This window comes from Nicotiana tabacum, chromosome 15 (assembly GCF_000715075.1).
Source record: "Nicotiana tabacum cultivar K326 chromosome 15, ASM71507v2, whole genome shotgun sequence".
In the NCBI taxonomy this organism is placed as follows: domain Eukaryota; kingdom Viridiplantae; phylum Streptophyta; class Magnoliopsida; order Solanales; family Solanaceae; genus Nicotiana; species Nicotiana tabacum.
This window is the reverse complement of record NC_134094.1, coordinates 12,143,129-12,215,217: the sequence shown is the minus strand read 5'-3', so window position 1 is coordinate 12,215,217 and position 72,089 is coordinate 12,143,129. Positions and strand designations below refer to the sequence as shown.

Genomic DNA, 72,089 nt, shown 5'->3' with positions numbered 1-72,089 from the left:
CCAAAATGTCATCTTTAAATTTAATGATTAATTATGTGATCTAAGCACTATTTACCATTACTCGAATCATTACCATCTTTAAATTTAGAAAGTTTTCAGGTGAAAAATGGATTAAAATGTGAATTAGAACTTTAAAACTCAACTGAGTTGACTTTGGTCAACATTTTGAGCAAACAGACTTGGATAGTATTTTGACAATTTTGGTAGGTCTGTATCGTGATTTGGGACTTAGGTGTATGCCCGGAATCAAATTCCGAGGTCCCTAGCCAGAGATATGGAATTTTGATGAAAAATTAAAAGTTTAAGTTCAAATAGTGACCGGATGTCAAATTATGTACAAACGACCCCGGAATAGAATTTTGATGATTCCAACAGCTCCGTATGGTGATTTTGGACTTAGTAGCATGATCGTAATTTTATTTGGAAGTCCGTAGTAGAATTAGGCTTGAAATGCCGAAAGTTAAATTTTTGGGAAGTTTGACCGAGGGGTTGACTTTTTGATATCGGGGTCGAAATCCGATTCTGAAATTTTTTATAAATCCATTATGTCATTTATGACTTGTGTGCAAAATTTGAGGTCAATCGGAATTGATTTGATATGTTTCGGCGCAAAATATAGAAGTTGGAAGATTTGAAAACTCATAATTCGATTCGATGCGCGATTCGTAATTTCGGCGTTGTTTGGCATGGTTTGAAGCCTCAACTAAGTTCATATTGTATTTTGGGACATGTTGGTATATTTGGTTAAGGTACCTAGGGCCTCGGGTGGATTTCGGAAGGTTAACGGAATGAATTTCGGACAAAAAGGAGCTGCTGGAATTTTTCTGCTGCATAAGCTGTTTTTGGACAGCAACCGGTGCAATCGCAGAGCTGACTTTGGAAGCTTATATCTCGAAATCTATAAGGAATCTGAACATTTTCAAAACATGAAAATTGTAGCTCTTTGATTCTAGTTTTCGGAATGATAAATCATTTATCATTCAGACATTTATACAAAATGTTATGATCGATTGACTGAAGCTGCTACTTCAGATTTTTGCTACAGCAGTGTGCATCGCCAGAAATTTCTGCTGCACAAGGCTGATTTTGGGAGCTTATATCTCGCAATCTATAAGGAGTTGGGCGATGAGCAAAACATAAAATTTGTAGTACTTTGTATCTAATTTGCAGAACTTTAAACCGTTTGGCAGTTGGAGTTGAGTACAAGAAGTTATAATTGATACACTACAGGCTGTCGAGGAAGAGTTTGATGTTTTCAACATAAGCATGTAATGATCCAAAAGTTCATTTTTAGTTCTAGAGATCGAAATTCGATTTCGAGACTTTCGACATTTTGATAATGAATTATAGGAGTGATCTGGAAAGTTTGGTCTAATTTCATCAAGTCGCGATTGAGTTTTAAGCGCGAAATATGAGTTAATTGTTTAACGAGCGAAATTGGTATCACATTGAGCAAATGAGCTTCGAATTGAGTTTCGATTGAACGAATGGGTTTGTAGTTTTATTTGTGACTCATAGGAACAAGAATCGTCGAATTCCGAGTTCGTATGATGGAGTTAGAGCCTTTTTAGTGAAATAAAACTGCTGGTATAAATAGTCCTGGTGTGCACCTTTAGCGACCAGATGTGACACTTTTAGCGACGGGATTGGACTTTTAGCGACCGGAATAGTGTTTTTGGGGCAGAAACTTAAGGACCAAAAATGGTCATTTCCTTCATTTCGTTTTGGAGTTTTGGAGCACGGTTCTTGGGCGATTTTGAGGATTTCTTCAAGACTTCAACTTGGGTAAGTGTTCTATATCCAAATGTGATTATATTTCATAAATCCATGGTCATATTCATTATTTATTTCGGATTTAAATGGAAGAAATCAAGATTTTTCCAAAATCTTCCAAAAATAAAAATTTAAGATTTGGAGGTCGAGTTGTTATCGGATTTTGGTAAAATTGGTATGGGTGGACTCGTAATTGAATGGGTTATCGGATTTTATAAGTTTTGCCGGATTCCGAGATGTGGGTCCCACGGGAAAATTTTGAGCTAATTTCGGATTTTAATGAAAATGTAATATTTTCTTATGAAAGTGATTACTATAATTTTTGTTGACTGTATCGAATTAATTATGACTAGATACGAGTCGATCGGAGTCGGAAATTCGAGGAAAAAGCATAATATTTGGTTAAATTGGAGCAAGTCGAGGTAAGTGACTTGTCTAACCTTGTGTGGGGGAAATTTCCCCTAGGATTGGTATTGATGTGATTATTTAAATGTGTTGAAAGTCGTGTGCACGAGGTGACGAGTGTGTACACGGGTTAAATTGCGAAAGATTATATTTTTAAATTGTGTAGATCAGTGTTGCGCATTTATTAAATTATTTTATCTTGTTATATTCTTCATCATTGATGTGAGATATATACTTCAAATTTGTTTGATCTTTTCTTACTAATTGTTTTACCTATTTAGTTGAAACTTGGTTTCTTTTATTCTGTGCATTATTTGAAGGTTGATTTTCTTTAAATTAAATATTATTAATATGAAGTATTTGACATTTTTAAACTTGATATTGAAGCAACGTAGTAAAGATTTTGAAATATTATTTTCCAAAATTATTTACTCCTGAATATTTTTATACTCATTGTGAGGGAGCCGTGAGCTCTTTATTGTGGAAGAATATTATTGATGAATTATTTTGACATGAGCTGTGAGATCTTTATTGTGAAAAACTATTATTGATGATTTATTTTGGCATGAGCCGTGAGCTCTTTATTGTGGCAAACTATTATTGATGATTTATTTTGGCATGAGCTGTGAGCTCTTTATTGTGGCAAACTATTATTGATGATTTATTTTGGCATGAGCCGTGAGCTCTTTATTGTGAAAAAATATTGTTGTTGAATTATTTTGGCAAGTTAAATTTTTTGAGCACTTGAGGTGCAAATTGTGATATATTGTGATATTGATACGCATGCGGTGGTATAAGGTCTGGGTGTTGAAACGCATACGGTGAGATAAGGGTGTCTTGATACGCGTGGCTAGTAGGGGAACTACTAGAAGTCATGCGGTGTTATAAGGGTGGCTAAAACGCGGGATGCTATTTCGGAAAAAATATTTTCTTTAAATAAATTGTGAAGGCTCCCGCGGTGATATAAGAAAATGAGATATTGTGAATTTATTTATGATTTGGGACTACGAGGCGGTACCTCGGGAGTGCCCTTGTTGATATTGATTTATGGTCGTAGTTGCCTTTGATTATTATTGTGATTTTCATAAAGTTGAAGAAAATTCTGTTTTGATTTCCACGAGATATTATTTGCAATTATTTGGTGTCATTAAATGTGACATACTATTTGATTCATTTTCAATGTCATTTTATTTTACTACATTGATAAACATTTTACCATGCCATTATTATATTCCGGTAGGGCCTCACCTGACCTCGTCACTACTCTACCGAGGTTAGGCTTGGCACTTACTGGGTACCGCTGTGGTGTACTCATACTACGCTTCTGCACATCTTTTTGTGCAGATCCAGGTACATTTTACCAGCCTAGACGTCATTGAGTTACCTGCGCACGGAGACTTCGAGGTATATCTGCCAGCGTCCGCAGACTCCGGAGTCCCCTTCTATCATTTTATGTTGCTTCCTTATATTTTATCTAGACCTTGACATATAGAGACATTGAGAATAAATTCTTAAAAGCTTGTGACTTATTTCTACCGGGTTTTGGGAGTTGAAATTGTTTGAATTGTAGTTTATTTATTTCAGATATTTATTATTATTTCGCATTGATAGGCTTACCTAGTCTTAGAGACTAGGTGCCATCACGACATCATACGGAGGGAATTTGGGGTCGTAACAAGTTGGTATCAGAGCACTAGGTTCATAGGTGTTATGAGTCACAAGCAGGTTTAGTAGAGTCTTGTGGATCGGTACGGAGACGTCTGTACTTATCTTCGAGAGGCTATGGAACTGTTAGGAAAATATTCACTTCTTTGATTCCTTATCGTGCGGCATTGATTTAGCTTGAAACATATATCTCATATTCCTTTGTATCCACTCGTGTATGACATTGCGCACTCAATATCAGTTGTGCATCGACGGTTCGTGATGCCGCAGATAGACTACGAGGGAGCCAGAGATGCTCAAACATTGCCTTAACGTGTGGTTGCGACTGAAGATGTGGGCGTATTGAGAGATCACCTAGTGAATCATGTGCGGGGTGCAACGGACATTGGCGTCTGGTTGATTTATATGAGTTATGAAGGTTATTATTGTGGATCATTGGACGTTGTGACCTATGACTTCACGCCGTCCACTATCAATAGGTGGATTGCGGGGTCATGTATTATATCGGTTTTGGGCCTGAAATATATATATGTGGTACTGAAAGGTTCCCTAAAATTTACACATGTTTAAGGCCTGAGATTTTGTAGAGGATAAGGTTGGGACTTGCGGTATGTCCGCCTCCTTAATAATCCTATACTTCAGTACCAAAGGCATTATAGAAACAACTCTAAATTTACAGAAGGTCTACTTAGCGTAGACGTCACGGTTGCGAATTTTGGGGTGCTTTGGAGGAAGTACAGTTGTTGACGAGATTCTGGACTATGTGATTCGTGCCAAGATTTGTCTGTATGTAGCTCTACTTTTGTGATCGTTATGTATAAATAGGGGTAAGGGTTACCCCAAAGAAGAATCAAAGAGTATGTTAAGAAATGGGTCAGCTCAATAGTGTTGAGTCAGCATAACAAAAGAAGAAATTTGCTTGGGAGAGATAATTCTCCACCAGTGTTCGTGGTAAGCCTATGAAGAGGGCAGACCAGCCAATACAACACCGCCCACTTGGCTCAGGCAGTCGTCCAGCCCAGTCCACACATCGGATTACTTGGGGTGATCTAGTAAGTTCTTTTAATGCACCACCGACATGAGTTCCTACAATGGTTATTCCAATTATCTGGCACAAACTCAATATGAGCAGCCTAACCTGCAAAGGGGTTGTTATGAATACGGTGATACTAGGCACATCATGAGAAAATTATCCCAAACTTGGGAGAGACATATTTCATTAAAGCACTCAGGCTACGTGCCCCATTGAAGTTACTACACCACCCACACGACTAGTTAGGGGTGGAGGACAGGCGGGTAGAAGGCGTCCTAGAGGTGAAGATTCAGCCATTGATATATTTTTTATGGTATGGTGGAGGTCGCTACATCAGTTGGTGTCGTTACATGTACGACCTTGATATAATATAAAGGAATAATTTTCTTAACTTGATTCGGATCTCAGTATCGAAACGAGTCCTTCTATGGTGCTCCACTTATGAGTGAGCTTCGTAATTCTATAATCTACTTATGTGTTTACTCCTGTTGGGAGATTCTATGGAGATAACTTCGCCTATCATTTCGTGTTGGTCACTAATAAGAGCTGCAAGGCTAAATGTGGCTTTTTGTTACTCATTTTGGTAAATTTTGATGTAAATTCCGAATAATTAATTGCAAATTGTGAATTATATGCCCTACCGGTGTGAGGTTCATTATGTGTTGTGATTTGGTGTAACCGAAATTATTTAAAAGGAGAAAATGGAAATTTTCAATTGGCACGATGTGCATATTACTTGTGATTCAGAACTGAGGACGAGATCCTCATATTTTTATATAAATTGATATGTTTAAACCGGGCTACGAGCTGCGGTGGAAGTTATATAAGGACGAGATCCTTGTGAGGAAAATTCTTGTGTTTAAGTTCTCCCTTGTGAAATTAAATTTGTACTATAGTACTAATAGGGAGTCATGCCTGTTAGGCTTATTTGAAAATTCTTATATGAAATTCTCTGTGCATAGTTGTCAAATTCATGTTGTAATTATTAATTTTTAACCTACGAGGTAGGTGCCCGCCTAGGTGGCGTTAAATGTGACTCGTTAATTCAGGTAAATAATTATGAAGTCTTCATGCCTCGCATCTAGTTATCAGTATTGTGAAGGTTTGCAACGAGATTTTTGTTAACATGAGGTTAAATGATGATTCTGTAATTGATTATGAATAACTATTAAGACCAAATTGATCCAAGAGGGTGCCCCATTTACAGGGTCAGATGAGTGTGAGTTAAGCTTTCAGAAGCTCAAGATCACTTTGACTCCGACACAAGCATTGGTATTACTTACATGTTCAAGGTTTTATACTATGTATTGTGACACGTCACGTATTGGTCTCGGCGTGATGTTGATGCAAGACGGTAGGGTGATTGCCTACGCGTCCAGACAGTTAAAGGTACATGAAAAAAAAATTCAGTCCACGACCTTGAGTTAGCAGCTATTGTTCGTGCCTTGAAGAATTTGGCGGCATTATTTGTACGGTGTCTATTATGAGGTCTACATCGATCACCAAAGTCTACAACATCTGTTTAAACAGAAGGATCTTAATTTGCAGCAGCGGAGATGGTTGGAGTTGCTTAAGGATTATGATATCACCATTCTCTATCATCTTGGGAAGGCCAATGTAGTGGCCGATGCCTTGAGTCATAAGGCGGAGAGTTTGGGTAGCTTAGCATATTTACCGGTAGCAGAGAGGCCTTTGGTCTTGGATATTCAGGCCTTGGCCAACCAGTTTGTCAGATTGGATGTTTCCGAACCGAGTCGAGTTTTGTCTTGTGTGATTTCTCAGTCTTCTCTTTATGATCGTATCAAGGAATGTTTGTATGATGACCCCCATCTACTTGTCCTTAAGTACACAGTTCAGCACGACGATACTGAGGAAGTCACTATTGGAGATGAAGATGTATTACGGATGTAGGGCAGGCTATGTGTGCCAAATATAAATGGTTTTCGTGAATTGATTCTCCAGGAGGCTCACAGTTTGCGGTACTTCATACATTCGGGTGCTGCGAAGATGTAGCAAGACTTGAGACAACACTATTGGTGGAGACGGATGAAGAAAGACATAATGAAATATGTAGCTCGGTGCCTATATTGTCAGCAGGTGAAATATGAGCATCAACGACCGGGTGGATTGCTTCAGAAGTTGGAAATTCCAGAATGGAAATGAGAGCAAATCACTATGGATTTCGTTGTTGGGCTCCCACGGACTCGGAGGAAGTTCGATGTAGTTGGGTGATTGTGGATAGATTGACGAAGTCAGCTCATTTCATTCTTGTGATTACTACTTACTCTTCAGAGCAACTGGCTCAGGTATATATTCACGAGATTGTCAGATTTCACGACATACCGATATCTATCATCTCTGATCGGGGTACGCAGTTTACATCACGGTTCTGGAGGGCAGTACAACATTTCACCCTCAGACGGACGGGCGGTTCAAACGAACTATTCAGATACCGGAGGATATGCTTCGTGCGTGTGTGATAGATTTTGGGGGTGTTTGGGATCAGTTCTTACCACTTGCGGAGTTTGCTTATAACAACAGTTGCCAGTCAAGCATTCAGTTGGCTCCGTATAAGGCCTTGTATGGTAGGCGGTGCCGGCCCCCAGTGGGTTGGTTCGAACAGGGCGAGGCTAGGCTATTGGGTACAGACTTGGTTCAGGATGCCTTAGAAAAGGTTAAGTTGGTTCAGGATTGACTTCATACAGCCCAATCTAGACAGAAGAGTTATGCGGATCAGAAGGTTCGCGATGTTGCATTCATGGTTGGTGAGCGGGTATTGCTCCGGGTTTCGCCTATGAAGGGTGTGATGAGGTTCGGGAAGAAGGGCAAGTTGGGCCCTAGGTATATTGGGCCTTTTGAGATTCTTGAGAGAGTTGGAGAGGTGGCTTACAGACTTGCACTACCACCTAGTCTTTCTGCAGTTCATCCGGTATTCCATGTTTCTATGCTTCGGAAATATCACGGCGATCCGTCTCATGTGTTAGACTTCAGTTCGGTTCAGTTGGACAAGGATCTATCTTACGTTGAGGAACCAATGGCTATTTTAGATAGGCAGGTTCGAAAGCTGAGGTCAAAGAACATTATTTCCGTAAAGGTTCAGTGGAGGGGTCATCCGGTCGAGGAGGCGACTTGGGAGGTCGAGCATGATTTATGCAGCTGTTATCCACACTTATTCACCAGTTCAAGTACTTTTTCTAACTCCGTTCGAGGACGAACGTTTGTTTTAGAGGTGGAGAATGTGATGACCCAAAATGTCAACTTTAAATTTAATGATTAATTATGTGATCTAAGCACTATTTACCATTACTCGAATCATTACCATCTTTAAATTTAGAAAGTTTTCAGGTGAAAAATGGATTAAAATGTGAATTAGAACTTTAAAACTCAACTGAGTTGACTTTGGTCAACATTTTGAGCAAACAGACTCGGATCAGTGTTTTGACAATTTTGGTAGGTCTGTATCGTGATTTGGGACTTAGGTGTATGCCCGGAATCAAATTCCGAGGTCCCTAGCCAGAGATATGGAATTTTGATGGAAAATTAAAAGTTTAAGTTCAAATAGTGACCGGATGTCAAATTATGTGCAAACGACCCCGTAATAGAATTTTGATGATTCCAACAGCTCCGTATGGTGATTTTGGACTTAGTAGCATGATCGTAATTTTATTTGGAAGTCCGTAGTAGAATTAGGCTTGAAATGCCGAAAGTTGAATTTTTGGGAAGTTTGACCGAGGGGTTGACTTTTTGATATCGGGGTCGAAATCCGATTATGAAATTTTTTATAAATCCATTATGTCATTTATGACTTGTGTGCAAAATTTGAGGTCAATCGGAATTGATTTGATATGTTTCGGCGCAAAATATAGAAGTTGGAAGATTTGAAAACTTATAATTCGATTCGATGCGCGATTCGTAATTTCGGCGTTGTTTGGCATGGTTTGAAGCCTCAACTAAGTTCATATTGTATTTTGGGACATATTGGTATATTTGGTTAAGGTACCTAGGGCCTCGGGTGGATTTTGGAAGGTTAACGGAATGAATTTCGGACAAAAAGGAGCTGCTGGAATTTTTCTGCTGCATAAGCTGTTTTTGGACAGCAACCGGTGCAATCGCAGAGCTGACTTTGGAAGCTTATATCTCGAAATCTATAAGAAATCTGAACATTTTCAAAACATGAAAATTGTAGCTCTTTGATTCTAGTTTTCGGAATGATAAACCATTTATCATTCAGACATTTATACAAAATGTTATGATCGATTGACTGAAGCTGCTACTTCAGATTTTTGCTACAGCAGTGTGCATCGCCAGAAATTTCTGCTGCACAAGGCTGATTTTGGGAGCTTATATCTCGCAATCTATAAGGAGTTGGGCGATGAGCAAAACATAAAATTTGTAGTACTTTGTATCTAATTTGCAGAACTTTAAACCGTTTGGCAGTTGGAGTTGAGTACAAGAAGTTAAGATTGATACACTACAGGCTGTCGAGGAAGAGTTTGATGTTTTCAACATAAGCATGTAATGATCCAAAAGTCTATTTTTAGTTCTAGAGATCGAAATTCGATTTCGAGACTTTCGACATTTTGATAATGAATTATAGGAGTGATCTGGAAAGTTTGGTCTAATTTCATCAAGTCGCGATTGAGTTTTAAGCGCGAAATATGAGTTAATTGTTTAACGAGCGAAATTGGTATCACGTTGAGCAAATGAGCTCTGAATTGGGTTTTGATTGAAAGAATGGGTTCATAGTTTTATTTGTGACTCATAGGAACAAGAATCGTTGAATTCCGATTTCGTATGATGGAGTTAGAGCCTTTTTAGTGAAATAAAACTGCTGGTGTAAATAGTCCTGGTGTGCACCTTTAGCGACCAGATGTGACACTTTTAGCGACGGGATTGGACTTTTAGCGACCGGAATAGTGTTTTTGGGGCAGAAACTTAAGGACCAAAAATGGTCATTTCCTTTATTTCGTTTTGGAGTTTTGGAGCACGGTTCTTGGGCGATTTTGAGGATTTCTTCAAGACTTCAACTTGGGTAAGTGTTCTATATCCAAATGTGATTATATTTCATAAATCCATGGTCATATTCATCATTTATTTCGGATTTAAATGGAAGAAATCAAGATTTTTCCAAAATCATCCAAAAACGAAAATTTAAGATTTGGAGGTCGAGTTGTTATCGGATTTTGGTAAAATTGGTATGGGTGGACTCGTAATTGAATGAGTTATCGGATTTTATAAGTTTCGCCGGATTCCGAGATGTGGGCCCCACGGGCAAATTTTGAGCTAATTTCGGATTTTAATGAAAATGTAATATTTTCTTATGAAAGTGATTACTATAATTTTTGTTGACTGTATCGAATTAATTATGACTAGATACGAGTCGATCGGAGTCGGAAATTCGAGGAAAAAGCATAATACTTGGTTAAATTGGAGCAAGTCGAGGTAAGTGACTTGTCTAACCTTGTGTGGGGGAAATTTCCCCTAGAATTGGTATTGATGTGATTATTGAAATGTGTTGAAAGTCATGTGCACGAGGTGACGAGTGTGTACACGGGTTAATTTGCGAAAGATTATATTTTTAAATTGTGTAGATCAGTGTTGCGCATTTATTAAATTATTTTATCTTGTTATATTCTTCATCATTGATGTGAGATATATACTTCAAATTTGTTTGATCTTTTCTTACTAATTGTTTTACCTATTTCGTTGAAACTTGGTTTCTTTTATTCTGTGCATTATTTGAAGGTTGATTTTCTTTAAATTAAATATTATTAATATGAAGTATTTGATATTTTTAAACTTGATATTGAAGCAACGTAGTAAAGATTTTGAAATATTATTTTCCTAAATTTTTTACTCCTGAATATTTTTATACTCATTGTGAGGGAGCCGTGAGCTCTTTATTGTGGAAGAATATTATTGATGAATTATTTTGACATGAGCTGTGAGATCTTTATTGTGAAAAACTATTATTGATGATTTATTTTGGCATGAGCCGTGAGCTCTTTATTGTGGCAAACTATTATTGATGATTTATTTTGGCATGAGCCGTGAGCTCTTTATTGTGAAAAAATATTATTGTTGAATTATTTTGGCAAGTAAATTATTTGAGCACTTGAGGTGCAAATTGTGATATATTGTGATATTGATACGCATGCGGTGGTATAAGGTCTGGGTGTTGAAACGCATGCGGTGAGATAAGGGTGGCTTGATACGCGTGGCTAGTAGGGGAACTACTAGAAGTCATGCGGTGTGATAAGGGTGGCTAAAACGCGGGATGCTATTTCGGAAAAAATATTTTCTTTAAATAAATTATGAATGCTCCCGCGGTGATATAAGGAAATGAGATATTGTGAATTTATTTATGATTTGGGACTACGAGGCGGTACCTCGGGAGTGCCCTTGTTGATATTGATTTATGGCCGTAGTTGCCTTTGATTATTATTGTGATTTTCATAAAGTTGAAGGAAATTCTGTTTTGATTTCCACGAGATATTATTTGCAATTATTTGGTGTCATTAAATGTGACATACTATTTGATTCATTTTCAATGTCATTTTATTTTACTACATTGATAAACATTTTACCATGCCATTATTATATTCCAGTAGGGCCTCACCTGACCTCGTCACTACTCTACCGAGGTTAGGCTTGGCACTTACTGGGTACCGCTGTGGTGTACTCATACTACGCTTCTGCACATCTTTTTGTGCAGATCCAGGTACATTTTACCAGCCTAGACGTCATTGAGTTACCTGCGCACGGAGACTTCGAGGTATATCTGCTAGCGTCCGCAGACTCCGGAGTCCCCTTCTATCATTTTATGTTGCTTCCTTATATTTTATCTAGACCTTGACATATAGAGACATTGAGAATAAATTCTTAGAAGCTTGTGACTTATTTCTACCGGGTTTTGGGAGTTGAAATTGTTTGAATTGTAGTTTATTTATTTTAGATATTTATTATTATTCCGCATTGATAGGCTTACCTAGTCTTAGAGACTAGGTGCCATCACGACACCCTACGGAGTGAATTTGGGGTCGTGACACTCAAGCACGAAACGGAAGATTGACAAGTCTAAGTAAATAATTCGTGAAATTAGTATTCTTTGTTCTAGCTCTCCTAGAAATATTCTACCTTGCCAAAAAGGAAAAAGACACTATAAACAAAAAATATTGCTAGGGTATACTATAAACTATGCATTTTGTTATAGTATTTTTTATGAAATAATTATTTATTTATTTATTCAATTCAATAAAATTTTATTTTAAATAGGTCATGTATTTGTTGTGTGTGCTTTGCATATATAGTAGATGATTTAGTGTATATAATTGAGCTTATACACGGAAGATTAAATCATCGGTTCTTATAAGTCATAAAGTTTATGGTCACAATTTATTGACAAAGTTGCACAAACCGTCGGAATGGCGTTGTAGCACAAGATTAAATATAATTTATCTTGATTATGAGAATGATTTAATTCCAACTTCTTGTACTTATACTCTAAATCTTGATATAATTATTATTAGTTGTGCATGTTATTTATTGTTTTGATTTATTAAAAGCAAGATTCTTTAACAAGCCTGGTAAATTGGACAATAGTAATATAGGGAGAAATTCAAAAATAGCCAGATTTACAAGTGGTCATTCAAAAATAGCTACAATTTCAAAAGTAATCGAAATTTAGCCACTTTTCATGTAAAGATAATACACTGAACCTCTAGTATATTATACTAGAGGTCCAGCATAATATACTGGAATTCCAGCATAATTATACGGGACTTCCAGCATAATATACTGAAGTTCCAGTATAATATACCGATCCAGCATAATATGCTAAAAGTTCATACACAGTTGCTCCAATCTCCAGTATATCATACTGGAACTTTCCGCGTGTTGGAGTTCCAGCATAAAATGATGGAAGTTCATACACAGGTACATCGATCTCCAGTATATTATGCTGGAACTTTCCGTGTTACAGCAAAATAGTGACTAATTTTTAATGACTTTGCAAACGCTGGCTATTTTTGAATGACCAGTCCAAAAACTGGCTAACCCGTGCTATTTTTACTAGTAATATACTTACATTGACAAAATAATAATTAGTTGACAGAATCCATATCTCGACTTTGAGATTGATAATATACCTTTTTGAAAGCTTATAAAGCTTTATGGATAAACCCGCCCAGTGAATTTTGTATCCAGGGCATAAAATAGGCTAATCAAATGTCTAAAGGTAGTAATCGATATATAAATTAAATTGTCAGTAATTTAAATTGATTGATTAATATCTGAATCTTAACACGAGGAGTTAAATGAGATTTTATGAAAGAATTTTGAAATTAAACTAAGGAGTACAATTACGAATTTTTAGTGAAATAATTCGCAATTTACTACGGTTGAAGTTAATTTCAAATTTTCGAAATTAATTCCATAATAGGGAGCCTTGTTAATAAAATTCTATGGTCCCTACTGTTTTGAACTTGTGCGTGTATATATACATGGGTTTTTCTGCCGCAGGGATGGCCGAATTTTTGGTGCTTTTTTTTCTCAAATATCGCTCATACTAAATTTATTCTTTCTAGATACTATTTGAGTAATACAGTAGAAGACTACGAGACGTTAGGAGATTGTGATCGTGTTGGTCATGGCATTTTAATTAAGTTGTTCTGGAATTGGAGGCTAACATAAAAGACGTACTTAGTTCACGCTTCAAGAGGTAACTCGTGTAAACTCCATATGTGCTAATTGTTCAATTTATACGTGAACTTTCTAAGGGAATCAAGCCAAAACGTAGTTCTTTACATTTGTATAATTCCAATCAAAATTGATAATCAGCATCCTTCCGGTAACTTTCTTCTTTTGTTGCATCTGCAATTCAACAACTTCATTGGTTTTAGCTTATCCATCTCCGTACTATTGCGAAAATCATCAATCAATCGATCACTTCCTCTAGCAATTTCTATAAACAAAAGTGGGTTGAGTTTCTTTTTTCTTGTCTGCTCAGATGAAAGGAAAGGATGCTTCAATAGCATATCAGCAGTCCATAGCGATCTCGGCTCCTTAACAAGACACTTTTTTAAAAAATCTTCAGCTTCTTTTGACAAACCTTTGTTCTTCAAATCCGGTGATCCCATTCCAATTTTGCACAATAGATAAACAACGTCGTCAGCTTCACTGCAATCCGACATTGTCTTCCCTGTAACCATCTCAAAGCCAGTGCACCCAAAAGCCCAAATATCGGCTTCAGGTCCGTACTCGTTATGAAGAACTGATTATGGTGCCATGTACATAGGTGTTCCCTTGAGTCCGCTCTTTATTTTCTGACTCCTCACTCCAACCTTCTTCGTGAACCCAAAATCAGCAATTTTGGCAACTTCGCGAATGTTATCCGGTTTAATATCAAGGTGAACGAAACCTCTCCCGTGAATATCACTAAGCCCCAAGAGAATCGATTTCACGTACTGCTTTACCTCAAAATCATGCAACCCTTTCCCTGAATTTGATTGTCATTTTGTGCGGAAGAAGCTTGAGATGGTTTGATTTCTCTTCATATCATCTCCTCTTCATCTCAACTGGCCGATATTTTCACTAAATCCTTGTCTGGTGTTCCACACAATCTTGCTGGGAGTTCTCTCACCCCAAAGCTTGAGGGGGTGTTAGAATAGATAGCACAGATGGCCCAATTGATAGACGTGCTGAAGTCCCAACATAGTAGCAATCCCAATATGTAAAGGCCCACTGTTTATTTAGTTGTATTCTTTTTGTATAAGGACCGGGTATTACACTTGTACAGATACCTTTTTAATAATGAATGAAGCTCATATTTTTTTCAGATATTTCTCTCTCGAACATTCTAGGGTTCGTCTAACCAAAATCCTTCAATTTCTCTCTTTTCATTTGCAAATCTCACATGGTATCAGAGCGAACGTTGTTGGTTCACTACAAGAAAATAAGGCTATGACGACATTTTAAAAATGTCGCCATAGATCACATAAATGTCACAAAATGCTTAACTGACATTTATTTTACACTTAAAATAAATGTCGGAAATTTCGATGTCGGGAAATTTCCGACATTTAAATTAGTGTCGTAAACTAATTAGTGACATTTGTTTTACGACATGTTGTCAAATGTCAATGAGATGTACTCTCGACTCATCTTGCTTGCGACATAAAATAGAAATGTCGGAAAATATGTCTCCTCAATAGTTTTTCTGTTTTTGGTTCCTATATTAAAATAATATAATGAATTTTAAAATTCTTCATGATCAAATAATTATTTGATATTTCAGAACACCATACACCACAAAAATGAAACAAATAGCCACTTCTGCATACTCTTTTTGTAATGAACTACGAACTGTAATTATCAAAATATTGTAAGCAACATAGTAATACATAATTGTTCTCAAACAAATGTAATTTTTTTTTATACTTCTCTAAAATAAGTTAAGATCGTCTATAGTCTAGGCGAATAATAATCAGCAATAGGGGACAAGATCTATCTCTAAACTTAGTTTCAAGCATTTTTTATCTTGCTCGTGCCGTGTTGGAGAATATTACTCAAAACCAAATCTTTCATAATAATCGACTTTCCGTCATAACACTGGAACAACATCGAAAGGGGTTCTTGATTGATCGGCTAGCTAGAAGCCTTCCTTGAAACAGATCGTTACCCAAGTTGTGTATCCAGTACCACAACCTAGGTCACTGATCTATAAATCCAAACTTGTTGAACCTGTAACTCGTTAAAACATAAACAAACAAAAAGATAAATAATACCCCCCCTCTTGAGAAAAAAGATAGCTAACAAGTTGATAATAATCCTAAAATTCAGAATACCTTTTTATGTCCTTCCCCAATTTCATATTTTCTTGGCTTTTGCAAATGGAAATCTGGATGTTTTCAAGGAATCCCAAATCAATCGTGAGAAAGAGTTGAGGAAAGGTGAGAGGCGGTTAGGGTTTTGAAAGAAAAGAATTAGAGTGAGGCCTTTATTAAGAGTTCCTAATTTGTTTTTCAGTAATAGTCTTAAAATTTTCTTAATATCCACCTATCACATTTAAGTTACAAATGCGGTAAATTTTTCATTTTTAGTTCTAAATGTCACTAAATTGTACTTTATTGTGATTTAAGATCAAAATCAAAATTATTATTTTTGTTATCGTTTTTTTACACTATTCTGTCGTTATTGTTATGTCAATATTTTAAACAAGCTTTTTATCGACATTTACTATCACTAATTAAATATAAAAAATGTCTTTTTTTCTTGTACAAAGTACGATTTAACAGTTAAAAAATATAGTAAGATTTTCAACATTAGATGTTGTATACGGTCGAAATCGGGCATGTCAGATATCTTAGGCACGAGGAGCTGCCCCGAGGGTAAGCTCGCAATAAACCAGGCTCGAGCTCAATGGCAAAGTACGGATCACGAAGATCGAAGTACTCGCTGAAGATTGAGATCGAGCATAATCGACTTCGAGTAAGGCATAATAACGGAATGGCGAGATATTAGCAACTGACCGAAGATCTCGGAAGAAATCCTGGAACAGATCAAATCAAGCAGTTATTGACGTCAATCATGGGATTTATTTTCGTTATTATATTTGTACCTTATTTAGGATTCCTCTACTATATAAAGAGGGACTACATTTATTTGTAAGGGGCATTGATTCACTGATAAAAATATATAAAAACACTGCTCTCTATTTTACTTACTATCCATTACTGTTCATCATTGTTTATCCTCTATTCTTTACTGTTCTTCTTACCCAACCTCGAGACCATCTTGAATTGAGGTCGAAAGCGTTGCTAGAACACTGGTTTAATTTATTTTACTATTCAGATTATCTATTCAATTCCTTATTTGTCAATTGGTATTGGATTAAATCACGTATCCTTAAAACCACTAAATAAGTTTAATTGTTAATCGGAGCGGGTGGTCGATAGTGAACCGACGAGACTCGGTCTTGTTTAAAAAGTAGCGGAGGAGGATCACGATCCCCCACAATGATGGATGGATTTGCCAGAGGCACACATCATACCTCTTGCAAAAGTCTAGAATGATCGGGTCCATCAGGCCTAGTTTAAAGGGATAAGTATAAACACTTGAGTACCCCTCCACGTGGGTAGTAACGGCTTCCTCGGGCCCAAATACTACTACGTTCTTGCCTTCCCAATTGCAGTCCTTACGAACTATGAGAAGAATATCTTCAGTCATAGAACATATGTACCTCGAGACTCCTTCACCTTGGTCCTGTTTGCATGAACGCTTTTAAGGGAGGCTCGGCTGCGGGTTCATTAGCAACCACAACAAGGGAAGCCATATCGAGGGAGACCACTTCAGGGCCAACCGCTTCAGGATCAACGGGCGGTTGAGAAGATGAAGAGGCAACTTTTTGAGGAACGATTTTCGATGGTTTGGCCATTGTCATCTGGGGGAGTGTTTGAAAATTTGAATAAAGAATGCAAAATTTTGGAAAAATGGGTTTTGAAGATGTAGAACACAATATGAAGATTTGAAGAAAATTTGGGGGAAAATCTAGAGATTACTATAGAAATTGAAGAACAAGGATGAAGATATGAAGGTTTGAAGAAGGTTTGATGATGACTGGAAAGCTCGAAGGTAGTAATTTAGTCAAAAAGTAGAAAAAGAACAAAGGAAGGAAGCTTTTATAGGGAAACAACTGACGCTGCGCATTCGAGGCAACCTGCCGATGAGTGACACGTGTCCGAAATCAGAACGATGCGACTGACGGGACGGTTTAGCTCCCTCGTCGTAACGTACGAAGGAAGGAACCGGAGTCATCTGTCGTTTTCCATCGTTTTGGCAAGCCTACTCTCTAAGAAACAAGGGGATTATCTGTATACGGGTAAAACCGAGTCCAATGAGCACCCCGGTTTCCCAGTGAGGCAAACGGAGCAGGAACGTGACCGTAAGGAATCGGAGTCAGAGCGAGGAGCCCCTCATATCGGAGCTCGAGCAAAACACCTGCCCTCGGGAGCATCGGGACCACGTCCTCCGGGTCCGGTTCGAGCCTCAAGACTTTGGAGAGAAATACCAAACAGCTGCACATGACTAACAAAGGTCCGTGATGTCCGTGACGAACTGGATATCACGGAGTGTACCTCGGCCCGTATCGGCAGAAAATCAGTGATTAGCGAAACGGAAGATTTTTACCTTTCTTAGAATTGTACGTAGGGTAAAACTCACCTATTATATCAAGGGAAAAGCTTATTATTCATAGAATACATTGTAACATGCATACCAAGGCAATTTACTCCTATTCTCTATGTTTCTAAAAGTTATTCAAAGTTCTTATTTTTGTTCATAAGTTCCTCATAAGTGCAAGCTCAGAACCGAAGGCAGGTTCCTCGTTGAGCCATTAACAGAGCTCGGGATCACTCTTATCATTGGTTTGACCATTTATTACGTCTTTCATTTGCTTAATCTAATGTCATTAATCACTTGAATTGAATTAATCCACATATTCTTAAAACCTCATATAAATTCAATTGTTATCCGTTTTTAAGGGTAAACAATATCAATGTAAGCGAGCGATAAAACTTGAGCTCCTAAACAGGATAAAGGATAACAGTTAAGTTTCAATTGCTAGCGTTAAACATTGAGCAAATCTTAATCCCAAAGCGCATTTAACTGGAAGTAGTGAGATACCAAAAATTAAAATAGCGATTAGGTAATGCGACTCATAAAGCGCAATCAAAAAATGCCACTCATTAATAATCACGATATATCGCAATTCGGGTACTATAAGCGCAATTTCCAATTGAGATTTATACGCCGCAATCTCCTAATGCGACTTATAGGTCGCAATTGAGAATTGCAACTTATAATCCTAGCGACTTAGGAAGGTATTAACCAACCAACTGTCAGGACATACATTGGACATTCATAAACCTAAGAATTTAGTAACAGCAAAAGAAGAAGAAGAAGAAGAAAAACAAAAAGAGATCATGGAGAAGAAGCTGATTAATGCAAATCTATTGTTTTTTTCAAAAAAAAAAAAAGGCAGTCTGGTGCACAAGGTATTCTATGTTCACGCAGGGTTCGGGAAAAGGTCGTACCCAAAGGGATATGATGTAGACAACCTACCCTAATAGACACATTAGTGATTATTTCCATGGCTCGAACCAATGACCTATAGGTCACACGGATACAACTTTACCTTTGTTCCAAAGCTCCCGTTTTATTATTTTTTTCGAATACAAATTTATTGGATAGAAGGAAAATATGACATTCTTTTTGACAATTTTACAGAATGCATTATTGCCAAGCATATGAAAACTTGTTTGAGATTTCTTAGTGAACTAATTGATTCTGACATGATCCAAGAAAATAAATAGAACATGACTCTACAATACATTGGAAAGAATGTACTACAATTGCTAGCCAAATTTACTTGGCAAAAAGCTTCTTTGTACAGATTGTTCAATTATAAAGAGAACTAACACACAATTGTTTTTGTTTAATACAAGGGGCTGGACCTTATCATCTTTTGTTTCTAACAGGCTGCCTCAGTACCCCCAAACTAATCTCCTAACGGGATCAAGCCAGTTATTTGAATGCCACGTGCAATATACTATAAAGTAAAATAAAGAAAACTACAAAATATAAACGAGGAAAATAATTTTATTTGATTGCAAAGACAGTTATATTAGGCTATGCTGCTATCATTATGGTTTATTTCTTCTTTTCTGACCACTTTTGCAAGAGCTCAAGTGGGTTCAATTATAATTTTTATATAATATTTACGCTGCTTTAGTCACATTTTATACATATATATATAGTATTATTTTTTTAGAAGCAGGGTCGATTGAACCCGCTTAGCCCCACGTGGGTCCACGTGGGTCCGCCCTAGGTCTTAATCCCAAAGCCACACCAAAAAATTAAAACCACGAATAAGTAATGCAACTCATGAATAATCATGATACCTATACATCTATATATCGCAGTTCGGAAACTTATAAATGTAATTGCCAACTGTGACCTATAATTGGAATCGATTGATGCAATTGACAAATGCAACTTATACCTCGTAACTGGAGAATGCATTTGACAAATGCGATTTATAAATTGCAATTGTGGCATATGCAACTTATGGCCTGTATTATTGTTGAGCACTTGCGTCTATTCTTTCCATTATGGTTTATTCTTACGTCTCATTCTCCAAATTTGGTGATTGCTTGGGCAAGTGGTTGCACATGAAATGATTGGACATTCATATCATAAATTAAGTGATTCGCAAATATATATTGTACTTTAATTTGAGAAGTGTAAGCTAGTACGTGCAAAAGAAATATGCTGGGTATACCGTGTTGCTTTGCCATTTTGACATGAAACATGTGATGTGAATACCTTTGTTTGCTAGTAAGTCCCAAACAAAGGATAAAAGGACATGAATTATATTTTTTTTTTCTATTCAGAAGGGACTTGTGTGAAAGTTCTATTTTTTTTTCTTTTCCCATTTCTGTAGCGCCAAAAGCTTTATCAAATATGCATCATTGTCCTGTTGATTGATAGTTGAGAAATACTATTTCCCGGACAGACCTTTATACGTTAGGCCTATTTATCACTGTTGAAAGACATGGTTTAATGTACCATATGAATTTTTCTCTCATTTAGTTAATTATGCAATAATAAAACAAATTGGTTCAAGTATCAAGCATAAATTGGAAGATTGACAAGATGAAGTAAATAATTTCTAGCTCTCATGAGAATATGCGTGGGAGTTGTTTGGTGATAAAGGTATTCTACCTTGTCAAAAGAAACTATAAACAAAAAATATGTCGTTTTTGTAATCTATATCTTTGGTGATAAACAAACATTTTCTCTGGTGGAAATTTATGGAGAAGATGTAGTGTCATGTGTGATTGCAACTCACGTTCTAACTTTGGCAGCAGATGTAGTTTGTAATAACTATTAACTCGTGTGATGTGAGAAAATTTTGGTGTAGAAAGTGCTAGTTTAATTTTGGCTTCATGTTCCCATTGCTAGAGGAAATGCCACTATATCTAAGGTTTAAGCCATTTTGCTAATGCAATGACAAATATGTCACCATCTAGCCTACGTCGGAGAATGATCATTGCTTTTGTAAACCATGTCAATTGCTTTGGATAGCTGTTTAGTAATTAGGCCTCCTTTTGTTTCCTTAGTTACAATAACTTTGTAGGAACCAATTGCTGAATTTACTTGGCAAAACCTAATCTTTTGTCGCTTGAAGAAAGAATTTTCATGTTTTGCACACATTAAAAATAGAATGTAGTCACTATTAGCAAAATTCTATTTGCAAAATAGCCTCTCTTTCAAGAGAACAAATTGATTGTTTCATGATCTAAGAAGAAGATACAACATATAAATCTGCAAGATATGTTGAAAAAGAGAATGTACTCACTGTTAGCAAATAACTGCCTTTTTGTACAGATTGTTCAATACTACCAGAAAATATAAGCACAAAATTGTTTTTGTTTAATACAAGGGGCTGCACCTGATCTCTTTTTTTCTAACAGGCTGCCTACGTACCCCGAACTAATCTCCTATTTAGAGTTGGTTTTGGTTTTAAGAGAAAGCATCACTCATTATCTATAAATAGGACAACTTTGAAGAATTGTTCTATGCTCATTGATACAAGTCTTTGAAAGACTTAAGCACATAAGAGTGGTTTTTGAGAGAGAAGAGAGAAGAAAAGTATTTGTTTTGCTGCAGATTTGTTTATTCCGACCAGCCAATTTCAAATCATCTTTCCCGATTCGTTAACCGTTGGATCGGGCTGACATTTTGACTGAGTATTCGTAACATTTTGGTCTTAGATTTGAAAGGTGGAGATCTGAGTTGGATCCTGTAACTTATGATTTTGAGCCTCAAACAACAGTTACTTTTTTGGGGATTCTCCTCTTTCTTCAATTGATTTGTTGTTGCTATTGTTGCTCCGTATTTGGCACTTGTTGTGTAGTCAATTTGGAGAACTTTTGTAACCCTCTTATTGTTATAGTGCAATTTTTTGGATCTTTCTGATCCCGTGATTTTTACCTTCGATTTGAAGGGTTTTTCACGTTAAAATTTGGTATTCTTTATCTTCTTTATTTTCGGGTTTGCCTCTTCCTCGACATAATAATATCAGAGCCTTGGTTATTTATCCGAGTTTTTACGGAATGGAGCCGAATATGAGCGGATGGTATGTTTAAATTTGAGAAATTATAATGTTTGGAGAAACAAGATGAAAGTTTGTTGTTCGTGAAAAAGATGTATCTACCAGATTTTACAGCTCATAAACCCAAAACTACATCTGATGAAGATTGGGATTTCAAGCACCAACAAGTATGTGGACATTAGGGGTGTACAAATCGAACCAAAAAACCGCACTAAACCGCAAAGTCAAACCAAACCGATTAAAAATTCCGACTTGGTTTGGTTTGATTTGGTTTGGTATTGAGTAAAAAAATCTGAACCAGCCCGACATATAAATATATAATTTTTATATATACTTTTAAGATTTTATATAAAATTTTCTTTAAAATATGTCTAGAAATATTTGGGATTCTCTTGCGGGATATAGATTTTAATAGAATATGAAATGCTCCATATTTATTGACCTTAAATAATGGGTTGTATGATCACTTTCTTATCAAGTGTTACTGAAATGCGTCTATCTCTTTATTCTTCCATATTCATATCATATATTAAGATCTATTAAATTCTTATATCTTTTTCGAATGTGAAGTGATTATTAATATTTATGTATCATATTGATTTTTATGTTTAATTACTAAATTCGGTTAACCTAAAAGTGTACATCAACGAAAAATTATTATTAGACAACTAAAAAAATAACTATTATGTGTTACTAATAGAATTCTCCCATAAGAATATTTTAATCGATAATATGTTTGTCAATTTTTTTTTATATTTTTACTAAATATATATTTACTTATCAAATATTTAACAAAGTAAGATTGAAATAATATTTAAGTAACAAAAAAACCCGAAAACCCAAAAAACCCGACAAAACCGAACCAATCCAAACCGATATAGTTGGTTTGGTTTGGTTTTGCTAAAAACCGAACCAACCCAGTCCACGTACACCCCTTGTGGACATATGCGACAATGGGTTGAAGATAATATTCACAACCATATTGTGAATGAGACATATGCGATATCATTGTGGAAAAAGTTTGAGACTCTTTATGTTTCAAAAACTGGGAACAACAAGTTGTTCCTACTAAAGCAATTGACGACCTTTAAATACAAGGAGGGCAGTCCTATCCTTGATCATATAAATGATTTTCAGGGTGTCCTTGATCATCTGTCTGGAATGGGAGTTAACTTTGATGATGAGGTACAAGGACTTTGGCTTCTTAATACTCTGCCAGACTCTTGGGAAATTCTTCATATTTCTTTGACAAATTCAGCTCCTGGAGGTAAGGTAACCATGGAATATGCAAAGAGTGGTGTGTTGAACGAGGAAGTAAGGAGAAAATCTGAGGTTCGTCCTCATAAGCAGATATCTTGGTTACAGAAGACCGGGGGAGAGATAGAACAAGAGGTTTGAGGAATAGAGGTAAAAATAGAATTATGTCAAGGTCCAAATACCATAATATTACATGCAACCATTGTGGAAAGAAAGGACACATCAAAAGGCTTTGCTACAAGTTGAAGCAAGAGAATAATGTTTCTGCTATTGTTCGAGATGAACTTCTTTTTTCTTATGATGAAAACGTCATCAATTTGGTATCCCCATGAGATGAGTTGGATAGTAGATTCTGGAGCTACATCACATGTCACACCAAGGAAAGACTTTTTCTCATCTTATACTCAAGTTGACTCTGGAGTATTAAAAATGGGCAATGCAGTGAAGTTAAGATGTTTGGTGTTGGCACAGTTTGTTTGAAAACTAATAATAGTTCAACGTTACTTTTTCAAGATGTCAAGCATGCTCCAGACTTTTCTTTTAATTTGATCTCCCCAGGAAGATTAGACGATGAAGGTTACCATAATGCCCTCTTTAATAGCCAATGGAAGCTCACCAAGGGCTCGTTAGTAGTGGCTCGAGGAGTCAAGTCTGATTATTTATATGTGACACAGGACTCTATTCTTAATCATTCCATAAATCTGGTAAAAAGTGACACTTTATCAGAATTGTGGCATAGAAGATTGAGTCATATGAGCGAGAGAGGGATTACGTGTTTAGCTAAGAAGAGTTTGCTTTCTGGGGTGAAATAAGCAAAGCTGGAAAGGTGTATCCATTGTTTAGCTGGCAAACAGAAAAGAGTTTCCTTCCATAGCCATCCTCCTTCAAGAAAGCCCGATTTGTTGGAGTTAGTACACTTTGATTTGTGTGGTCCTTTTAAAGTAAAGTCAAAAGATGGCACTTTACTTTGTGACCTTCTTTGATGATCATTCTCGCAAGCTCTAGGTGTATCCTTTAAAATAAAAAGATCAAACACTCGGCGTGTTTAAGGAATTTAAGGCCTTAGCTGAGAAACGGACGAGGAAGAAATTAAAATGTATTCGCACAGACAATAGTGGTGAATATTGTGGTCCCTTTGATAACTATTGCAAGGAACAAGGAAATCGTCATAAGAAAACTCCACCCAAGACGCCTCAATTGAATGGTTTGGCAGAGAGGATGAATAAAACTCTAGTTGAGAGAGTTAGATGCTTGCTTTCAGGAGTTAAACTTCCAAATATATTTTGAGCGGAAGCACTTAACACTGTTGCATATGTTATCAATTTGTCTCATGCTGTTGCTTTGGATGGTGATGTCCTAGACAGAGTTTGGTTTGCCAAAGATCTTTATTATGATCACCTGAGCGTTTTGGGCGTAAAGCTTGTGTGCATGTTCCTAAAGATGAGAGATCGAAACTGGATTTCAAAACTAAGCATTGCATCTTTATCGGTTATGGTCAAGATGAGTTTGGGCATCGTTTTTATGATCATGTTGACAATAAACTTATTACAAGTCGTGATGCAATATTCTTTGAAGACCAGACTATTGAAGATATTGACAAAGCTGAGAAGATAGATTCTCAGAGTAATGAAAGCTTAGTTGATATTGATCCAGTTTCTATTGCTAAGCAACCTATTGTACATGAAGGAACCCAAGACAATAATGAAGATAGTGATCAAGATCAAAATGATCATCATGGTGTAGATATTATGGATGCTCCAGTTGATGAAGTTGTGGTTGATCAGCAATCAATTCCTGCTCAGGTAACTACTTCGAATGCTCCTGAAACCTCTCTTAGAAGATCTACAAGGGAGAAGCAAAATATTCATGAGCTATCCTCCTGATGAGTATGTACTTTTGACTGACATGGGAGAATCTAAGAATTATGATGAAGCCATGCAAGATACTCACAAAGATAAGTGGATAGAAGCCATGGAAGATAAGATGAAGTCACTCCATGAGAATGTCACATATGAGTTAGCGAAATTGCCGAAAGATAAGAAAGCTTTATCAAACAAATAGATATTTAGAGTAAAGCAGATAACCATACCTCTGCGCCCAGGTACAAGGCGAGGTTAGTTGTTAAAGGTTTTGGCCAAAAGAAGGGAGTTGACTTTGATGAAATTATCTTCCCCTATTGTGAAGATGCTTTCTATTCGTGTGGTTCTAGGCTTAGCCGCAAGTCTAGATTTAGAGGTTGAGCAGATGAATGTCAAGACTACTTTTTTTCATGGTGATTTAGATGAGGATATTTATATGGAGCAGCCTGAGGGTTTTGTAATTAATGGAAAAGAAAACTATGTCTGCAAATTGAAAAAGAGCTTGTATGGATTGAAACAAGCTCCAAGGCAATGGTATTTGAAGTTTGAATCTGTCATAGAAAAACAAGAGTACAAGAAAATTTCTTCAGACCACTATGTATTCTTCCAGAAGTTCTCTAATGATGATTTTATTATCTTATTGCTTTATGTGGATGATATGCTTAATGTTGGCAATAATAAATCTATAATTACAGTCTTTAAGAAGTAGTTGAGCAAATCGTTTGCGATGAGGGACTTGGGGCCAGCAAAAAAAACCTTGGGCACTCAAATCTACCGACACAGAGATAAAATGGAGCTATTTTTGTCCCAAAATAAATACATTGAGAAGGTACTCAAGAGGTTCAATATGACAGATGCAAAAGTGGTTAGTACTCCTCTTGCTATATACTTCAAATTGAGTATTAGTTAGAGTCCATCTACTGGAGAAAAAAGGATATGTCTCGTATTCCTTACTCTTCTTCCAGTGGTAGCTTGATGTATGCTATAGTTTGCACTAGATCATATATTGCACATGTCGTTGGTACTGTTAGCAGATACCTTTCTAATCTTGGAAAAGAACATTAGGATGCAGTAAAATGGATACTAACTACTATAACCACCTCACTAACCAATCACGTGTATTATTAACTAACTAACTCCGTGATCGAGGGATATAGTGATGCAAATTGGATCAATGGATCATCTGAAGTTAAATCCACGAGTGGATATGTTTTCACAGGAGCAGTGTCTTGGAAATCATCCAAACAAATGTGCATCGTCTGTTCTACAATGGAATCTGAATTCATAGCTTTAGATAAGGCCGGTGAAGAAGCTGAATGGCTCCGGAATTTTTTGGAAGATATTCCATTTTGGCCCAAACCTTTGGCATCTATTTGTATACATTGTGATAGTCAAGCGGCAATAGGCAGGGCAGGGAGCGTTATGTATAACGGAAAATCTTGTCATATACGACGGAGACACAATACTGTTAGACAACTACTCTCTAGTGGTGTTATCACAATTGACTACATAAAGTCAAGAGATAACGTGTCAGATCCACTTACAAAAGGCCTTTCTAGAGAGGCAGTTGAAAGATCATCAAAAGGGAATGGGGTTAAGGTCTAGGACAAGTCATCATGACGGTAACTCTACCTAGCAGACTGGAGATCCCACGAGCTAGGTGCAAACAGATCAAACAAAGTTATGAATGACAGTTCAACATTGTCAAATAACTCAACCCATTCTCGTGATGAAGACAATGTTCAGAAATCGAGGTAAAACATTAAGGCTTTTTGATGAGTCAACAAAGCTTAAAGGGTTTTTAATGATTTACTAAGTCTGGCAGGATATGACCAGATAGTGTGTCTATAGGATTACACGTTTAGAAATCACCTATGTGAGTGTGAAGTGTAAGCCGCTTCAAGGGGAATGAAAGTAAAGGCCCATTCTCTAAGCACTTATGAAACCAGGCGGTGTTCATGGCTGAAACGAATACAACCGTGAGAACCATAGATGGTTAAGGATTGATCGTGTGACTTATGTTGTCTAGGTATACAACAAAGCTCGACGGTTCAAAGATATCAAATCTACCGATTGACCGAGTATATCCGATATAAGTTCACTACGGAAAGTTCAAAGGGAAACTTACTTATCCAGATGCAATTAATTCTTGCATGTAAAACACACACGCGTCCGTGCATTTCTTTATTTTATAGCCATTCCCCATTCATGTGGGGGATTGTTGGGATTTTAAGCTTGTGTAGCTTAAAGAGGGTGAATGAGAAATGGAGGGAAAATGAAATATTTGAGTTTCCCTTGGCAAAGGGACATTGTCCCATATCGGAGGAAGAAAAGGCTTTTGATGGGTATATATATAATTGCTCTTCTTCTAGCTCTTAAAGAGTTAAGAAGAAGGGAAGCCTCGCGCCGTCGTCGTCGTCGCTCGCTCGGCTCGGCTTCGGCTTCGGAATTAACGAAAAATTCAATTCGGAATAACCCGCGACCCGGTTCGGTCAGGCCCGTTTTCTTTCTCGGATTATTTTAAATACATTTTCCTGCAATATTTCAAACAACCCTGTTCCAACAGCCATGGCTGTTTCTGAAAGGTTGCAAACCTTTTCAGAAACAATGCCAGCAACTCTATAAATAGAGTTTGAATCCCAGAATCTTTCCTTACGAAATTTTCTGAGCTTCTTCTTCTTCTTCTTCTTCTGCACAAAAACATTCCAGTGTATTTTACAGCCTTCGAGTGGCTTGCTGTTCACCGGCGCTTTGGTACCAATACTCCGGTGAGTTAAATCGTTCTATCCTGGGAGGATATATTCCAGCACCTCGGGTACTTGAGGGAAATAATTTTCTTAAGGATACACTGTATATTCAGTGGGCTCGATTTATTCCTATACTATTTTTTTTTTCAGAATCTATTTCGTTAAACAAATATTACTAACTTTCTGTTTTGTTTTTTCAGAAAGTTTAATTATTTATTACAGCAATACAGAATTATAACAAATTAACCTGCACAAAAACATATTGTCCGACAAGGCCGTGATAATTGAATAGAAGGGTCACTAAAGAACCCTCTCATTATAGTGTTCTTCACGAGAAAAAGTTTATCCCAGTTCTCTTTTTCTACATATAGTATACATAAATATATGTTTCTGCATGTATTCAAAAGAAGAAGAGGAAGAATAAAATGAATAAAGCTAGAAAGAAAAAGGGATTAATTTTTTTTTGAATCTGGGCATCCCGAAATGCATTTTCTTTACCTTTCTTTTTGATTTCCGTTTCTTCACCAAGCTATGTCTTTTTTATGCTTAACATTCTTGCTTCTATCATTTTATTTCTTTATTTTATCTGGAAAGATATACACAACAGTGTGCACTGAAAATTTTAAATCTTTTTTGCCTAAAAGTTTCTTCGTTTGCCTTTTATCGACAACTGTATGTAATATTATGACAACTCGAGCTGTCTTAACTTGGGTTTCTTCTCAATCGCAAGTGGAAGTTTTTTTTTTTTTAATTTTAGGGCTTGGGTTTCTGATTGAGAAAACTACCCTATGTAGCCCATGTTTTTGCATATTGACACAAAATAGCCCTTCGGCCCAAACATATTACATCTAATAGCCCGAAATATCTATTTTGTATATTTATTGTATAGTGACAGTTTATTTTGTATATTTGTTGTATAGTGACAGTCTATTTTATATAGTGACAGTATATTTTATATAGTGACAGTATATTTTGTATATTTTTTTGTATAGTGACAGTCTATTTAGTATATATTTTGTATAGTGACAGTTTATTTTGTATATATTTTGTATAGTGATAGTCTATTGTATATAAATTATATAGTGACAGCCTATTTAGTATATTTTTATATAGTGACAGTATATTTTCTATATTATTTGTATAGTGACAGTCTATTTTAGTATATATTTTGTATAGTGACAGTCTATTTTGTACATATTTTGTATAGTGACAACCTATTGTATATAAATTGTATAGTGACAGTCTATTTTTGTATAATTTTTTGTTTCAATACTACTAATTCACTGCTAAACCAATCCTATATTTTGTATAGTGACAGTCTATTTAGTATATTTTTTATATAATGACAATTTATTTTTGTATATATTCACTATACAAATTTTTGTTTCAATACTACTAAGAACCAATTTTTTTGGTTTCAATACTACTAATTCACTTGGTTTATTTCAAAAGGACTGAATTTTTATAGGCTAAAGAGAAAATTAAATATGCAAGATCCATCAATTTATACACAAATAAAACCACAATTTCCAGAGCAAGAACACTTGAAATGTCCAAGATGTGATTCACCAAACACAAAATTCTGTTATTACAACAATTATAATCTTTCTCAGCCACGTCACTTTTGTAAGAGTTGTCGTAGGTATTGGACCAAAGGTGGTACTCTTAGGAATATTCCAGTTGGTGGTGGTTCTCGTAAGAACACAAAAATGTTCTTCTTCATCCAATAAGAAAATTTTCTCCTCAACGACGTCGTCTTCAGTTTAATCTTCAAAACCTGATCAGATAACAAATCCAAAACCAGAGCCATTTGGTATACCTGCAATTCCAGCTTTTGATCAGAACCTTAGTAGAGTGATTGGTATGACTAATGGGCAATTCAGTTCGCTGTTGGAGTCAAACGGGCCGCAATTTGGGGCTTTGCTGGAAGCTTTGAATACGAATAATAATGGGTCCAATTTGCAGTTAGGCGAATTTGCAAGGAATCAAAATACCAATTTGGATTCGGGTTCGGGCTCAAATGGTACACGTCAAAATGGGAGTAATACAAATGGATATTTGGGATAACAACGGCTTCTTCGGCTGAGAAAAATGCGTATGATCGCTGAGAGAAGGAAGTTATGGTTTTGAGTGGCAGTGATATTGGGCTAGCCTTTTAATTAGTTTTGGGCTGTTAATTGTATGATTTATTTTGTGGCTAGCTATTGTCATTAGTTTTTCCCGGATGGCTACAAACACTACTAGAAATTCGGCAAAAACCGACCAAGGTCGACCGACCAACTTTGGTCGGTTTTTTAAAATATTTTTTTTAATTTTTTTTTTACGAAACCGACCAACTTTGGTCGGTTTTCTTTGGCGCAAAAATGCGGGAAACTATTTTTGAGTCCCGCGAAATTTATATTTCAAGAAACCGACCAACTTTGATCGATTTTTCCATTAAAATAAATAAAAATTAATATTAAAAAAACCGACCAAAATTGGTCGGTTAATTCGGCGGGTCATTTAAAAAAATCGACCAACTTTGGTGCCAATTGATACCCATTGGAGACGGGTGACAATGTATATCATACTCTATTACAAGCGTGACAATAATTTCAATTTTAGTTCTTTATAGCCTATTTCGTTTGCTAATGTTAGCCCTTGTTTGATACGGAATAGTTTTAATTTGCAGCGAGACGTAAGGCAGGCTTCATCTTGCTTGAGTGTCCGAGCATCTACTTATCTTGATCATTTCTAAAAATCTCACCAAATTAAAAGCACCATTTTCAAATTGAGTCTTGATATTACCGTGTCTTTGGAGATTCTTCCATCTTTTCTACCTTTTGGCACATCCCAAGTAGGAGCTCCAGACTGGACAAAATATATATGCCCAATAAATAATTTCACATTAGTAAAGAAGTAATATTGCTTTTCTTTTTTGGTTTGCTAGGAATGGTTTTTATGGTAATATCATGTTTATTTTTATTTGCCAGCAATGAATAGTTTAGCAAAATATCAGCACAAGAGACCACTCCAGGGCACAAATCCTCAATTTGTTTCTTAACAGCGTCTATGACATAGAATGCATGCAATGAGATGTTAGGGGGTCCATCTTTTTCTGCTTTATTGTTTCTCGTTGAGTTCAGCAGCACAGAGCCATCACAACCCTATAAAACCATAAATAGTTAGTTAATATTATGCCCGGGTAAAGTGGATATAATATTCAATAGTATAGGGATATTTTTGACTATTTTCCGTAAAATTAAAAAGTATTATGATTTTTATGGCAGCCATAAAAATAGAGGATAAGTGAATAAAAGAGGCATTATTGCTTTCGATTCTAATATCCGATCGAATTAGACAAACAACTGTTTGAATCGTCACCAATGTTTCCATGAATCTGACCGGGCCTTAACCCTAGTTTGCAATCGTTGAGCCATAAGTGTAATCTGTCAAAACTTGGACGGATTGGATTGTCAATCTAGTCAAAGCTCAAATTAACCTAACCTAAGGTTGGGTCATTTTAAACTATACATATAGTCCAAATTAATCAATAGGAAAACTTTGTCGAGTGAATTCAAAGTTGTTCTGTCTATATAATCTCATCAAACATAGAAAAAGATTTTCAATCTCTATAAAAAAGGAAGTTTGGTTTAATTTGATTTGATAATATTTAAATTGCTCAAATTGACATATTCTGTTGGGGGTTGGATCATAGCTTATTCATCGACTTAATTCGTTCTGTTCAGGTTCATGACCCAATCATTTACTCTACTCATTTTAACCTACTATTCAAATTTGACCCAACCTGTCTACTTTACACTCTGGTCAAAGGCTTGACCGCGTCTCCACCCTAAGCAAGGTCAATAGCTGCAGTGAACAATAAATCATATAGATTGGTTGTGGTCACTATACAATTTTACCATGATGGCTAACTATGGCAGCAGCTGTAGTTTGTAATAACTATTAACTGGCGTGATGGGATAAAATTTTGGTGTAGAAGGTGCTAGATAAACTTTGGCTTCACGATCCTATTGCTAGAGGAAAAGCCACTATATATAGGTTTGAGCCATTGTGCTAATGCAGATGGAAAATATGTTACCATCTAGCCTCCATCAGAGAATGATCGTTGCTTTTATAAATGGAAGGAATGGATGCTTTAATAGCATATCAGCAGTCCATCGCGATCTCGGCTCCTTAACAAGACACTTTTTCAGAAAATCTTCAGCCTCTTTCGACAATCTTTTGTTCTGCAAATCCGGTGATCCCATTCCAATTTTGCACAATAGATAAACAACGTTGTTAGCTTCACTGCAATCCCATACTGTCTTCCCTGTAACCATCTCAAAGACAGTGCATCCGAAAGCCCAAATATCAGCTTCAGGTCCGTATTCGTTATCAAGAACTAATTCTGGCGCCATGTACATAGGTGTTCCTTTGAGTCCGTGCTTTCTTTTCTGACTCTTTACTCCTCCAACCTTCTTCGCGAACCCGAAATCAGCAATTTTGGCAACTTTATCAGTACCAACTAGAAGAATGTTATCTGGTTTAATGTCACGGTGAACAAAACCTCTTCCATGAATATGACTAAGCCCCAATAGAATCGATTTCGCGTACTGTTTTACCTCAAAATCTTGCAACCCGTGCCTTGAATTTTGACCAATCCGATCAGCTAAACTTCCAGCAGACGCGTACTCGAGTAACATGTTGTACAATATCTTCCCATCTTCTTCAGTAACATTAGCTCCGAAACATCGAATAACGTGATCACAATCTTGAAACTCGTGTAGTAATTCTCTCTCTTTCTGTAACGACTTTGAACGCGAAAACAAGACAGATTTTACTGCGATTGTCGACGGAATATCAATGGAGAAGTTTGTTGTTGTTGCTGAAGTGACGATACCAAAACTGCCTCTTCCGATGGTTTTGCCTCTCGTCCATATTATTGGATGATCGGTGATCGCCGCCATTGAATCAATTTTTTTCTTGCTCTCAATAGTAATTGATAACCTGGTTTTTGTTTTGTTTTGGTAACTTTCTGTTATTGCTGTACTTACTTATATATAAGTAGGAGTTACCTAGTTTTCCTTTTCCCTATTAACATATGATTACGTGTTTCTTGAGTTACAAGCTAGGTTTTTATTTTAGGGCCGAGAAACTAAAGTTGTAAAGTTTCCAAAATTTGTTTCTTTTCTCTTTTTCCTATATTGTAGTAATTTGTAACAAATGATTACCATTTTTACAAGTAATCTTACTAATAGCTGTTAATTAATAGGTACAGATTTGATGAGAAGTTCACGTATAAGGAATCTTTCCAGAACACTCATACTTTAGGGCTATTTTTCGCCGATGAAGGTCATGGTTCAATGTAGCAATTGAATTTTCTTTCTCATTTATGCTTTAGCTATGCAAAAAGAAAATAAATTTGGTCAAGTCTCAAGCACGAAACGGAAGATTGATAAGTCTAAGTAAATAATTCGTGAAATTAGTATTCTTTGTTCTAGCTCTCCTAGAAATATTCTACCTTGCCAAAAAGGAAAAAGACACTATAAACAAAAAATATTGCTAGGGTATACTATAAACTATGCATTTTGTTATAGTATTTTTTATGAAATAATTATTTATTTATTTATTCAATTCAATAAAATTTTATTTTAAATAGGTCATGTATTTGTTGTGTGTGCTTTGCATATATAGTAGATGATTTAGTGTATATAATTGAGCTTATACACGGAAGATTAAATCATCGGTTCTTATAAGTCATAAAGTTTATGGTCACAATTTATTGACAAAGTTGCACAAACCGTCGGAATGGCGTTGTAGCACAAGATTAAATATAATTTATCTTGATTATGAGAATGATTTAATTCCAACTTCTTGTACTTATACTCTAAATCTTGATATAATTATTATTAGTTGGGCATGTTATTTATTGTTTTGATTTATTAAAAGCAAGATTCTTTAACAAGCCTGGTAAATTGGACAATAGTAATATAGGGAGAAATTCAAAAATAGCCAGATTTACAAGTAGTCATTCAAAAATAGCCACAATTTCAAAAGTAATCGAAATTTAGCCACTTTTCATGTAAAAGTATACCCTAACTCTAGTATATTTATACTGGACTTCCAGCATAATATACTGAAGTTCCAGTATAATATACCGATCCAGCATAATATGCTAAAAGTTCATACACAGTTGCTCCAATCTCCAGTATATCATACTGGAACTTTCCGCGTGTTGGAGTTCCAGCATAAAATGGTGGAAGTTCATACACAGGTACATCGATCTCCAGTATATTATGCTGGAACTTTCCGTGTTACAGCAAAATAGTGACTAATTTTAAATGACTTTACAAACGCTGGCTATTTTTGAATGACCAGTCCAAAAACTGGCTAACCCGTGCTATTTTTACTAGTAATATACTTACATTGACAAAATAATAATTAGTTGATAGAATCCATATCTCGACTTTGAGATTGATAATATACCTTTTTGAAAGCTTATAAAGTTTTATGGATAAACCCGCCCATTGAATTTTGTATCCAGGGCATAAAATAGACTAATCAAATGTTTAAAGGTAGTAATCGATATATAAATTAAATTGTCAGTAATTTAAATTGATTGATTAATATCTGAATCTTAACACGAGGATTTAAATGAGATTTTATGAAAGAATTTTGAAATTAAACTAAGGAGTACAATTACGAATTTTTAGTGAAATAATTCGCAATTTACTACGGTTGAAGTTAATTTCAAATTTTCGAAATTAATTCCATAATAGGGAGCCTTGTTAATTAAATTCTATGGTTCCTACTGTTTTGACCTTGTGCGTGTATATATATATATGGGTTTTTCTGCCGCAGGGATGGCCGAATTTTTGGTGCTTTTTTTTTTCTCAAATTTCGCTCATACTAAATTTATTCTTTCCAGATATTATTTGAGTAATACAGTAAAAGACTACGAGATGTTAGGAGATTGTGATCGTGTTGGTCATGGCATTTTGATTAAGTTGTTCTGGAATTGGAGGCTAACGTAAAAAACGTACTTAGTTCAAGCTTCAAGAGGTAACTCGTGTAAACTCCATATGTGCTAATTATTCAATTTACACGTGAACTTTCTAAGGGGATCAAGCCAAAACGTAGTTTTTTACATTTGTATAATTCCAATCAAAATTGATAATCATCATCCTTCCGGTAACTTTCTTCTTTTGTTGGATCTGCAATTCAACAACTTCATTGGTTTTAGCTTATCCATCTCCGTATTATTGCGAAAATCATCAATCAATCGATCACTTCCTCTAGCAATTTCTATAAACAAAAGTGGGTTGAGTTCCTTTTTTCTTGTCTGCTCAGATGAAAGGAAAGGATGCTTCAATAGCATATCAGCAGTCCATAGCGATCTCGGCTCCTTTACAAGACACTTTTTTTAAAAAATCTTCAGCTACTTTTGACAAACCTTTGTTCTTCAAATCCGGTGATCCCATTCCAATTTTGCACAATAGATAAACAACGTCGTCAGCTTCACTGCAATCCGACATTATCTTCCCTATAACCATCTCAAAGCCAGTGCACCCAAAAGCCCAAATATCGGCTTCAGGTCCGTACTCGTTATGAAGAACTGATTATGGTGCCATGTACATAGGTGTTCCCTTGAGTCCGCTCTTTATTTTCTGACTCCTCACTCCAACCTTCTTCGTGAACCCAAAATCAGTAATTTTGGCAACTTCGCGAATGTTATCCGGTTTAATATCAAGGTGAACGAAACCTCTCCTGTGAATATCACTAAGCCCCAAGAGAATCGATTTCACGTACTGCTTTACCTCAAAATCATGCAACCCTTTCCCTGAATTTGATTGTCATTTTGTGCGGAAGAAGCTTGAGATGGTTTGATTTCTCTTCATTTCATCTCCTCTTCATCTCAACTGGCCGATATTTTCACTAAATCCTTGTCTGGTGTTCCACACAATCTTGCTGGGAGTTCTCTCACCCCAAAGCTTGAGGGGGTGTTAGCATATATAGCATAGATGGCCTAATTGATAGACGTGATGAAGTCCCAACATAGTAGCAATCCCAATATGTAAAGGCCTGTAACGACCCGACCGGTTATTTTGAGTATTACAACCTTGCTTCCCCCATTACTGCTAAAATTGAGCTTTACAGTTGTTGTGTGACTTGTCGGGGCAATTGGTTCGGGTCTAGTGAGATTTTGGAATGAATTGAAACATCTAGTTCCAAGGTTTAAAACTTAAGTTAAAAATAATGATCGGATATTGACTTATGTGTAAACGACCTCGGATTCGAATTTCGATGATTTCAATAGCTCTTTATGGTGATTTTGGACATAGGAGCGTGTCCGGAAAATTATTTGGAGGTCCGTAATGGAATTAGGCGTGAAATGCCGAAAGTTATATTTTTGAAAAGGTTGACCGAGGTTTCACTTTTTGATATCGAGGTCGGAATCATATTTTTGAAATTGGAACAGCTTTGTTATTCCATTTACGACTTGTACGCAAAATGTGAGTTCATTCCGGATTGATTTGCTATGTTTCGGCATCGAACCTAGAATGTTCGATGTCGATTCTTCAAGAATATGTGGTATCACATCAAGAAAATGAGCTCCAAATTCAGGTTTGATTAAATTATTAGATCCGTATTAAAATTACGGAGCCATAGCAAAAAGAATCGTTGAATTCTGACATCGTATGAGAGAGTTATGCCTATTTCCGTATCGGGAATAATTTTTTCGTCGCCGCGAGCGCCCAGGGTAGCGTGGGGCGCTAGCCTTGGCGCTGGAAATTTTGGGATGCTGGAAACTGTGCCACAGGCAGCGCCCCACGCTACCTGTGACATCCGAAACATCTGAGGGTCTATAAAACAGGGTTCTTGCCATTTTTACTCATTTTTGAGATTATGGAGCTCGGTTTATGCGATTTTTGGGCGATTTTCACGGGAAAACATTGGGGTAAGTGTTCCTTATCCTATATTGATTATATTTCATGATTCCATACTCATTTACATCATGAATCCATGAATTTATGGAAGAAAAATCAGATTTTTATAAAATCTTCCAAAAATATAAAATGAAGATTTGAAGGTCAATCCGATGTCGGAATTTGATAATTTTTGTATGGTTGGACTCGTATCGGAATGGGTGTTCGGATTTTGTAACTTTTGTCGGGTTCCGAGACGTGGGCCCCACGGGCAATTTTTGAACTAAATTTCGAATTTTTATGGAAAATTAGCATTTTCATATGGAATTGATTTCTATACCTCGTGTTGATTGTATCAAATTATTTTGACTAAGATTCGAGGCATTAGGAGGCCGAATCACGAGGAAAAGGTTTATTGGATTAAAGAATTTTCTTGGATTAAGGTAAGTAACTCTTGTAATCTTGGAGTTGAGGGTATGAACCCTGAATATATGTATTTTGTGAATTGTTGGGAGGTGACGCATATGCTAGGTGACGGACGTGTGGGCGTGCACTATAGAAATTACAACATAATTGTTTATGTGGAATGTTATAGTTAAATAACCTTGGTATTTTTCATGCGGTTTTATGTGTTAAAGAAATTGAGCTGAAAAGCATATTACAAATCATGTTGAGGCTATGTGCCAGTATTATTGGAACCCACAGAGGTCATATTGCTGTGAATTATTGTGTTAAATTAAAAAGTCATACTCAGTCATATTCATTTCATTGCATATCATAACTCAGTTTTATGACTCTATTTTGATGCATAAAAATATTTTAGGTCGAATGCCCTGTTTTACTGAGATGCCCGAGTGGCTTGAGAGGTTTATGACTGAGTGAGGCCGAGGGCCTGATTTATGTTTCATATTCATGGGATTGGGCTGCACGCCGCAGCATGTTGCATATTCATGGGATCGGGCTGCACGCCGCAGCATGTTTGATATCGGCCGAGGGCCTGATTGTTGAGGATGAGTGTGGATCGGGGCTGCCCGCCTGCAGCATACCTGAGTGAGGCCGAGGGCCTAAATTGTGAGGAAGAGTGTGGATCAGGGCTGCCCGCCTGCAGCATACTTTATTATTATCGCACGTGAGTTGTCCATGCAGATTATAGTGCTTGGGATAAAGGATCCCCTCTGGAGTCTGTACACACCCTCAGTGAGCGCAGGTACCTACTGAGTGCGAGTGCCGAGTGCCGAGTGTTGAGTGACTGGGAGGCATGAGTGATTGTGAGGTATGCCCGAGTGGCAAGAGTGATTGTGAGGTATGCCCGAGTGGCAAGAGTGATTGTGAGGTATGCCCGAGTGGCACGAGTGACTGTGAGGTTTGCCCAAGGGGCTGTATATGAGTGATGTTCTGCCCGAGGGGCTGTTTATGATTTTATCAATGAATTGCATCGCATTGGCATGCACACATGACATACAAGCATAGAGATGTATTTTTTCCTCATGCTGTACAACATCACATCATTCATGATTTCTCACACATTTTTGACAGATAGGCATAGTGATGCATTTGTTTTACACGGGTTATCCGAAAGGAAAATGAAACATCTTATTTATTATTGACAAGGTTTTGGGAGAAATTTAATGTTTTCAAACTATTTATGTTATTGGAAACTTCGACAAACGATTTGGGTTTTCACTGAGATATTTGAAAGGAAGAACTATAATTTTTGAAATCATTATTTGCCTGAGTATTTTATCCCTGAGTTATTTCTGGTATTATTTGCTTTATGTTGTTATGGATTGTTGTGTACTATTGGTTATGGACCCGACCTTGGTAGAAGCTCGTCACTACTTTCAACCTACGGCTAGGTTTGTTACTTACTCAGTACATGGGGTCGGTTGTACTGATACTACACTTCTGCACATTGCATGCAGATGTTGGCTGTTGTTGTTGCTGTGCTAGCTGGTTGCGGGACTTGAAGTTGTACCTGCGTTCCTGTTGTAGCTGCCTCTTGTTCAGGGTAGCCTTAGATTTATAAAAGCTCTGTTTATGTATTATTCAAACAGACTATGTATTTATTTCGTTTCCGCTTTGTATACTCTATTCTTAGAAGCTCATGATTTGTACTACCAGTTCTTGGGGAGATGTATCAGTTTTAGATATTTTCTTTTAATTAATTTCATTGGAATTGGATAGTTGGAAATTGGCTTACCTAATGGGTTGGGTTAGGTGCCATCACGACTAGTGGAATTTTGGGTCGTGACAATTTGGTATCAGAGCACTAGGTTCATAGGTTCTACAAGTCATGAGAAAGTGTCTAGTAGAGTCTTGCGGATCGGTATGATGACGTCCATACTTATCTTCGAGAGGCTACAAGGCATTTAGGATAATTTCCCATCTTTCTTTCCTTATCGTGTGGAATTGATTCAACTTGAAATATAACTTTTTGAATTCCTTCCACGTATTCGTATGCGCACATGAGCGCTCGGTATCAGTTGTGCATCGCCGGCTTGTGATTCTATAAATGAGGTTCGAGGTGTGTATTTTGTGTTTTGGTGATAGGCCAGTCTGGAGGACTTGAGGCCAAGTTTAGACCGCAGCTTAGGCTCGGTAGCTTCAGTTATAACCTGTACATTTGGACTCATATGTCCGGTAATATCCCTATGAGTGGAAGTTGTGGCTCGATGAGCGGTGGAATGACTTTGTGATGAGTATGATGTAAATGCGGGATGTGTTAAGACGATTTGAATATGACGAGAAGTGTTTCCTTGAAATGTAAAGGAAAGGCCATTGGATGCTTGATTTTCGAATTGATGTGGCGTATAGTCTCTAGTAAGTATGTTTTGAAGGATCTTTCACATGGTTAAATTTTGGGGTAAAACTAAATTCTCACGTCTGGTTAATGAGTTTGGACTCAGATAAACTAAGTGATTACATAGTAATTGTGAATGTGAAAGGGTATAACAAGATACCAGAGTGAGGCTAAGTAGGTGGATTATCCCCTGCGGAGTAATCTACGTAGGAGTATTCCTTATGATATGAGTAGAGAGTTTCTTTTCTACCAACGGGGTGTATGGGTAGAGATTTGAATCTGAAACTGGTTGAGAAAGTTGACTTGTGTGTTAAGATGATAAATACGAGCTTAGCGGATGATTGAGGTATTTTTATGGTTGGCGTTGTATGAACTTGGGAAGAAGTTTCGTTGGACTGACTGTGACATTATGGCAGTAAAAAAAAAGTATTGGTTTTGTGAGTTATGTAATATTTTAATCTATGGCTTTCAGCCAAGTGGGGGAGTCTGCTATTGACAATTTAATTTCATGGTTAGGTGTTAATTTTTAATTTTGGTCTGAGGCATACTTGTGAAATAGCTATGACTTGCAAAAGTTGAGATCGAGGATGACTCGAATAAGGAAATTTCTGGTTAAGGATTATATTGCACGTATGAGTAAATGGAATTCGCGGGATGAGTGAGTTGTTATGGGTGAATGATGTAGTGCACACAGAGTATGGATTTGATAGGTGGTGTTAAAGTAGAGTTACTTCCTTGAGTATTGTTGTACTAATGGGGCACGTGTCTTTCGACCCATTTGGGCGGTGCAATTAAATTTGAGCAAAGTAGGTGACTCCCGAGAAAATTCCAGTGGGTTTGAGAATTATATATAGCAATTGAGAATATTTTCGGACTTGTGTATGGATAAAATCCGAGATTTGCGTTTGATGGTGCCTGGACTTGCGAAAATTCTATATGACTAAGGATTCTACATTTTTGTATAAGGAAGGTAAGAAGAACAATTTCAAATTCACATAAGGTATTCTCAAAGTGAGTGTTATAGTTGTGGTATTTTTGAAGGTGCTTAAGAAGAATACAGGTGCTTATGGGACGTAGGGCGTTGTGGTTCTTTGGTAAGGTTTGTAGGGTGAGTTGTAGTTAAAGATCATGGTATTTTAGCAAGAAGAAGTATCAATCTGAAGACAAATTTGGAAGGAACTCGGAGAAAATAGGACAACTGGGTAGTAGGTTGGATCAGTATGGTAATATATATGATCGGTTCTTTGGGTGCTTATGATGTGGGGGGTGGGTTTTCTACAGGTGCTTTGTGGCAATACACCTAGACTTGGCGACTTGCGTGGCTTGGATAAGTTGGAGAGATTCGGTCTTGGTGGCTTGGTTGTGCAAATGGATTCCAAAGAATTCTTGATGGTTTCTACCGGTGTGGAGAACGTGTTATGTATTGTGATTTTCTCCTGAAAAGAAGCAAGAGAAAGGTTTATAACTAAAAGGGTATGTAAATTATTGGTGACTCAAAGTTGATAATGGGATTCTTGTGCTTGTCACATGATGGCATAATAGATGCGGTGAGTTGTGTGGGATTAAGGTTGGCGTGTGCAAGGTCACGGTTTAGCCTTGAAAGGGAGGTCATAAATTCTTAGAGGCATGAACAGTTTTCGATGTCTAGATTAATACTATTACTACTTGGTGTTGTATGAGAAGGGGGCGGACTTCAGAAGGCGCACTGTATTTTGACTTACGGATGTATAAATTTGTATTGCGATACTCACACTGTTGATAGAATGCTGATATTCAAATTTTGACAAGTGGCACGGAAGAATTTTTTTTAAAGTATTTCTCGTGGGATGATCTTGTATTAGAGAGGTGTTAGACATTCGGGCGGTGGAGATGGAATCAAATATGGTGATTCGCGTGTTCTATGGATTTGGAGATTGGGAGTTCTCAAGAGCGGATTGTTTAATGGTTATGGACTGTGAAGTTGTGGCCGGAGCTGGCCAGATGATAGAATGTGTTATGATTCAGTCATTATGGAGTTTCGGAAGAATTTTTATCTATTTGTGGGTAACCCGAGTTGATTTGGCGGTCCATTAGTAGGCCCAATTAAGATGTGTATTCTACACCGAGCCGGAATGGTTGACTCCATACTGCTATTGATGAGGGATGTGACATTTGGTTGATGTTGAGCTTATTCGTGTTCTGAGATGATCTGTGAGTTGCTCCTTTATGCTACGAGGAGTTGTGATTCATTGGTTATGTGCACAGATAGTGCGGTCCTATTTGAGTTTATAGTGGAATTTGAGCGTAATGAGTATTTTGGTATTGCATGATCGATTGCGTAATGGTTATGTTCTTTCAGGTTTTATGTGGCATTTTTGTCATTTGCCTCTCCGTGGTTATTAATTTTGAGCAGGGTGGCGCGGGGTATATTATATAGACCAACGTTTGGATGGGGACACACATTGCAGCAGAGCTATATTAAGGTATGAACCTTGTGTTAGAATCAGGTGATGGTTCTACGGTGTATGATGAATTTTCAGCATTTCGTTGTGGCGGTAGTTATTAATATTGCAGGGCAGTTCTCTCATTTGAGTCATTTTTCATGACTGAGTATATTTAAATTGTTGCGTATTGGTGCACAGATGGCATGAGTTGTGGCTCTGAGTTATATTGGTGCGGCATGACTGTGGAAATAGTTGTGTTTAGTAATATAAGGTCATTGGACCTCAAATGGGTACTATCATGTTTGATTACCGTATGTTAGGGAGGATAATATTGAAAGTCGGCTCAAAAAGCGATTATGGTTCTGGTTGGGCGAGAGAGCTCCATGACTTGTTTATTTCGCGTGTTTCTTTTATTATCAACAGGGTACAAAGGTTTTGGGATGAGGTTTGGTTCGATATGGGTTTAATACAAGTATGCGGTTAGTTTTGGAGTAGTCACTGCGATCGGGAATGGTGCTACGAGCAAGCGAGTTGTGTAATATGTTGGTTGATTATATCCGTGGTGATAGTTATAGCTCGATGCAACTTGTTCGGATTTATACGGTGTGTAAGTTTAAGACTTGTGTCTTGAAAGAAATTCTAAAGGTTGGAAATAAAATTCCAAGGTTTATGGGCTAGAGTTAAATTAATGAATTCAGTTGGATTGTGTTGTCAAGCCTATATGGAATAGGGTGACGTGGGTTCACCCCCGGGTACGTGTGTGGTAAGATGGAACGGTGATTTGATGGCTTGGAAACAACTCTTGAACGTATGTTTAAGTGGGGGAGAATGTAACGACCCGACCGGTCATTTTGAGTATTACAACCTTGCTTCCCCCATTACTGCTAAAATTGGGCTTTACAGTTGTTGTGTGACTTGTCGGGGCAATTGGTACGGGTCCAGTGAGATTTTAGAATGAATTAGAACATCTAGTTCCAAGGTTTAAAGCTTAAGTTAAAAATAATGACCGGATGTTGACTTATGTGTAAACGACCTCGGATTCGAATTTTGATGATTCCAATAGCTCCGTATGGTGATTTTGGACTTAGGAGTGTGTCCAGAAAATTATTTGGAGGTCCGTAATGGAATTAGGCTTGAAATGCCGAAAGTTGAATTTTTGGAAAGGTTGACCGGGGTTTTACTTTTTGATATCGAGGTCGGTATCATATTTTTGAAGTTGGAACAACTTTGTTATTCTATTTACGACTTGTACGCAAAATGTGAGTTCATTCCGGATTGATTTGCTATGTTTCGGCATCGAACCTAGAATGTTCGATGTCGATTCTTCAAGAATATGTGGTATAACATCAAGCAAATGATCTCCAAATTCAGTTTTGATTGAAGTATTAGATCCGTATTGAAATTACGGAGCCATAGCAAAAAGAATCGTTGAATTCGGACATCGTATGAGAGAGTTATGCCTATTTCCGTATCGGGAATGATTTTTCGTCGCCGCGAGCGCCCAGGGTAGCGTGGGGCGCTAGCCCTGGTGCTGGAAATTTCGGGATGCTGGAAACTGCGCCACAGGCAGCGCCCCACGCTACCTGTGACGCCCGAAACAACTGAGGGTCTATAAAACGGGGTTCTTGCCATTTTTACTCATTTTTGAGTTTATGGAGCTCGGTTTATGCGATGTTTGGGCGATTTTCACGGGAAAACATTGGGGTAAGTGTTCCTTATCCTATATTGATTATATTTCATGATTCCATACTCATTTATATCATGAATCCATGAATTTATGGAAGAAAAATCAGATTTTTATAAAATCTTCCAAAAATATAAAATGAAGATTTGAAGGTCAATCCGATATCGGAATTTGATAATTTTTGTATGGTTGGACTCGTATCGGAATGGGTGTTCGGATTTTGTAACTTTATCGGGTTCCGAGATATGGGCCCCACGGGCAATTTTTGAACTAAATTTCGGATTTTTATGGAAAATTAGCATTTTCATATTGAATTGATTTCTATACTTCGTGTTGATTGTATCAAATTTTTTTGACTAAGATTCGAGGCGTTCGAAGGCCGAATCACGAGGAAAAGGTTTATTGGATTAAAGAATTTTCTTGGATTGAGGTAAGTAACTCTTCTAATCTTGGAGTTGAGGGTATGCACCCTGAATATATGTATTTTGTGAATTGTTGGAAAGTGACGCACATGCTAGGTGACGGGCGTATGGGCGTGCACTATAGAAATTACGACATAATTGTTTATGTGGAATGTTATAGTTAAATAACCTTGGTATTTTTCATGCGATTTTATGTGTTAAAGAAATTGAGCTGAAAAGCATATTACAAATCATGTTGAGGCTATGTGCCAGTATTATTGGGACTCACAGAGGTCATATTGCTGTGAATTATTGTGTTAAATTGAAAAGTCATACTCAGTCATATTTATTTCATTGCATATCATAACTCAGTTTTATGACTCTATTTTGATGCATAAAAATATTTTGGGTCGAATGCCCTGTTTTACTGAGATGCCCGAGTGGCTTGAGAGGTTTATGACTGAGTGAGGCCGAGGGCCTGATTTATGTTTCATATTCATGGGATCGAGCTTCACGCCGCAGCATGTTGCATATTCATGGGATCGGGCTGCACGCCGCAGCATGTTTGATATCGGCCGAGGGCCTGATTGGTGAGGATGAGTGTGGATCGGGGCTGCCCGCGTGCAGCATACCTGAGTGAGGCCGAGGGCCTGAATTGTGAGGAAGAGTGTGGATCGGGGCTGTCCGCCTGCAGCATACTTTATTATTATCGCACGTGAGTTGTCCGTGCAGATTATAGTGCTTGGGATGAAGGATCCCTTCCGGAGTCTGTACATACCCCCAGTGAGCGCAGGTACCTACTGAGTGCGAGTGCCGAGTGCCGAGTGTTGAGTGACTGATAGGCATGAGTGATTGTGAGGTATGCCCGAGTGGCAAGAGTGATTGTGAGGTATGCCCGAGTGGCAAGAGTGATTGTGAGGTATGCCCGAGTGGCACGAGTGACTGTGAGGTTTGCCCGAGGGGCTGTATATGAGTGATGTTCTGCCCGAGGGGCTGTTTATGATTTTATCAATGAATTGCATCGCATTGGCATGCACACATGACATACAAGCATAGAGATGTATTTTTTTCCTCATGCTGTACAACATCACATCATTCATGATTTCTCACACATTTTTGACAGATGGGCATAGTGATGCATTTGTTTTACACGGGTTATCCGGAAGGAAAATGAAACATCTTATTTATTATTGACAAGGTTTTGGGAGAAATTTAATGTTTTCAAACTATTTATATTATTGGAAACTTCGGCAAACGATTTGGGTTTTCACTGAGATATTTGAAAGGAAGAACTATAATTTTTGAAATCATTATTTGCGTGAGTATTTTATCCCTGAGTTATTTCTGGTATTATTTGCTTTATGTTGTTATGGATTGTTGTGTACTATTGGTTGTGGACCCGACCTTGGTAGAAGCTCGTCACTACTTTCAACCTACGGCTAGGTTTGTTACTTACTCAGTACATGGGGTCGGTTGTACTGATACTACACTTCTGCACATTGCGTGCAGATGTTGGCTGTTGTTGTTGCTGTGCTAGCTGGTTGCGGGACTTGAAGTTGTACCTGCGTTCCTGTTGTAGCTGCCTCTTGTTCAGGGTAGCCTTAGATTTATAAAAGCTCTGTTTATGTATTATTCAAACAGACTATGTATTTATTTCATTTCCGCTTTGTATACTCTATTCTTAGAAGCTCATGATTTGTACTACCAGTTCTTGGGGAGATGTATCAGTTTTAGATATTTTCTTTTAATTAATTTCATTGGAATTGGATTGTTGGAAATTGGCTTACCTAACGGGATGGGTTAGGTGCCATCACGACTAGTGGGATTTTGGGTCGTGACAAGGCCCACTGTTTATTTGGTTGTATTCTTTTTGTATAAGAACCGGGTATTACACTTGTACAGACACCTTTTTAATAATGAATGAAGCTCATATTTTTTTTCAGATATTTCTCTCTCGAACATTCTAGGGTTCGTCTAACTGAAATCCTTCAATTTCTCTCTTTTCATTTGCAAATCTCATATGGTATCAGAGCGAACGTTGTTGGTTCACTACAAGAAAATAAGGCTATGACGACATTTTAAAAATGTCGCCATAGATCACATAAATGTCACAAAATGCTTAACTGACATTTATTTTACACTAAAAATAAATGTCGGAAATATCGATGTCGGGAATTTTCCGACATTTAAATTAGTGTCGTAAAATAATTAGTGACATTTGTTTTGTGACATGTTGTCAAATGTCAATGAGATGTACTCTTGACTCATCTTTCTTGCGACATAAAATAGAAATGTCGAAAAATATGTCTCGTCAATAGTTTTTCTGTTTTTGGTTTTTATATTAAAATAATATAATGAATTTTAAAATTCTTCATGATGAAATAATCATTTGATATTTCAGAACACCATACACCACAAAAATGAAACAAATAGCCACTTCTGCATACTCTTTTTGTAAAGAACTACAAACTGTAATTATCAAAATATTGTAAGCAACATAGTAATACATAATTGTTCTCAAACAAATATAAATTTTTTTATACATCTCTAAAATATGTTAAGATCGTCTATAGTCTAGGCGAATAATAATCAGCAATAGGGGACAAGATCTATCTCTAAACTTAGTTTCAAGCATTTTTTTATCTTGCTCGTGCCGTGTTGGAGAATATTACTCAAAACCAAATCTTCCATAATAACCGACTTTCCGTCATAACACTGGAACAACATCGAAAGGAGTTCTTGATTGATCGGCTAGCTAGAAGCCTTCCTTGAAATAGATCGTTACCCAAGTTGTGTATCCAGTACCACAACCTAGGTCACTGATCTATAAATTCAAACTTGTTGAACCTGTAACTCGTTAAAACATAAACAAACAAAAACATAAATAATACCCCCCTCTTGAGAAAAAAGATAGCTAACAAGTTGATAATAATCCTAAAATTCAGAATACCTTGTTATGTCCTTCCCCAATTTCATATTTTCTTGGCTTTTGCAAATGGAAATCTGGATGTTTTCAAGGAATCCCAAATCAATCGTGAGAAAGGGTTGAGGAAAGGTGAGAGGCGGTTAGGGTTTTGAAAGAAATGAATTAGAGTGAGGCCTTTATTAAGAGTTCCTAATTTGTTTTTCAGTAATAGTCTTAAAATTTTCTTAATATCCATCTATCACATTTAAGTTACAAATGCGGTAAATTTTTCATTTTTAGTTCTAAATGTCACTAAATTGTACTTTATTGTGATTTAAGATCAAAATCAAAATTATTATTTTTGTTATCGTTTTTTTACACTATTCTGTCGTTATTGTTATGTCAATATTTTAAACAAGCTTTTTATCGACATTTACTATCACTAATTAAATATAAAAAATGACTTTTTTTCTTGTACAAAGTACGATTTAACAATTAAAAAATATAGTGAAATTTTCAACATTAGATGTTGTATACGGTCGAAATCGGGCATGTCAGATATCTTAGGCACGAGGAGCTGCCCCGAGGGTAAGCTCGCAATAAACCAGGCTCGAGCTCAATAGCAAAGTACGGATCACGAAGATCGAAGTGCTCGCTGAAGATTGAGACCGAGCATAACCGACTTCGAGTAAGGCATAATAACGGAATGGCGAGATATTAGCAACAGACCGAAGATCTCGGAAGAAATCCCGGAACAGATCAAATCAAGCGGTTATTGACGTCAATCATGAGATTTGTTTTCGTTATTATATTTGTACCTTATTTAGGATTCCTCTACTATATAAAGAGGGACCACATTTATTTGTTAGGGGCATTGATTCACTGATAAAGATATATAAAAATACTGCTCTCTATTTTACTTACTATCCATTACTGTTCATCATTGTTTATCCTCTATTCTTTACTGTTCTTCTTACCCAACCTCGAGACCATCTTGAATTGAGGTCGAAAGCATTGCTAGAACACTGGTTTAATTTATTTTACTATTCAGATTATCTATTCAATTCCTTGTTTGTCAATTGGTATTGGATTAAATCATGTATCCTTAAAAATACTAAATAAGTTTAATTGTTAATCGGAGCGGGTGGTCGATAGTGAACCGACGAGACTCGGTCTTGTTTAAAAAGTAGCGGAGGAGGATCACGATCCCCCACAACGATGGATGGATTTGCCAGAGGCACACATCATACCTCTTGCAAAAGTCTAGAATGATCGGGTCCATCAGGCCTATTTTGAAGGGATAAGTATAAACACTTAAGTACCCCTCCACGTGGGTAGTAACTGCTTCCTCGGGCCCAAATACTACTACGTTCTTGCCTTCCCAATTGCAGTCCTTACGAACTATGAGAAGAATATCTTCAGTCACAGAACATATGTATCTCGAGACTCCTTCACCTTGGTCCTGTTTGCATGAACGCTTTCAAGGGAGGCTCGGCAACGGGTTCATTAGCAACCACAACAAGGGAAGCCATATCGAGGGCGACCACTTCAGGGCCAGCCGCTTCAGGACCAACGGGCAGTTGAGAAGATGAAGAGGCAACTTTTTGAAGAACGGTTTTCGATGGTTTGGCCATTGTCATCTGGGGGAGTGTTTGAAAATTTGAATAAAGAATGCAAAATTTTGGAAAAATGGGTTTTGAAGATGAAGAACACAATATGAAGATTTGAAGAAAATTTGGGGGAAAATCTGGAGATTAATATAGAAATTGAAGAACAAGGACGAAGATATGAAGGTTTGAAGAAGGTTTGATGATGACTGGAAAGCTTGAAGGTAGTACTTTAGTCAAAAAGTAGAAAAAGAACAAAGGAAGGAAGCTTTTATAGGGAAACAACTGACGCTGCGCATTCGAGGCAACCTGCCGATGAGTGACACGTGTCCGAAATCAGAACGATGCGACTGACGGGACGGTTCAGCTCCCTCGTCGTAACGTACGAAGGAAGGAACCGGAGTCATCTGTCATTTTCCATCGTTTTGGCAAGCCTACTCTCTAAGAAACAAGGGAATTATCTGTATACGGGTAAAACCGAGTCCAATGAGCACCCTGGTTTCCCAGTGAGGCAAACGGAGCAGGAACATGACCGTAAGGAATCGGAGTCAGAGCGAGGAGCCCCTCATATCGGAGCTCGAGCAAAACACCTGCCCTCGGGAGCATCGGGACCACATACTCCGGGTCCGGTTCGAGCCTCAAGACTTTGGAGAGAAATACCAAACAGCTGCGCCTGACTAACAAAGGTCCGTGATGTCCGTGACCAACTGGATATCACGGAGTGTACCTCGGCCCGTATCGGTAGAAAATTAGTGATTAGCAAAACGGAAGATTTTTACCTTTCTTAGAATTGTACGTAGGGTAAAACTCACCTACTATATAAAGGGAAAAGCTTATTATTCATAGAATACATTGTAACATGCATACCAAGGCAATTTACTCCTATTCTCTATGTTTCTAAAAGTTATTCAAAGTTCTTATTTTTGTTCATAAGTTCCTCATAAGTGCAAGCTCAGAACCGAAGGCAGGTTCCTCGTTGAGCCATTAACAGAGATCGGGATCACTCTTATCATTGGTTTGACCATTTATTACGTCTTTCATTTTCTTAATCTAATGTTATTAATCACTTGAATTGAATTAATTCACATATTCTTAAAACCTCATATAAATTCAATTGTTATCCGTTTTTAAGGGTAAACAATATCAATGTAAGTGAGCGATAAAACTTGAGCTCCTAAACAGGATAAAGGATAACAGTTAAGTTTCAATTGCTAGCGTTAAACATTGAGCAAATCTTAATCCCAAAGCGCATTTAGCCAGAAGTAGTGCGATACCAAAAATTAAAATAGCGATTAGGTAATGTGACTCATAAAGCGCAATCAAAAAATGCCACTCATTAATAATCACGATATATCGCAATTCGGGTACTATAAATGCAATTTCCAATTGAGACTTATATGCCGCAATCTCCTAATGTGACTTATAGGTCGCAATTGAGAATTGCGACTTATAATCCTAGCGACTTAGGAAGGTATTAACCAACCAACTGTCAGGACATACATTGGACATTCATAAACCTAAGAATTTAGTAACAACAAAAGAAGAAGAAGAAGAAGAAGAAGAAGAAGAAGAAGAAGAAGAAGAAGAAGAAGAAGAAGAAGAAGAAGAAAAACAAAAAGAGATCATGGAGAAGAAGCTGATTAATGCAAATCTATTTTTTTTTCCAAAAAAAAAAAAAAAGCCAGTCTGGTGCACAAGGTATTCTATGTTCACGCAGGGTTCGGGAAAAGGTCGTACCCAAAGGGATATGATGTAGACAACCTACCCTAATAGACACATTAGTGGTTATTTCCATGGCTCGAACCAATGACCTATAGGTCACACGGATACAACTTTACCTTTGTTCCAAAGCTCCCGTTTTATTATTTTTTTCGAATACAAATTTATTGGATATAAGGAAAATATGACATTCTTTTTGACAATTTTACAGAATGCATTATTGCCAAGCATATGAAAACTTGTTTGAGATTTCTTAGTGAACTAATTGATTCTGACATGATCCAAGAAAAAGATTTGCCATTTTGACATGAAACATGTGATGTGAATACCTTTGTTTGCTAGTAAGTCCCAAACAAAGGATAAAAGGACATGAATTATATTTTTTTTTTCTATTCAGAAGGGACTTGTGTGAAAGTTCTATTTTTTTTTCTTTTCCCATTTCTGTAGCGCCAAAAGCTTTATCAAATATGCATCATTGTCCTGTTGATTGATAGTTGAGAAATACTATTTCCCGGACAGACCTTTATACGTTAGGCCTATTTATCACCGTTGAAAGACATGATTTAATGTACCATATGAATTTTTCTCTCATTTAGTTAATTATGCAATAATAAAACAAATTGGTTCAAGTATCAAGCATAAATTAGAAGATTGACAAGATGAAGTAAATAATTTCTAGCTCTCATGAGAATATGCGTGGGAGTTGTTTGGTGATAAAGGTATTCTACCTTGTCAAAAGAAACTATAAACAAAAAATATGTCGTTTTTGTAATCTATATCTTTGGTGATAAACAAACATTTTCTCCCTTTAATAAAATTTTAAAAATGCTTATTTTATCCTAAATATAATGATAACCCTCGACTTTCTATTTTTCTGACAAAATATATAAAGAGACACTTAAAACTAGATTCAAATGTCCATCTCACACTCCAACTGACTCAATGATCAAGCAGATATATTTCAACTTGGCACAAGTGTGTTTCGTGGACACCCCGAGCTGACATGGCAAAATGTTTGATTTTCACACAACTTTGGATGCGTGAATTAAGCTCTTAAAATTATATTTTTGCTTGATTTTTTTTTATGTGGGGCCCACTTTCTTCTTCTCCAATCAAGGCATAGTCACCAGCACTCTTCCGTCATCATCACAAACTCATCACCACCCTCACGCTATCACCCCAACAAGAACAACACCAAATATACCATTCAATAACCCATAAAATTAAACAGTATTATGATTTTTATGGCAGCCATGGAAATAGAGGATAAGCGAATAGAAGAAGCATTATTGTTTTTGATTCTAATATCCGATCGAATTAGACAAGCAGCTAATTGAATCGTCGCTAATGTTTCCATGAATCTAACCGGGCCTTAACCCTAGTTTGCAAGTGCAAGCACTAAAATTCTTCTATATTCATATCATATGTTAAGATCTATTAAATTCTTATATCTTTTTCGAATGTGAAGTGATTATTAATATTTATGTATCATATTGATTTTTATGTTTAATTACTAAATTCGGTTAACCTAAAAGTGTACATCAACGAAAAATTATTGTTAGACAACTAAAAAAATAACTATTATGTGTTACTAATAGAATTCTCCCATAAGAATATTTTAATCGATAATATGTTTGTCAATTTTTTTATATTTTTACTAAATATATATTTACTTATCAAATATTTAACAAAGTAAGAATGAAATAATATTTAAGTAACAAAAAATCTCGAAAACCCGAAAAACCCGACAAAACCGAACCAATCCAAACCGATATAGTTGGTTTGGTTTGGTTTTGCTAAAAACTGAACCAACCCGGTCCACGTATACCCCTAGTGGACATATACGACAATGGGTTGAAGATAATATTCACAACCATATTGTGAATGAGACACATGCGATATCATTGTAGAAAAAGTTTGAGACTCTTTATGTTTCAAAAACTGGGAACAACAAGTTATTCCTACTAAAGCAATTGACGACCTTTAAATACAAGGAGGGCAGTCCTATCCTTGATCATATAAATGATTTTCAGGGTGTCCTTGATCATCTGTCTGGAATGGGAGTTAATTTTGATGATGAGGTACAAGGACTTTGGCTTCTTAATACTCTGCCAGACTCTTGGGAAATTCTTCGTATTTCTTTTATAAATTCAGCTCCTGGAGGTAAGGTAACCATGGAATATGCAAAGAGTGGTGTGTTGAATGAGGAAGTAAGGAGAAAATCTGAGGTTCGTCCTCAAAAGCAGATATCTTGGTTACAGAAGACCGGGGGAGAGATAGAACAAGAGGTTTGAGGAATAGAGGTAAAAATAGAATTATGTCAAGGTCCAAATACCATAATATTACATGCAACCATTGTGGAAAGAAAGGACACATCAAAAGGCTTTGCTACAAGTTGAAGCAAGAGAACAATGTTTCTGCTATTGTTCGAGATGAACTTCTTTTTTCTTATGATGAAAACTTCATCAATTTGGTATCCCATGAGATGAGTTGGATAGTAGATTCTGGAGCTACATCACATGTCACACCAAGGAGAGACTTTTTCTCATCTTATACTCAAGTTGACTCTGGAGTATTAAAAATGGGCAATGCAGTGAAGTTAAGATGTTTGGTGTTGGCACAGTTTGTTTGAAAACTAATAATAGTTCAACGTTACTTTTTCAAGATGTCAAGCATGCTCCAGACTTTCCTTTTAATTTGATCTCCCCAGGAAGATTAGACGATGAAGGTTACCATAATGCCCTCTTTAATAGCCAATGAAAGCTCACCAAGGTCTCGTTAGTAGTGGCTCGATGAGTCAAGTCTTCTCATCTATATGTGACACAGGACTCTATTCTTAATCGTTCCATAAATCTGGTGAAAAGTGACACTTTATCAGAATTGTGGCATAGAAGATTGAGTCATATGAGCGAGAGAGGGATTACGTGTTTGGCTAAGAAGAGTTTGCTTTCTGGGGTGAAACAAGCAAAGCTGGAAAGGTGTATCCATTATTTAGCTGGCAAACAGAAAAGAGTTTCCTTCCATAGCCGTCCTCCTTCAAGAAAGCCCGATTTATTGGAGTTAGTACACTTTGATTTGTGTGGTCCTTTTAAATTAAAGTCAAAAGGTGGCACTTTACTTTGTGACCTTCTTTGATGATCATTCTCGCAAGCTCTAGCTGTATCCTTTAAAATAAAAAGATCAAATACTCGGCGTGTTTAAGGAGAAAAAGGATATGTCTCGTATTCCTTACTCTTCTTCTATTGGTAGCTTGATGTATGCTATGGTTTGCAGAAGATCATATATTTCACATGTCGTTGGTACTGTTAGCAGATACCTTTCTAATCTTGGAAAAGAACATTAGGATGCAGTAAAATGGATACTAACTACTATAACCACCTCACTAACCAATCACGTGTATCATTAACTAACTAACTCTGTGATCGAGCGATATAGTGATGCAAATTGGATCACTGGATCATCTGAAGTTAAATCCACGAGTGGATATGTTTTCACAATTGGGGGTGGAGCAGTGTCTTGGAAATCATCCAAACAAATGTGCATCGTCCGTTCTACAATGGAATCTGAATTCATAGCTTTAGATAAGGCCGGTGAAGAAGCTGAATGGCTCCGGAATTTCTTGGAAGATATTCCATTTTGGCCCAAACCTTTGGCATCTATTTGTATACATTGTGATAGTCAAGCGGCAATAGGCAGGGTAGGGAGCGTTATGTATAACGAAAAATCTCGTCATATATGACGGAGACACAATACTGTTAGACAACTACTCTCTAGTGGTGTTATCACAATTGACTACATAAAGTCAAGAGATAACGTGTCAGATCCACTTACAAAAGGCCTTTCTAGAGAGGCAGTTGAAAGATCATCAAAAGGGAATGGGGTTAAGGTCTAGGACAAGTCATCATGACGGTAACTCTACCTAGCAGACTGGAGATCCCACGAGCTAGGTTCAAATAGATCAAACAAAGTTATGAATGATAGTTCAACATTGTCAAATAACTCAACCCATTCTCGTGATGAAGACAATATTAAGAAATTGAGGTAAAGCATTAAGGCTTTTTGATGAGTCAACAAAGCTTAAAGGTTTTTTAATGATTTGCTAAGTCTGGCAGGATATGACCAGATAGTGTGTCTATAGGATTACACGTTTAGAAATCACCTATGTGAGTATGAAGTGTAAGCCGCTTCAAGGGGAATGAAAGTAAAGGCCCATTCTCTAAGCACTCATGAAACCAGGCGGTGTTCATGGCTGAAACGAACACAAACGTGAGAACCATAGATGGTTAAGGATTGATCGTGTGACTTATGTTGTCTAGGTATACAACAAAGCTCGACGGTTCAAAGATATCAAATCTACCGATTGACCGAGTATATCCGATATAAGTTCACTACGGAAAGTTCAAAGGGAAACTTACTTATCCAGATGCAATTAATTCTTGCATGTAAAACACACACGCGTCCGTGCATTTCTTTATTTTATAGCCATTCCCCATTCATGTGGGGGATTGTTGGGATTTTAAGCTTGTGTAGCTTAAAGAGGGTGAATGAGAAATGGAGGAAAAATGAAATATTTGAGTTTCCCTTGGCAAAGGGACATTGTCCCATATCGGAGAAAGAAAAGGCTTTTGATGAGTATATATATAATTGCTCTTCTTCTAGCTCTTAAAGAGTTAAGAAGAAGGGAAGCCTCGTGCCGTCGTCGTCGTCACTCGCTCGGCTCGGCTTCGGCTTCGGAATTAACGAAAAATTCAATTCGGAATAACCCGCGACCCGGTTCGGTCAGGCCCGTTTTCTTTCTCGGATTATTTTAAATACATTTTCCTGCAATATTTCAAACAACCCTGTTCCAACAGCCATGGCTGTTTCTGAAAGGTTGCAAACCTTTTCAGAAACAATGCCAGCAACTCTATAAATAGAGTTTGAATCCCAGAATCTTTCCTTACAAAATTTTCTGAGCTTCTTCTTCTTCTTCTTCTTCTGCAAAAAAAATTCCAGTGTGTTTTACAGCTTTCGAGTGGCTTGCTGTTTACCGGCGTTTTGGTACCAACACTCCGGTGAGTTAAATCGTTCTATCCTGGGAGGATATATTCCAGCACCTCGGGTACTTGAGGGAAATAATTTTCTTAAGGATACACTGTGTATTCAGTGGGCTCGATTTATTCCTATACTGTTTTTTTTTTTCAGAATCTATTTCGTTAAACAAGTATTAGTAACTTTCTGTTTTATTTTTTCAGAAAGTTTAATTATTTATTACAGCAATACAGAATTATAACAAATTAACCTGCACAAAAACATATTGTCCGACAAGGCCGTGATAATTGAATAGAAGGGTCACTAAAGAACCCTCTCATTATAGTGTTCTTCACGAGAAAAAGTTTATCCCAGTTCTCTTTTTCTACATATAGTATACATAAATATATGTTTCTGGATGTATTCAAAAGAAGAAGAGGAAGAATAAAATGAATAAAGCTAGAAAGAAAAAGGGATTAATTTTTTTTTGAATCTGGGCATCCCGAAATGCATTTTCTTTACCTTTCTTTTTGATTTCCGTTTCTTCACCAAGCTATGTCTTTTTTATGCTTAACATTCTTGCTTCTATCATTTTATTTCTTTATTTTATCTGGAAAGATATACACAACAGTGTGCACTGAAAATTTTAAATCTTTTTTGCCTAAAAGTTTCTTCGTTTGCCTTTTATCGACAACTGTATGTAATATTATGACAACTCGAGCTGTCTTAACTTGGGTTTCTTCTCAATCGCAAGTGGAAGTTTTTTTTTTTTTAATTTTAGGGCTTGGGTTTCTGATTGAGAAAACTACCCTATGTAGCCCATGTTTTTGCATATTGACACAAAATAGCCCTTCGGCCCAAACATATTACATCTAATAGCCCGAAATATCTATTTTGTATATTTATTGTATAGTGACAGTTTATTTTGTATATTTGTTGTATAGTGACAGTCTATTTTATATAGTGACAGTATATTTTATATAGTGACAGTATATTTTGTATATTTTTTTGCATAGTGACAGTCTATTTAGTATATATTTTGTATAGTGACAGTTTATTTTGTATATATTTTGTATAGTGATAGTCTATTGTATATAAATTGTATAGTGGCAGCCTATTTAGTATATTTTTATATAGTGACAGTATATTTTCTATATTATTTGTATAGTGACAGTCTATTTTAGTATATATTTTGTATAGTGACAGTCTATTTTGTACATATTTTGTATAGTGACAACCTATTGTATATAAATTGTATAGTGACAGTCTATTTTTGTATAATTTTTTGTTTCAATACTACTAATTCACTGCTAAACCAATCCTATATTTTGTATAGTGACAGTCTATTTAGTATATTTTTTATATAATGACAATTTATTTTTGTATATATTCACTATACAAATTTTTGTTTCAATACTACTAAGAACCAATTTTTTTGGTTTCAATACTACTAATTCACTTGGTTTATTTCAAAAGGACTGAATTTTTATAGGCTAAAGAGAAAATTAAATATGCAAGATCCATCAATTTATACACAAATAAAACCACAATTTCCAGAGCAAGAACACTTGAAATGTCCAAGATGTGATTCACCAAACACAAAATTATGTTATTACAACAATTATAATCTTTCTCAGCCACGTCACTTTTGTAAGAGTTGTCGTAGGTATTGGACCAAAGGTGGTACTCTTAGGAATATTCCAGTTGGTGGTGGTTCTCGTAAGAACACAAAAATGTTCTTCTTCATCCAATAAGAAAATTTCCTCCTCAACGACGTCGTCTTCAGTTTAATCTTCAAAACCTGATCAGATAACAAATCCAAAACCAGAGCCATTTGGTATACCTGCAATTCCAGCTTTTGATCAGAACCTTAGTAGAGTGATTGGTATGACTAATGGGCAATTCAGTTCGCTGTTGGAGTCAAACGGGCCGCAATTTGGGGCTTTGCCGGAAGCTTTGAATACGAATAATAATGGGTCCAATTTGCAGTTAGGCGAATTTGCAAGGAATCAAAATACCAATTTGGGTTCGGGTTCGGGCTCAAATGGTACACGTCAAAATGGGAGTAATACAAATGGATATTTGGGATAACAACGGCTTCTTCGGCTGAGAAAAATGCGTATGATCGCTGAGAGAAATCTTTTGTTCTGCAAATCCGGTGATCCCATTCCAATTTTGCACAATAGATAAACAACGTTGTTAGCTTCACTGCAATCCCATACTGTCTTCCCTGTAACCATTTCAAAGACAGTGCATCCGAAAGCCCAAATATCAGCTTCAGGTCCGTATTCGTTATCAAGAACTAATTTTGGCGCCATGTACATAGGTGTTCCTTTGAGTCCGTGCTTTCTTTTCTGACTCTTTACTCCTCCAACCTTCTTCGCGAACCCGAAATCAGCAATTTTGGCAACTTTATCAGTACCAACTAGAAGAATGTTATCTGGTTTAATGTCACGGTGAACAAAACCTCTTCCATGAATATGACTAAGCCCCAATAGAATCGATTTCGCGTACTGTTTTACCTCAAAATCTTGCAACCCGTGCCTTGAATTTTGACCAATCCGATCAGCTAAACTTCCAGCAGACGCGTACTCGAGTAACATGTTGTACAATATCTTCCCATCTTCTTCAGTAACATTAGCTCCGAAACTGCGATTGTCACGGAATATCAATGGAGAAGTTTGTTGTTGTTGCTGAAGTGACGATACCAAAACTGCCTCTTCCGATGGTTTTGCCTCTCGTCCATATTATTGGATGATCGGTGATCGCCGCCATTGAATCAATTTTTTTCTTGCTCTCAATAGTAATTGATAACCTGGTTTTTGTTTTGTTTTGGTAACTTTCTGTTATTGCTATACTTACTTATATATAAGTAGGAGTTACCTAGTTTTCCTTTTCCCTATTAACATATGATTACGTGTTTCTTGAGTTACAAGCTAGGTTTTTATTTTAGGGCCGAGAAACTAAAGTTGTAAAGTTTCCAAAATTTGTTTCTTTTCTCTTTTTCCTATATTGTAGTAATTTGTAACAAATGATTACCATTTTTACAAGTAATCTTACTAATAGCTGTTAATTAATAGGTACAGATTTGATGAGAAGTTCACGTATAAGGAATCTTTCCAGAACACTCATACTTTAGGGCTATTTTTCGCCGATGAAGGTCATGGTTCAATGTAGCAATTGAATTTTCTTTCTCATTTATGCTTTAGCTATGCAAAAAGAAAATAAATTTGGTCAAGTCTCAAGCACGAAACGGAAGATTGATAAGTCTAAGTAAATAATTCGTGAAATTAGTATTCTTTGTTCTAGCTCTCCTAGGAATATTCTACCTTGCCAAAAAGAAAAAAGACACTATAAACAAAAAATATTGCTAGGGTATACTATAAACTATGCATTTTGTTATAGTATTTTTTATGAAATAATTATTTATTTATTTATTCAATTCAATAAAATTTTATTTTAAATAGGTCATGTATTTGTTGTGTGTGCTTTGCATATATAGTAGATGATTTAGTGTATATAATTGAGCTTATACACGGAAGATTAAATCATCGGTTCTTATAAGTCATAAAGTTTATGGTCACAATTTATTGACAAAGTTGCACAAACCGTCGGAATGGCGTTGTAGCACAAGATTAAATATAATTTATCTTGATTATGAGAATGATTTAATTCCAACTTCTTGTACTTATACTCTAAATCTTGATATAATTATTATTAGTTGGGCATGTTATTTATTGTTTTGATTTATTAAAAGCAAGATTCTTTAACAAGCCTGGTAAATTGGACAATAGTAATATAGGGAGAAATTCAAAAATAGCCAGATTTACAAGTGCAAAAATAGCCACAATTTCAAAAGTAATCGAAATTTAGCCACTTTTCATGTAAAAGTACACCCTAACTCTAGTATATTTATACGGGACTTCCAGCATAATATACTGAAGTTCCAGTATAATATACCGATCCAGCATAATATGCTAAAAGTTCATACACAGTTGCTCCAATCTCCAGTATATCATACTGGAACTTTCCGCGTGTTGGAGTTCCAGCATAAAATGGTGGAAGTTCATACACAGGTACATCGATCTCCAGTATATTATGCTGGAACTTTCCGTGTTACAGCAAAATAGTGACTAATTTTAAATGACTTTACAAACGCTGGCTATTTTTGAATGACCAGTCCAAAAACTGGCTAACCCGTGCTATTTTTACTAGTAATATACTTACATTGACAAAATAATAATTAGTTGATAGAATCCATATTTCGACTTTGAGATTGATAATATACCTTTTTGAAAGCTTATAAAGTTTTATGGATAAACCCGCCCAGTGAATTTTGTATCCAGGGCATAAAATAGACTAATCAAATGTTTAAAGGTAGTAATCGATATATAAATTAAATTGTCAGTAATTTAAATTGATTGATTAATATCTGAATCTTAACACGAGGAGTTAAATGAGATTTTATGAAAGAATTTTGAAATTAAACTAAGGAGTACAATTACGAATTTTTAGTGAAATAATTCGCAATTTACTAGGGTTGAAGTTAATTTCAAATTTTCGAAATTAATTCCATAATAGGGAGCCTTGTTAATTAAATTCTATGGTCCCTACTGTTTTGACCTTGTGCGTGTATATATACATGGGTTTTTCTGCCGCAGGGATGGCCGAATTTTTGGTGCTTTTTTTTCTCAAATTTCGCTCATACTAAATTTATTCTTTCCAGATATTATTTGAGTAATACAGTAGAAGACTACGAGACGTTAGGAGATTGTGATCGTATTGGTCATGGCATTTTGATTAAGTTGTTCTGGAATTGGAGGCTAACGTAAAAAACGTACTTAGTTCACGCTTCAAGAGGTAACTCGTGTAAACTCCATATGTGCTAATTGTTCAATTTACACGTGAATTTTCTAAGGGGATCAAGCCAAAACGTAGTTCTTTACATTTGTATAATTCCAATCAAAATTGATAATCAGCATCCTTCCGGTAACTTTCTTCTTTTGTTGGATCTGCAATTCAACAACTTCATTGGTTTTAGCTTATCCATCTCCGTACTATTGCGAAAATCATCAATCAATCGATCACTTCCTCTAGCAATTTCTATAAACAAAAGTGGGTTGAGTTCCTTTTTTCTTGTCTGCTCAGATGAAAGGAAAGGATGCTTCAATAGCATATCAGCAGTCCATAGCGATCTCGGCTCCTTAACACGATACTTTTTCAATTTTTTTAAAAAATCTTCAGCTTCTTTTGACAAACCTTTGTTCTTCAAATCCGGTGATCCCATTCCAATTTTGCACAATAGATAAACAACGTCGTCAGCTTCACTGCAATCCGACATTGTCTTCCCTATAACCATCTCAAAGCCAGTGCACCCAAAAGCCCAAATATCGGCTTCAGGTCCGTACTCGTTATGAAGAACTGATTATGGTGCCATGTACATAGGTGTTCCCTTGAGTCCGCTCTTTATTTTCTGACTCCTCACTCCAACCTTCTTCGTGAACCCAAAATCAGTAATTTTGGCAACTTCGTGAATGTTATCCGGTTTAATATCAAGGTGAACGAAACCTCTCCTGTGAATATCACTAAGCCCCAAGAGAATCGATTTCACGTGCTGCTTTACCTCAAAATCATGCAACCCTTTCCCTGAATTTGATTGTCATTTTGTGCGGAAGAAGCTTGAGATGGTTTGATTTCTCTTCATTTCATCTCCTCTTCATCTCAACTGGCTGATATTTTCACTAAATCCTTATCTGGTGTTCCACACAATCTTGCTGGGAGTTCTCCCACCCCAAAGCTTGAGGGGGTGTTAGCATAGATAGCATAGATGGCCCAATTGATAGACGTGCTGAAGTCCCAACATAGTAGCAATCCCAATATGTAAAGGCCTGTAACGACCCGATCGGTCATTTTGAGTATTACAACCTTGCTTCCCCCATTACTGCTAAAATTGAGCTTTACAGTTGTTGTGTGACTTGTCGGGGCAATTGGTTCGGGTCTAGTGAGATTTTGGAATGAATTGAAACATCTAGTTCCAAGGTTTAAAGCTTAAGTTAAAAATAATGAACGGATATTGACTTATGTGTAAATGACCTCGGATTCGAATTTCGATGATTTCAATAGCTCTTTATGGTGATTTTGGACTTAGGAGCGTGGTCGGAAAATTATTTGGAGGTCCGTAATGGAATTAGGCTTGAAATGCCGAAAGTTGAATTTTTGAAAAGGTTGGCCGGGGTTTTACTTTTTGATATCGAGGTCGGAATAATATTTTTGAAATTGGAACAGCTTTGTTATTCCATTTACGACTTGTACGCAAAATGTGAGTTCATTCCGGATTGATTTGCTATGTTTCGGCATCGAACCTAGAATGTTCGATGTCGATTCTTCAAGAATATATGGTATCACATCAAGTAAATGAGTTCCAAATTCAGGTTTGATTAAAGTATTAGATCCGTATTAAAATTATGGAGCCATAGCAAAAAGAATCGTTGAATTCGGACATCGTATGAGAGAGTTATGCCTATTTCCGTATCGAGAATAATTTTTTCGTCGCCGCGAGCGCCCAGGGTAGCGTGGGGCGCTAGCCTTGGCGCTGGAAATTTTGGGATGCTGAAAACTGTGCCACAGGCAGCGCCCCACGCTACCTGTGATGTCCGAAACATCTGAGGGTCTATAAAACAGGGTTCTTGCCATTTTTACTCATTTTTGAGATTATGGAGCTCGGTTTATGCGATTTTTGGGCGATTTTCAGGGGAAAACATTGGGGTAAGTGTTCCTTATCCTATATTGATTATATTTCATGATTCCATGCTCATTTACATCATGAATCCATGAATTTATGGAAGAAAAATCAGATTTTTATAAAATCTTCCAAAAATATAAAATGAAGATTTGAAGGTCAATCCGATATCGGAATTTGATAATTTTTGTATGGTTGGACTCGTATCAGAATGGGTGTTCGAATTTTGTAACTTTTGTCGGGTTCCGATACGTGGGCCCCACGGGCAATTTTTGAACTAAATTTCGGATTTTTATGGAAAATTAGCATTTTCATATGGAATTGATTTCTATACCTCGTGTTGATTGTATCAAATTATTTTGACTAAGATTCGAGGCATTAGGAGGCCGAATCACGAGGAAAAGGTTTATTGGATTAAAGAATTTGCTTGGATTGAGGTAAGTAACTCTTGTAATCTTGGAGTTGAGGGTATGAACCCTGAATATATGTTTTTTGTGAATTGTTAGGAGGTGACGCATATGCTAGGTGACGGACGTGTGGGCGTGCACTATAGAAATTGCAACATAATTGTTTATGTGGAATGTTATAGTTAAATAACCTTGGTATTTTTCATGCGGTTTTATGTGTTAAAGAAATTGAGCTTAAAAGCATATTACAAATCATGTTGAGGCTATGTGCCAGTATTATTGGGACCCACAGAGGTCATATTGCTGTGAATTATTGTGTTAAATTAAAAAGTCATACTCAGTCATATTCATTTCATTGCATATCATAACTCAGTTTTATGACTCTATTTTGATGCATAAAAATATTTTGGGTCAAATGCCCTATTTTACTGAGATGCCCGAGTGGCTTGAGAGGTTTATGACTGAGTGAGGCCGAGGGCCTGATTTATGTTTCATATTCATGGGATTGGGCTACACACCGCAGCATGTTGCATATTCATGGTATCGGGCTGCACGCCGCAGCATGTTTGATATCGGCCGAGGGCCTGATTGGTGAGGATGAGTGTGGATCGGGGCTGCCCGCCTGCAGCATATCTGAGTGAGGCCGAGGGCCTGAATTGTGAGGAAGAGTGTGGATCAGGGCTGCCCGCCTGTAGCATACTTTATTATTATCGCACGTGAGTTGTCCATGCAGATTATAGCGCTTGGGATGAAGGATCCCCTCCGGAGTCTGTACACACCCCCAGTGAGCGCAGGTACCTACTGAGTGCGAGTGCCGAGTGCCGAGTGCTGAGTGACTGGGAGGCATGAGTGATTGTGAGGTATGCCCGAGTGGCAAGAGTGATTGTGAGGTATGCCCGAGTGGCAAGAGTGATTGTGAGGTATGCCCGAGTGGCACGAGTGACTGTGAGGTTTTCCCAAGGGGCTGTCTATGAGTGATGTTCTGCCCGAGGGGCTGTTTATGATTTTATCAATGAATTGCATCGCATTGGCATGCACACATGACATACAAGCATAGAGATGTATTTTTTCCTCATGCTGTACAACATCACATCATTCATGATTTCTCACACATTTTTGACAGATGGGCATAGTGATGCATTTGTTTTACACGGGTTATCCGAAAGGAAAATGAAACATCTTATTTATTATTGACAAGGTTTTGGGAGAAATTTAATGTTTTCAAACTATTTATATTATTGGAAACTTCGACAAACGATTTGGGTTTTCACTGAGATATCTGAAAGGAAGAACTATAATTTTTGAAATCATTATTTGCGTGAGTATTTTATCCCTGAGTTATTTCTGGTATTATTTGCTTTATGTTGTTATGGATTGTTGTGTACTATTGGTTGTGGACCCGACCTTGGTAGAAGCTCGTCATTACTTTCAACCTACGGCTAGGTTTGTTACTTACTCAGTACATGGGGTCGGTTGTACTGATACTACACTTCTGCACATTGCGTGCAGATGTTGACTGTTGTTGTTGCTGTGCTAGCTGGTAGCGGGACTTGAAGTTATACCTGCGTTCCTGTTGTAGCTGCCTCTTGTTCAGGGTAGCCTTAGATTTATAAAAGCTCTGTTTATGTATTATTCATACAGACTATGTATTTATTTCATTTCCGCTTTGTATACTCTATTCTTAGAAGCTCATGATTTGTACTACCAGTTCTTGGGGAGATGTATCAGTTTTAGATATTTTCTTTTAATTAATTTCATTGGAATTGGATAGTTGGAAATTGGCTTACCTAATGGGTTGGGTTAGGTGCCATCACGACTAGTGGAATTTTGGGTCGTGACAATTTGGTATCAGAGCACTAGGTTCATAGGTTCTACAAGTCATGAGAAAGTGTCTAGTAGAGTCTTGCGGATCGGTATGATGACGTCCATACTTATCTTCGAGAGGCTACAAGGCATTTAGGATAATTTCCCATCTTTCTTTCCTTATCGTGTGGAATTGATTCAACTTGAAATATAACTTTTTGAATTCCTTCCACGTATTCGTATGCGCACATGAGCGCTCGGTATCAGTTGTGCATCGCCGGCTTGTGATTCTATAAATGAGGTTCGAGGTGTGTATTTTGTGTTTTGGTGATAGGCCAGTCTGGAGGACTTGAGGCCAAGTTTAGACCGCAGCTTAGGCTCGGTAGCTTCAGTTATAACCTGTACATTTGGACTCATATGTCCGGTAATATCCCTATGAGTGGAAGTTGTGGCTCGATGAGCGGTGGAATGACTTTGTGATGAGTATGATGTAAATGCGGGATGTGTTAAGACGATTTGAATATGACGAGAAGTGTTTCCTTGAAATGTAAAGGAAAGGCCATTGGGTGCTTGATTTTCGAATTGATGTGGCGTACAGTCTCTAGTAAGAATGTTTTGAAGGATCTTTCACATGGTTAAATTTTGGGGTAAAACTAAATTCTCACGTCTGGTTAATGAGTTTGGACTCAGATAAACTAAGTGATTACATAGTAATTGTGAATGTGAAAGGGTATAACAAGATACCAGAGTGAGGCTAAGTAGGTGGATTATCCCCTGCGGAGTAATCTACGTAGGAGTATTCCTTATGATGTGAGTAGAGAGTTTCTTTTCTACCAACGGGGTGTATGGGTGGAGATTTGAATCTGAAACTGGTTGAGAAAGTTGACTTGTGTGTTAAGAGGATAAATACGAGCTTAGCGGATGATTGAGGTATTTTTATGGTTGGCGTTGTATGAACTTGGGAAGAAGTTTCGTTGGACTGACTGTGACATTATGGCAGTAAAAAAAAAGTATTGGTTTTGTGAGTTATGTAATATTTTAATCTATGGCTTTCAGCCAAGTGGGGGAGTCTGCTATTGACAATTTAATTTCATGGTTAGGTGTTAATTTTTAATTTTGGTCTGAGGGATACTTGTGAAATAGCTATGACTTGCAAAAGTTGAGATCGAGGATGACTCGAATAAGGAAATTTCTGGTTAAGGATTATATTGCACGTATGAGTAAATGGAATTCGCGGGATGAGTGAGTTGTTATGGGTGAATGATGTAGTGCACACAGAGTATGGATTTGATAGGTGGTGTTAAAGTAGAGTTACTTCCTTGAGTGTTGTTGTGCTAATGGGGCACGTGTCTTTCGACCCATTTGGGCGGTGCAATTAAATTTGAGCAAAGTGGGTGACTCCCGAGAAAATTCCAGTGGGTTTGAGAATTATATATAGCAATTAAGAATATTTTCGGACTTGTGTATGGATAAAATCCGAGATTTGCGTTTGATGGTGCCTGGACTTGCGAAAATTCTATATGACTAAGGATTCTACATTTTTGTATAAGGAAGGTAAGAAGAACAATTTCAAATTCACGTAAGGTATTCTCAAAGTGAGTGTTATAATTGTGGTATTTTTGAAGGTGCTTAAGAAGAATACATGTGCTTATGGGACGTAGGGCGTTGTGGTTCTTTGGTAAGGTTTGTAGGGTGAGTTGTGGTTAAAGATCATGGTATTTTAGCAAGAAGAAATATCAATCTGAAGACAAATTCGGAAGGAACTCGGAGAAAATAGGACAACTGGGTAGTAGGTTGGATCAGTATGGTAATAGATATGATCGGTTCTTTGGGTGCTTATGATGTGGGGGGTGGGTTTTCTACAGGTGCTTTGTGGCAATACACCTGGACTTGGCGACTTGCGTGGCTTGGATAAGTTGGAGAGATTCGGTCTTAGTGGCTTGGTTGTGCAAATGGATTCCAAAGAATTCTTGATGGTTTCTACCGGTGTGGAGAACGTGTTATGTATTGTGATTTCCTCCTGAAAAGAAGCAAGAGAAAGGTTTATAACTAAAAGGGTATGTAAATTATTGGTGACTCAAAGTTGATAATGGGATTCTTGTGCTTGTCACATGATGGCATAATAGATGCGGTGAGTTGTGTGGGATTAAGGTTGGCGTGTGCAAGGTCACGGTTTAGCCTTGAAAGGGAGGTCATAAATTCTTAGAGGCATGAACAGTTTTCGATGTCTAGATTAATACTATTACTACTTGGTGTTGTATGAGAAGGGGGCGGACTTCAGAAGGCGCACTGTATTTTGACTTACGGATGTATAAATTTGTATTGCGATACTCACACTGTTGATAGAATGCTGATATTCAAATTTTGACAAGTGGCACGGAAGAATTTTTTTTTTAAATTATTTCTCGTGGGATGATCTTGTATTAGAGAGGTGTTAGACATTCGGGCGGTGGAGATGGAATCAAATATGGTGATTCGCGTGTTCTATGGATTTGGAGATTGGGAGTTCTCAAGAGCGGATTGTTTAATGGTTATGGACTGTGAAGTTGTGGCCGGAGCTGGCCAGATGATAGAATGTGTTATGATTCAGTCATTATGGAGTTTCGGAAGAATTTTTATCTATTTGTGGGTAACCCGAGTTGATTTGGCGGTCCATTAGTAGGCCCAATTAAGATGTGTATTCTACACCGAGCCGGAATGGTTGACTCCATACTGCTATTGATGAGGGATGTGACATTCGATTGATGTTGAGCTTATTCGTGTTCTGAGATGATCTGTGAGTTGCTCCTTTATGCTACGAGGAGTTGTGATTCATTGGTTATGTGCACAGATAGTGCGGTCCTATTTGAGTTTATAGTGGAATTTGAGCGTAATGAGTATTTTGGTATTGCATGATCGATTGCGTAATGGTTATGTTCTTTCAGGTTTTATGTGGCATTTTTGTCATTTGCCTCTCCGTGGTTATTAATTTTGAGCAGGGTGGCGCGGGGTATATTATATAGACCAACGTTTGGATGGGGACACACATTGCAGCAGAGCTATATTAAGGTATGAACCTTGTGTTAGAATCGGCTGATGGTTCTACGGTGTATGATGAATTTTCAGCATTTCGTTGTGGCGGTAGTTATTAATATTGCAGGGCAGTTCTCTCATTTGAGTCATTTTTCATGACTGAGTATATTTGAATTGTTGCGTATTGGTGCACAGATGGCATGAGTTGTGGCTCTGAGTTATATTGGTGCGGCATGTCTGTGGAAATAGTTGTGTTTAGTAATATAAGGTCATTGGACCTCAAATGGGTACTATCATGTTTGATTACCGTATGTTAGGGAGGATAATATTGAAAGTCGGCTCAAAAAGCGATTATGGTTCTGGTTGGGCGAGAGAGCTCCATGACTTGTTTATTTCGCGTGTTTCTTTTATTATCAATAGGGTACAAAGGTTTTGGGATGAGGTTTGGTTCGATATGGGTTTAATACAAGTATGCGGTTAGTTTTGGAGTAGTCACTGCGATCGGGAATGGTGCTACGAGCAAGCGAGTTGTGTAATATGTTGGTTGATTATATTCGTGTGATAGTTATAGCTCGATGCAACTTGTTCGGATTTATACGGTGTGTAAGTTTAAGACTTGTGTCTTGAAAGAAATTCTAAAGGTTGGAAATAAAATTCCAAGGTTTATGGGCTAGAGTTAAATTAATGAATTCAGTTGGATTGTGTTGTCAAGCCTATATGGAATAGGGTGACGTGGGTTCACCCCCGGGTACGTGTGTGGTAAGATGGAACGGTGATTTGATGGCTTGGAAACAACTCTTGAACGTATGTTTAAGTGGGGGAGAATGTAACGACCCGACCGGTCATTTTGAGTATTACAACCTTGCTTCCCCCATTACTGCTAAAATTGGGCTTTACAGTTGTTGTGTGACTTATCGGGGCAATTGGTACGGGTCCAGTGAGATTTTAGAATGAATTGGAACATCTAGTTCCAAGGTTTAAAGCTTAAGTTAAAAATAATGGCCGGATGTTGACTTATGTGTAAACGACCTCGGATTCGAATTTTTATGATTCCAATAGCTCCGTATGGTGATTTTGGACTTAGGAATGTGTCCATAAAATTATTTGGAGGTCCGTAATGGAATTAGGCTTGAAATGCCGAAAGTTGAATTTTTGGAAAGGTTGACCGGGGTTTCACTTTTTGATATCGAGGTCGGAATCATATTTTTGAAATTGGAACAACTTTGTTATTCTATTTACGACTTGTACGCAAAATGTGAGTTCATTCCGGATTGATTTGCTATGTTTCGGCATCGAACCTAGAATGTTTGATGTCGATTCTTCAAGAATATGTGGTATCACATCAAGCAAATGATCTCCAAATTCAGTTTTGATTGAAGTATTAGATCCGTATTGAAATTACGGAGCTATAGCAAAAAGAATCGTTGAATTTGGATATCATATGAGAGAGTTATGCCTATTTTCGTATCGGGAATGATTCTTCGTCGCCGCGAGCGCCCAGGGTAGCGTTGGGCGCTAGCCCTGGCGCTGGAAATTTCGGGATGCTGGAAACTGCGCCACAGGCAGCGCGCCACGCTACCTGTGACGCCCGAAACAACTGAGGGTCTATAAAACGGGGATCTTGCCATTTTTACTCATTTTTGAGTTTATGGAGCTCGGTTTATGCGATGTTTGGGCGATTTTCACGGGAAAACATTGGGGTAAGTGTTCCTTATCCTATATTGATTATATTTCATGATTCCATACTCATTTACATCATGAATCCATGAATTTATGGAAGAAAAATTAGATTTTTATAAAATCTTCCAAAAATATAAAATGAAGATTTGAAGGTCAATCCGATGTCGGAATTTGATAATTTTTGTATGGTTGGACTCGTATCGGAACGGGTGTTCGGATTTTGTAACTTTTATCGGGTTCCGAGATATGGGCCCCACGGGCAATTTTTGAATTAAATTTCGGATTTTTATGGAAAATTAGCATTTTCATATGGAATTGATTTCTATACCTCGTGTTGATTGTATCAAATTATTTTGACTAAGATTCGAGGCGTTCGAAGGCCGAATCACGAGGAAAAGGTTTATTAGATTAAAGAATTTTCTTGGATTGAGGTAAGTAACTCTTCTAATCTTTGAGTTGAGGGTATGAACCCTGAATATATGTATTTTGTGAATTGTTGGGAGGTGACGCACATGCTAGGTGACGGGCGTATGGGCGTGCACTATAGAAATTACGACATAATTGTTTATGTGGAATGTTATAGTTAAATAACCTTGGTATTTTTCATGCGATTTTATGTGTTAAAGAAATTGAGCTGAAAAGCATATTACAAATCATTTTGAGGCTATGTGCCAGTATTATTGGGACTCACAGAGGTCATATTGCTGTGAATTATTGTGTTAAATTGAAAAGTCATACTCAGTCATATTCATTTCATTGCATATCATAACTCAGTTTTATGACTCTATTTTGATGCATAAAAATATTTTGGGTCAAATGCCCTGTTTTACTGAGATGCCCGAGTGGCTTGAGAGGTTTATGACTGAGTGAGGCCGAGGGCCTGATTTATGTTTCATATTCACGGGATCGGGCTGCACGCCGCAGCATGTTGCATATTCATGGGATCGGGCTGCACGCCGCAGCATGTTTGATATCGGCCGAGGGCCTGATTGGTGAGGATGAGTGTGGATCGGGGCTGCCCGCCTGCAGCATACCTGAGTGAGGCCGAGGGCCTGAATTGTGAGGAAGAGTGTGGATCGGGGCTGCCCGCCTGCAGCATACTTTATTATTATCGCACGTGAGTTGTCCGTGCAGATTATAGTGCTTGGGATGAAGGATCCCCTCCGGAGTCTGTACATACCCCTAGTGAGCGCAGGTACCTACTGAGTGCGAGTGCCGAGTGCCGAGTGTTGAGTGACTGGTAGGCATGAGTGATTGTGAGGTATGCCCGAGTGGCAAGAGTGATTGTGAGGTATGCCCGAGTGGCAAGAGTGATTGTGAGGTATGCCCAAGTGGCACGAGTGACTGTGAGGTTTGCCTAAGGGGCTGTATATGAGTGATGTTCTGCCCGAGGGGCTGTTTATGATTTTATCAATGAATTGCATCGCATTGGCATGCACACATGACATACAAGCATAGAGATGTATTTTTTTCCTCATGCTGTACAACATCACATCATTCATGATTTCTCACACATTTTTGACAGATGGGCATAGTGATGCATTTTTTTTACACGGGTTATCCGGAAGGAAAATGAAACATCTTATTTATTATTGACAAGGTTTTGGGAGAAATTTAATGCTTTCAAACTATTTATATTATTGAAAACTTCGGCAAACGATTTGGGTTTTCACTGAGATATTTGAAAGGAAGAACTATAATTTTTGAAATCATTATTTGCCTGAGTATTTTATCCCTGAGTTATTTCTGGTATTATTTGCTTTATGTTGTTATAGATTGTTGTGTACTATTGGTTGTGGACCCGACCTTGGTAGAAGCTCGTCACTACTTTCAACCTACGGCTAGGTTTGTTACTTACTCAGTACATGGGGTCGGTTGTACTGATACTACACTTCTGCACATTGCGTGCAGATGTTGGCTGTTGTTGTTGCTGTGCTAGCTGGTTGCGGGACTTGAAGTTGTACCTGCGTTCCTGTTGTAGCTGCCTCTTGTTCAGGGTAGCCTTAGATTTATAAAAGCTCTGTTTATGTATTATTCAAACAGACTATGTATTTATTTCATTTCCGCTTTGTATACTCTATTCTTAGAAGCTCATGATTTGTACTACCAGTTCTTGGGGAGATGTATCAGTTTTAGATATTTTCTTTTAATTAATTTCATTGGAATTGGATAGTTGAAAATTGGCTTACCTAACGGGATAGGTTAGGTGCCATCACGACTAGTGGGATTTTGGGTCGTGACAAGGCCCACTGTTTATTTGGTTGTATTCTTTTTGTATAAGGACCGGGTATTATACTTGTACAGATACCTTTTTAATTATGAATGAAGCTCATATCTTTTTCAAATAATTCTCTCTCTCTCGAACATTCTAGGGTTTGTCTAACTGAAATTCTTCAATTTCTCTCTTTTCATTTGCAAATCTCACATGGTATCAGAGCGAACGTTGCTGATTCACTACAAGAAAATAAGGCTATGACGACATTTTAAAAATGTCGCCATAGATCACATAAATGTCACAAAATGCTTAACTGGCATTTATTTTAGACTTAAAACAAATGTCGGAAATTTCGATGTCGGGAATTTTCCGACATTTAAATTAGTGTCGTAAAATAATTAGTGATATTTGTTTTACGACATGTTGTCAAATGTCAATAAGATGTACTCTCGACTCATCTTGCTTGCGACATAAAATAGAAATGTCGGAAAATATGTCTCGTCAATAGTTTTTCTATTTTTGGTTTTTATATTAAAATAATATAATAAATTTTAAAATTCTTCATGATGAAATAATCATTTGATATTTCAGAACACCATACACCACAAAAATTAAACAAATAGCCACTTCTACATACTCTTTTTGTAAAGAACTACAAACTGCAATTATCAAAATATTGTAAGCAACGTAATAATACATAATTGTTCTCAAACAAATGTAAATTTTTATTATACATCTCTAAAATAAGTTAAGATCGTCTATAGTCTAGGCGAATAGTAATCAGCAATAGGGGACAAGATCTATCTCTAAACTTAGTTTCAAGCATTTTTTATCTTGCTCGTGCCGTGTTGGAGAATATTACT

General features: G+C 37.0%; 1 protein-coding gene and 3 pseudogenes across 1 annotated transcript; 2 read left to right on the top strand and 2 right to left on the bottom strand.

Moving 5' to 3' along the window:
* Positions 1–29,399: 29,399 nt before the first annotated feature.
* Positions 29,400–29,979, top strand: LOC142169532 (dof zinc finger protein DOF1.7-like; annotated as a pseudogene).
* Positions 29,980–32,006: 2,027 nt separating this feature from the next.
* On the bottom strand, positions 32,007–32,891 carry LOC142169531 (mitogen-activated protein kinase kinase kinase 20-like). The gene has a single exon (XM_075231400.1). It carries the CDS (start codon positions 32,859–32,861, stop codon positions 32,007–32,009), a length of 855 nt encoding a protein of 284 aa, XP_075087501.1. The 5' UTR covers positions 32,862–32,891.
* Positions 32,892–35,074: 2,183 nt separating this feature from the next.
* Positions 35,075–58,173, bottom strand: LOC107829360 (mitogen-activated protein kinase kinase kinase 20-like; annotated as a pseudogene).
* LOC142169870 (dof zinc finger protein DOF1.7-like) lies at positions 56,882–57,461 on the top strand (annotated as a pseudogene).
* Positions 58,174–72,089: the final 13,916 nt, after the last annotated feature.

Bases quoted from the DNA above. Each gene is read 5' to 3' on its own strand.
- LOC142169531 (XM_075231400.1), bottom strand. From the start codon at position 32,861: ATGGCGGCGATCACCGATCATCCAATAATATGGACGAGAGGCAAAACC.